This window comes from Haliotis asinina, chromosome 3 (genome assembly GCF_037392515.1).
Source record: "Haliotis asinina isolate JCU_RB_2024 chromosome 3, JCU_Hal_asi_v2, whole genome shotgun sequence".
NCBI classification, from domain to species: domain Eukaryota; kingdom Metazoa; phylum Mollusca; class Gastropoda; order Lepetellida; family Haliotidae; genus Haliotis; species Haliotis asinina.
Window position 1 is genome coordinate 20,197,538 of NC_090282.1, and position 72,089 is coordinate 20,269,626.

At 39.1% G+C, this 72,089-nt stretch overlaps 4 protein-coding genes across 7 annotated transcripts; 2 read left to right on the plus strand and 2 right to left on the minus strand.

Annotated features, from left to right (window-relative positions):
• Nucleotides 1-4,072: 4,072 nt before the first annotated feature.
• On the minus strand, nucleotides 4,073-15,439 carry LOC137277630 (protein FAM219A-like). The gene is made up of 5 exons (XM_067809452.1): nucleotides 15,253-15,439; nucleotides 12,433-12,505; nucleotides 10,088-10,178; nucleotides 8,883-8,951; nucleotides 4,073-8,457 (listed from the first exon to the last, which is right to left on the minus strand). Exons 1-5 carry the CDS (start codon nucleotides 15,319-15,321, stop codon nucleotides 8,262-8,264), a joined length of 498 nt encoding a protein of 165 aa, XP_067665553.1. The 5' UTR covers nucleotides 15,322-15,439; the 3' UTR covers nucleotides 4,073-8,261.
• Nucleotides 15,440-15,471: 32 nt separating this feature from the next.
• On the plus strand, nucleotides 15,472-38,610 carry LOC137277631 (dynein intermediate chain 2, ciliary-like). 4 transcript variants are annotated; one of them, XM_067809453.1, is made up of 21 exons: nucleotides 15,485-15,599; nucleotides 16,878-16,928; nucleotides 19,600-19,656; nucleotides 19,903-19,950; nucleotides 20,543-20,623; nucleotides 21,013-21,139; nucleotides 28,571-28,627; nucleotides 31,767-31,843; nucleotides 32,310-32,420; nucleotides 32,731-32,832; nucleotides 33,345-33,428; nucleotides 33,680-33,764; nucleotides 33,912-34,073; nucleotides 34,256-34,503; nucleotides 34,815-34,904; nucleotides 35,035-35,122; nucleotides 35,905-36,172; nucleotides 36,752-36,851; nucleotides 37,313-37,446; nucleotides 37,572-37,623; nucleotides 37,863-38,610. In XM_067809453.1, the coding sequence occupies exons 1-21, from the start codon at nucleotides 15,570-15,572 to the stop codon at nucleotides 37,977-37,979; spliced, it is 2,169 nt and encodes a 722-aa protein (XP_067665554.1). In that variant the 5' UTR covers nucleotides 15,485-15,569; the 3' UTR covers nucleotides 37,980-38,610. The 4 variants fall into 4 exon arrangements, with proteins under 4 accessions (XP_067665557.1, XP_067665554.1, XP_067665556.1 ...); XM_067809455.1 differs by having other exon boundaries at nucleotides 15,506-15,599; nucleotides 28,574-28,627; XM_067809456.1 differs by lacking the exon at nucleotides 28,571-28,627 and having other exon boundaries at nucleotides 15,472-15,599.
• Nucleotides 38,611-38,941: 331 nt separating this feature from the next.
• LOC137277632 (ribitol 5-phosphate transferase FKRP-like) lies at nucleotides 38,942-43,088 on the minus strand. Its single transcript, XM_067809458.1, has 2 exons — nucleotides 42,835-43,088; nucleotides 38,942-40,573 (listed from the first exon to the last, which is right to left on the minus strand). The coding sequence occupies exon 2, from the start codon at nucleotides 40,549-40,551 to the stop codon at nucleotides 39,004-39,006; it is 1,548 nt and encodes a 515-aa protein (XP_067665559.1). The 5' UTR covers nucleotides 40,552-40,573; nucleotides 42,835-43,088; the 3' UTR covers nucleotides 38,942-39,003.
• Nucleotides 43,089-44,405: 1,317 nt separating this feature from the next.
• On the plus strand, nucleotides 44,406-51,489 carry LOC137276631 (polyamine-modulated factor 1-like). Its single transcript, XM_067808240.1, has 5 exons — nucleotides 44,406-44,614; nucleotides 47,270-47,375; nucleotides 48,198-48,286; nucleotides 49,112-49,310; nucleotides 50,568-51,489. The coding sequence occupies exons 1-5, from the start codon at nucleotides 44,448-44,450 to the stop codon at nucleotides 50,631-50,633; spliced, it is 627 nt and encodes a 208-aa protein (XP_067664341.1). The 5' UTR covers nucleotides 44,406-44,447; the 3' UTR covers nucleotides 50,634-51,489.
• Nucleotides 51,490-72,089: the final 20,600 nt, after the last annotated feature.

Genomic DNA, 72,089 nt, shown 5'->3' on the forward strand with positions numbered 1-72,089 from the left:
CCCCATCAGTGGCAATATATACCTTGATGCCATTTTTGTGTTTGAAATGTACAACATTGCAGGAAAAAGAATTAAAACAGGACATACTTTTCTGAAAAGATGTTTTAATTTGAAATACAGGCAACAAATAGAAACAATGCAGCAATGTCATAATTTCCTCTCGTATCTATAATACTTTATAATTCACTGTGCCATCCCCCTATAACAAACAGGAATGGGGAACAGAATACCAGTGTGTTATAACAGATTCCCAACACCAGGCAACATTCATCAACAGGAACCTATGTTAAAACCCCAGGGGAAGCTGGCTCTATATACATGGGTCATACCATTTGATTATTGTTGATATATCATACACAAGGCCACAATAATTGTTAGATTTTCATCCAACGTCTTGTAGCGTAAAAGACACAGCTTGTATTTCTTTATGTCATACCAGTTTGTCTCTAACCAGTTTGAGGCAGTATGAAGTAACAGCTGATTGACTGGATTCACATGAATCTTGGTATGGCTGGTGTATTCAAATATATACTGGACAAAAGTAGTGAGGGATATAAGCAAATTCAGAAATTTTGAATAGTGATGTATTTATTGACACACCAGTATCCCTAATTTATTTTGTCCAGTATGCAATTAAGGAAACAAACACAGTCATTTGCTTTGCCTTTTGATACCTGGGAATGGTATAATGTGAGATAAGTTGTTTAGTCCGAGTTACAAGATAGGATGAAAATCATGAATTATGGCCAAATAAACAACTGTATCAACAGCATAGATTTAGAGTTGAGTCCAGTTTCACTTATGTCAAATGTCTTTGTCGATTCAACTGTGAACAATCGAATATTCTTCTGGTTGAAAAAATTAAGTCACAAGTGAGTTAGATGAACACAAGTCTTTAAGTCCAAGACTAATTACTACATGTACATGGAGGGACTATTTGTTTTCTTTCCCAAACTTGATATATGGTGAAAGCAACTAGTTTACAAGGAGTTGAAGACTTGTGTCATTTGACCAATGGCATATATCCATGTTTTAGGAAGTAATCTAGTTGTGTTGCACAAGAAAGGGTGTTCATCCCTTTATAACTGAACATAACATTTTCAAAAGAGCAAACATTTTAATCGTAAGGTGTGCCCACTGCATCTCACTTCACAAGATGAGACTAGATAGAATCTCATATCTATAGTCATTAACATGATCATATTTATGTGTTGTTTTCATGCGAAACATTTCTAAACTGTGACTTAGTCATTTCAATCAAACTCCTCGGCACTGCATAACGACTGAAACAAAACTACTGGAGAAAAAACAACTCCCATTGATTGTACAACATGCACTGGCATGATAACATGCATTATCACAAATGTTGCATCATATTGCACTTGAAACAAACCACTGGTGAACAAACAGTTGTTTGAAATGTTAAATGTCATCCTTGTAAAAGGTTCCTCACCCAATCTTAATTAAATGGGTTACAATGGCAGCTAAAACTTGACAAAGCTCAGCTGTCATGTAAATTTTTGTTATGATACCATAACTCAACAAAGTATATCTTTTCAATGATGTGGAAAACTACAGTACTGATCAAATTGTGTACCATTTCCAAAACTTGGGCAATTCATAACAATGCTCAAATTTCAAAATCAGCATATCCTGATACAATTATCAGCACTTGCAAATGATTTCACTTAATTGATATTACCAATGGCTCAGTAAACTTTGTCATAAGGATCAGCATGAGAATCTCTCATGAGACTGAAGTGATTTCTGAAACTACTGCAAACTTGACAGAGGTTGGTGAACAAATAATAGATAATTCTGATAATATCTTGGAATAAAAACAAAGTATAACAAATAAGATAGGAAAAATAAATATGTACTACATATTTAAATAAAATGTAATGCTTAAGATGAGGATGTTAAAATGGATTAAATATGATCTCTCATGACTGATCAAATCAGCATAAAGCAATACACAAGGTAAAACAAACAAAACATACAGTGAATATAGAGTTGCTACTCTCATACAAACTGCTTCTGAAACTTAAGTAACCATCCACATGTTGCTCCAAATGAATATATTATGTTGAAAAGAACTTTGTGATCTAAATGCAGAACCATATTTTATCACTGCTGAAATACTGTCAATTCAGTCAATTACACCCACATGCAACGAATGTGCAGTGTCTGAAATAAGTAAAAAACTTGACCAGACATGTTACAAGCCCCAAATGGATTTAACTAGACCAGACACTAAGATGTGGCGAATTTACTTGGATGTATGGAACATCTGAAACCAGACCACTTGGCTGGCTAGCTGCAATATAGACCGTCCGTCAGAAGTTGTCCATAGGCTGGTATAAGACATCTAAAGTGGGCTGAATTCTGCTTATCATGTGATAAAAAAACCAGTAAAAGACATTATTACCCCTGAATGATGATGCACATACTTCCTGTTTCTTGCCCACAAGTTGTCATGGGCTTTTCTATCAGACAGCTGGGTTCCAGGCAATGCTAATAAACAAACTTACAGTTTCACTACACAGGTATTTCATTAAAATATAGGTACATGCTAAAGATGTGAAATTTACATCGCTGATTGTTGATACCATGAAATTGTGGGATGGAAGGTTGTGCATCAGGAGATACAGTGCCCTTTTGAAAGGAAACCTGCAGCCCTGAACATCATCAGATTCACATGTCTTCATACCCTGGTAGCATGGATATATGTTAGAAACATCAATGTATATCTTCAATAGCTTAATAATTGGTATGAACCAGATGTGGTGCATTCTCTCAGATAACTGAGGGAACTATAGATGTGTTCAGACACAGAAGATATGTATACTGAGTGAGCTAAATAGTTAACGCATCAAAATGGCCTTCAAACATATTATGAGGCACTAAGTCTGATTATATTAGGGACTTGAGTGGAAACAGAAGAAAGTTGTTACTGCATTGTCAAAAACACTGTTATGAAAATGTTAAATGTTTACAAGTCTAGAAGTAGATAAAAAGAGATAACACACACAAATTACCTATTGACAATCCTTTCATGGGAGTGAGTGTTGTTTTATGCACATTCCGCCATATTCCAGCTATAATGGCAGCTAATCCCAACAAAAGATATATGAAAGAAGTACAATTTGAATAATATGGTTCATATTTATTTATTTTGTAGTCTTATTTTTTGTTATAAATTACTATCTCGCCCTTCTGTTTGAATCCTCAGCTTCTCAATTACAATCACTGAAATAACTGTTAGTTGAAGAGATTGTACCTTAATTGTACAACCATACTACAAAACTACGGTGTGAAAATATCCTTTCAAAGTGGTAACTTGTGACCAAGAATTTATACCACAAGTGTATCAGAGACCAAAATTGTTGTAACATACAGAGAATAACATTTCTAAATGGAAGGTAGATCCATATGAACATTTCAAAGGGTACAAAAAACAAAGAAAATTAGAGAACAGAAACACAAATGGGATTTCTGAAATCCATGTAAATTAAGTACAAAAAAAGAGAAAAAAGGATTTCAGAGACTTCAGATCAAACATGAATACACATAACTTACAAAACATCCTTCCTGATGCTAAATGTCAAGATATATACTTCAAAAGTTAAAGACTTTTGTTAATTTACAGTTATTCAGCAAAGACAATAACATATCATCTATTTTTACATTAAATATTGGACATTCTTTAAGTTGGTTTGAGAATCTATATGTGTGACATGTTCATCAATATATTTGAAGTCAGGGTGATTTCTTTAGCAGATTTCAGAGGATTCACTATACTTGCATTCATCTTGTAACCAGAACACTGCAACAGATGAGGCAAAATTATAACCATCTCTCATTCAGGATACTCACAAAAAAAACAGTAGGGAAAAAAATTAAAATCAAATCACCAATCAAAGTAATATTCCTTCTTAAAGTATTTTGTTTTTGGCAATTTATGAAGTATATATGGAACAAGAATATACTCTAAAAAGATTTGTTTTTGTAACTTTACATTTTTGGCCAATAAAAACAAAAGGAATTTATTTTTTTGAGTGGGCAAAATTGATTTTTATATTTTTTTTTATTTTTGAAAATAAATGACAGACGGGTCCGTACCAAACAATCAATAAAATTGTTCTGGCCTTATCAGCTTTTCAAGACAGAGATCCATTTTTGTGTTCCCCCTAATGTCTTCAGTTCACCCTCGGCTCTCCAGTGAGTAGTGTATCTTTCATCTTTCAAAAAATACCGAGGATAATTTGCTAGCAAAGCTTGTTTCATACATGGGGATGAAGTTCACTTACTTTCCAAGGCAAAGTTATGCTAGCCCATGGATCCATGTTATTCATCATTGTAGAATGTAGACATCAGGCACGGGATAATCCAGCATGTGAAATACAGGTTAACACAACATGTATAACTAACTTGATCACTTGATTGTTTGCACCAGTAGATTGCAACTTAATCACCTGAAAGTTATTTCAAAAGGTCTTGGCAATACTCCCACTAACATGATAAACACAGTGATGGAAGACCACATACTCCACCAAACCACTGTCCTTGTTCACTAACAGCCGTAAAAAAGGTCACTTTTTACTATATGTTTGGGCCATTTGATACTATTTTACATGAGCTAGCATCATTAGGTTATGAAAAATTACATTTTCATTTCAAAATCTCTTGTGCATAAACAAAACATTTCACATGGAAATATTATTTTCCTTTAAACAAAATTATATATTTCTTCAGGTGTTGGGAAAGAGAACTTTGACAAAGGGCCATTTTCGGGATTATTCGCCATTTCCAGAATTTTGAATGGGCCACTGCCCTTGTATCAATAGCAAACTTCCAAATTTCAATTCGCCAATTTTCATTCTCATGTGCAAAATGGCCCATGGCCCCTGCCTTTCCCAATCCCTGTTTCTTCCTGAACATTTTTGCCTGAAGCTAACATGCAAAAATCATATTTGCAAGCACAAGTGACTACACACTACACTACAGGCTCCGTTTCACTACATAAGGCTAGATCTAGTCTCTACCATATTATTTTAGAATAATATTCCCCTTTGTGCCATTTATGCTTGGTATGGAAATTACCTCAATATATCATGATATACTTTGCACAATGATATATATATGATCTAAGGCTATGAAAAGAATGAAACAGGCTTGTAAAAAGGCAAATGCTTTCCAGAATTATAACAAACTTAAAACAGGCCTAACTAAAACAACATAAAAGTCTACCAACACAAATGGCATTGCTAATATCAACATAAAAGTTCAGATTCATTGCACATTCTTGTAACAAGACAATATCCTTTGTGTTTGAGCCTGTGACCTACTGTTGTACTGTCCTCTTCTCTTAATGCACATACATAAGTGACACAAAATCAAAAGACACAAAGAAATTTAAGGAATTAATGTTTATATTTCTAGCTAACACTCATTCAAACATACGTACATAAGCTGTCATATGAAGTGGCCTTTATTTTGTGTTATCCTACTGTTGTTCTGACAAATTTTTGTTACAGATATGAAATCTCCCTTAAAAATAAACCCAGCACACTATAAAATATCACATCTGTCATGTATTGTATATAAATGTTACAGGTTTTATCAGCTGAATAAGAAAATTGAATTTATCATCTTTCTTAGAATCTATTTTCTTCACCACTGCATTCTTCAAATACTCCATCTACCACAAATCATTCTACCACATATGTATATCCCCCAACACAGTCAATCCTGACTCAACATGATAATTTTATCACCTTAAACAACCACTGACAAAAACACCTAGGTGTGCTGAAACAGATTTCAACAAACCTTTTGATAGAGCAAATTAGCACCTGTAAATAGCTGTAAATACTGTTCAAACAACATCTCGATTAATGACATAAAAACAATAGAAACTTCCACCCTCACCAGATCTGATGTAGAATAGATTCTCATGACATGCAATGACGGTTGAATCAGAGCCCCAAATAAACTGCACACATGAGCATAAAATATGCAGAAAAAAATCTAAATTAATAGCCAATTCAATTTGAGTTGCTTGTGCACTATGTATACTCTCCAAGGACCATCATCAGGTCCCAATACTGAAGGGTCAATAATCAGGTAACAGAGTCTGATTGAAAAATTAGGTATTATTTACAATGCATAAAGTGTCCATTTCAATTTACAATCTGGCCTGGTAGGTTGTACAAAATATCCATTATAAATGACACACATCTGTGCTTGATTGCATCAGCTTGTGTGGCAATAAAAGCTATTTCATTAAATAAGCAGTCACTTGTATCATGATAAAAATATTTCCTTTAGGCAGAATAAATAAACGTTTTCAGCTGTTTTTTTTAATATTTTGGTCAACTTAAAGGGAATTTACAAGCAGCATGATCATATAACTTTGAGATTCAAGGATTTACACAGTGGCACATGAACAACTGAGCTGTAGAAATGCAAGCAGACCAAGAAATTGTACTAAGCAATGAGAAAGAAATTAAAGCACTGAATGCTAAAATGAGCCAACTAAAGTATCAGTGGTCGGTATTTTTGTATACAAATCAAAAATATTATTTCAAAATTTTCTTCATGCCTTTTAACATGACCTCATGATTCCAGGAACTGACACACATTTGTGTTAGGTCCTGAACTTTTCAAGTCAGAGACTGTGGATTAATGCTGCTTTTACTAGTTTTAGCAATATTCCTGCAATATCAGAGCAGGGGACACCAGAAATAGGCTTCACACATTGTACCCATGTGGGGAATCAAACTAGGGTCTTCTGCATGACGAGCCAACACTTTAACCATGGGGCTACCACATCACCTTGAACTTTTATGAATTGTAACAGAGGAGAAATCAGTTGAGAGGCTTGATGTTGATAAGAATGACACTCTGGATAGGATGAAGTAGTATCTGTTTGCAATTTATACCCATGCATGGCCAACATACCTTTGTCATGTATGAGAAATGGTGAGCACAATCTACCACACATCTCCTGCCCTTGCAGTCTCATTAAAATTTTTTTTTGACTCCTACAAATCATTAACAAGCTTACTTTTTGTACTCAGACATGACTCTTGACAAAATATGTGGTTCAGAGAAAAAAACTCTCCTAAAATATCAGATCAGTGAAAGGAGTTGACAGTTATTGACACTATGTGCAAGGAAGTACCTAAAGATTGCCCCATGCATACATTCTTGTTATAGGTACAGTATATACACATTTGTGTCTCGATGTAGATATGACAACACTTGGTGCCGTTGATCCCACACAGAAAATACAGTACAGAGTGTTGGCTCTTGTTCAACAAAGTAATCACAGCACTATGACAGTAGTGATGGTTAGGGAGTTATGGGAGGTATGACTGTCTTAATGTTAAGATCACTTTGGGAAACCGACCATGTACCTTAGCAAAGTAGGGAAGATAGTACAGATGGGAGCTGACTGACCATTTGCACATCTCTAGCTCAATATTAACCAACCAGACATTAGTGACTCAGCTGACAAATCACACAATCAATACTGGCTAAACATAGCTGCATCTTATGAACAGATAACACACATTGGTGAGTGCAAACACTTACATATTTTGTGCATGCTTGAACGACTGATGCAGCTGAATCACTGACAGCTGTGATATATACACAGGTGCACACAGCTTGGTCATTTAGACATGTTTAACCATTGACACAATTTTTACCACTGACACAGCTTCAACCACGGACACAGCTGAATCTCTTACACAACTCAATAAATAACACTTAACAGGTACAGCTGGGCCCACACAGCAAAATGCTGGCAAAGTTGAATAAATGACAGGAATAGCTGGGTTCACACAGCTAAATAATTTATACAGTTTCACTACTGCCACAGTTATAGCTGTTTGTGGCTGAATCATTAATGATGATCTCCATGCGTAGATGAAAAACACAGCATAAGTTGTTAGACACAGCTGAAATAGCCTAAGTCGGTTGACACATTAACACAGCCTAAGCAGGGCGAACAGTCTCCATGCTGACAAAGAAACACAACTAAGCTGTAAATGAAGCTCAGTCAAAAGCAAACAGATGGGTTAGAATCAACATCATCTCCTGGCTGACAGCAACAACAACAGTATGATTGGGTCAAACAGCTTAGCTGTTCTCATGCTAAGGCAGATCATTATGGTTACCACTGGGCCATTGTCTGACACAGCTTAAAGCTATGTTGTTATGTGTTATATCCATTCTACTGTACAACAGTGTCGTCACTGAATGACACAGCCCGGTTGTTGGTGAAGCTGACAGCATGTACATCTCTCATTAAGTGGACGAGGTGGTATCAAATCAAGGTCTTCGTCATCAGGCTCAAGGTCAAGGTTGTAACCGTCTTTAATTAACTGGGCAGTAATTTCCTTCTGAGCTGTACGACTTGTCTGTGGAAGATCAAACTCATCATCCTCACTGAAATAAATAAACAAAATACAATTCTGTGACACATGCATATTTGAAAACACAGAGCAGTCTGGCCATGGAAATGATGAATGACTTTCCTACATCTACCACTATGAAGTGTTTATTTCTTTGTTTTCTCAACTGAGGAAGGAAACATGAAAGTGCTGTACTTTAACTAACTGCTTGCATACTTTTCATATATCGAAAACACCTACGTGACCTATAAACCATTATGTCAACATCAGACGAACCAGTGTCTGAAGGCACAAAACACATACTACAATGCCACACAGGTACATGTTAGAAATAATACAGTGTCATCAATTTCAGGCAAAATTGTTATCCTGATAATGCTAGTCATTAGCCATGATATTGTGGGAATATTGCTATAAGTGGTGCAAATCCAAGCTTACTCACTTCCTCCTTGTACTCACCTGTCTGTTACTATAGTAACTAGAGGCTGTTGATCTGGATTGAGGGGTTTCATCTCTGGTACTGTCACCCTGCATCAAACAAGCAACATCTCAATACAAACTGCACCAAGTCATACACATAAGATCAACTTGTTCTTGTCCTTGCTGCACTTAGCTTGAAATGCTCTGTAAGCAATCGCACCAGGACAGCAACCACAGCTAAGGCTCCAGATACTATTTAAGGCGTACTGGCAAACCTTAAGAGTATATTTAGATTACTAAATGGAATTAATGGAGCCCATTACAAGACGAACGAGTGATGCCAGTAAGTAGTCTGGTTATTAGTAGTACAGCTATTCTATTACCTGACTGTTTACTCCTCACAGAGGAACTGTTGTGTAATTTGTTTCAGTGCTGCCATGTTTGACTCCACATGTTTAATTTCAACCAATCAAATTTAACTGAAACGATCTGCCCCTGTTTGTGGTTTCCTTAGCATCTGGGATCCCCAAAGCATGACAAAGGAAAGCACAGTGCATCGCCATCATGCATATGTAGCAGGAGTGTGGTGTCATCCTACAGATGACATCTTTACCTTGTCAGCTTTCTGATGGGATTAACCTCTTTGATCATGTAGACAAGGATTCAGACTTTGGAACAGAAGGTCTGTGGTTCAAATCTCAGCACAGGACTAGGAAATTTTACAATGGTACCCAAAGTGGGCACAATCACATTCATGTCAAATTTTAAGCAAAATAAATCTCAGTTCCCAATTCTGCGGCTCAGGATCTGCCTTCTGTTGATGGGGGAGTAAACTGTTTCAACTCAGATTGATACGGTTTAGATCAACATGTCTGCAAGGGATTCTAAGACAGTACCTAACTGCAGTATTCCACACTATCGTGCATATCTTTTATCCGTACATATCCACCCCTTATCTGGTGTCCTGGACAGCAATTGTGAAAGGTTATGACATTCCATAAATTTAGTAAACAATTTGCATCCACTGATTTAATTCTCATAATAAAATATTCCAGCATTTCACTTTGGATAAATCCATGTGAACACAAACCAAAAGTGAACACTTCAAATACTGAATGTGAAGTTGTTATTCAAAAGAGTATCTCCAACCTAACCCATCATTCAATATACTGCCAGATTCACATTTAGCATGTGTAGGGTTAAAACATTTTGATGCATTCCAAAATCTTGAAGCTGACACTCACCTGCTCCTAGGAAGGAGGAAGGATCTTTTTGGCTGGTGTTCGATAGCAGCAGCTTGGGCCTGGGCTTTCTTGGCTAGTTCCCTTTGCTTTTCTGAAACAAATGATACATGCTGTTATTGCTGAGCAACAGCTTTGAAAAATGATATCATATCCCATATACAAACTAACTGATGTAGAGTTGTGTCCTCACAGCTTGTTCACATTTCACGTACAATGTTGTAGTCCTCACCAAAAGATGTATGTATTTCACTTCTAAATGCCCTTCAAAGACTTAAGTCGAGAACATGTGACAAGCCCAGATTTCCACTGTTTCTGTTTCAAAATGTAAAGAAAATATCAGTGCTTATGTTAATTATATTTCATGATCATTATTTATGAATTGTCATTTCACAGACCAGATGTTTGTAAGAGTGAACCAGCGAACGATTTTGCTTAATGCTGATTTCTCCAGTACCATGAGAAGAGACATCAGAAATGAGCTTCCATATTGTCCCATGTAGGGATTCAAACCCATGCCTTTTACATCACAAAAGCTGTAACCACTGTGCTACCCCAAAACAACCAAGATTATGACAAACCCACATCTTGATACACCATGAACATGATAAAACATCATGTATGATGATATCCCATTTTGGTACCCTGGTAATGTTAAACACACAGGCACTGCAATGCTAGGAGCTATCACTTGCACATTTGAAACATATGACAAGATCATATATAGATTAGTGAGTGAGTGAGTGAGTATGGTACTATGCCGCTTTTAGCAATATTCCAGTAACATCACAGCAGGGGACACCAGCAATGGGCTTCACACACTGTACAGGTCTGATTTGACAAAAACATATGCACACAGATTTCAGTGTAATATCATGAATAGTTTACTAGTTTTGTACCATGAGATTGAGAACCTGGGCTATCACTGGAGATAATAACTTTAAAAAGGGTAAACTAGGGCAGTTCTGGGATATGTGTATGACTTACTGTTCCACCTTCATTTATCACAACTACATAACAGTCTTCCTCGATATCTCCAGGATATACGTTCTGATAAATCTCCACTGTACCCTGGATGTATCTACGGCTCAGGATGATGAATTTATTACCTCCCTTGGGTGGCTTTTATTCTATAAGGTGTCTACGCTGGGAAGTTGAGTGTATCAATCACAACTCACTTTTGCTTTCGAAATTACCTTACCGATTAAACTTGGCAACACAATTCATGCAGAGGATTCTGAGGGACTTAGAAAGAGTTTTTGCATAAGCTTTTTGACAAGTTTCGTACCTGACAATTTGTCTGTATAGTTTCCCCAAAATCTGAATTGCACTGCGAACAAGCCTTCATAGCTGTGACCTCTATCTTTGTTGACACTAGCATGCTCGGTTGCAACGGCAACTTAGCTGACTGAATGCGGAGCCAGCAAAGGGAGGTAATTAAATTATTGAGCTGCAAATGCATCCAGGTTTTAGTGGAAATTCATCAGACAGCTTACCCAGCAGATATCGAGGGTGCATTACAGGGAACCAACTGTGACGTTTCCATACACTTTCAAAGGGAGGTGGTTGGGTAGACCAGTGGTTAAAGTGTTTTGCTGTCACCCTAAAAATCTGGGTTTGATTCCCCACATGGGTAGAATATGTGAAATCCATTTCTTGTGTAGTCATACTGTCACTTTTCATATAGTCATATTGCCAAAAGTCTTATTTACACGATACACTTTATAACTGACATCACTACTTTCAGAACAAAAGAACACAAGACATTGACATTTTCCTTTTATTTAGAATGGTTATCTAGTTGTGAGTGAGTTTAGTTTTACGCTGCACTCAGCAATATTCCAGCTATATGGCGGCTGCCTGTAAATAATAGAGTCGGACCAGACAATCCAGTGATCAATAACATGAGCATTGATCTGCACAACTGAAAAATAATCCCGTAAGTCCCCTCTCACGACAAACATAGTCGCCTTTTATGGCAAGCATGGGTTGCTGAAGGCCTGTTCTACCCCAGGACCTTTACTAGTCTATCTAGTAGTGAGGCATATGTGACAGCATTGTGTACTGGAAATATTAAAGTAATAGACATCAGAAAATGCTCTCCAAGATATCAGTTTATTTCATTCCCACTGATTATTGATAACTCTGACACCTTCCTGTGCTTCAGTGTTGACATCACAGTTTAACTGTGACAATACTTTTCATTCAGATTCATATAAGCAAAACTGAAATTTCTGAAATTATTTTTCAAGAGTGTGACTCATTTCTTGATTAACATTGAGCTATTGACCATGTAAGTCCATGTCATTCCACAAAATCATACTGATAAAGAAACACTGTAAACTTACCTATTTTCTTTTGCAGTTCTGCTGCTTTCTTCAAAGCCTTGTAGGAGGCACTTTTTGTTAATGTCGATTCTTTCTACAAACATATCCAAATTGACCATAATAAACCACATAAACCAAAATCAACCACCTTTACAAAAAATAACAAAAGATATCCAGAGGGAATAAAACTGTGACATAACATCTGAAAAATTAAATCTTCATGATCAAAAGTTCAAAGTGAAATTATAGAGAACAGCTTAATGAACCTGACACGCCCTTAGGCATGGCATTAAAGGCCACTTAAGCCTCTTCACCTACTCAGACTATTGAAGTAAATATGGTAAAGTCCACAGGGTAATCATAAACCTTGCATGGAAAGTTCATTGTGACCATGAAGACATAAAGTTAGTTGCGACATCTAAAGCACATGTTATTTACTGGGTTGGAAATAACTTGCCATACTTTTAACTTCATCACCAGTCATTTCAGAAAACTGTTTTATTTACATTCTTTCCTGACAGTAGTGTTCACCAATGGTGTTTCAAAGTAACAAGACACTGAGTCCTGTAAGTTTCAGATGTTTCATGGGACCCATAGAATAAAATTAAACACATATTTCAGATTTAACATTTCTCATTTGGCATTGTTATTATTAACAAACATCAGATTTAAAAACAGCAAACACAAGTGTGACACTTCACATATGATGATTTCAGTCAAGTCATTGTGAAATGTAACAGTCTATGGCCGGCAGATTGTAGACTTCCATCACACCATTCTCAAATCTGACGCTAGAGTCTAACGCTATTCATTAACACTGAAACAACACTATGACAGACAGTTGACACATCTTTGACAGTCTGCAGGTTTAATTATCAGATCATAGTACATAACTTAAAACTTTCTGTGGTTCAAGTAATGAAGGCTGTTTGAACTTTGAGCAAAAGGACAATGAATAAACTCCATCTACAGAAATTGTTGATGTGAATAATACTATGCACCTCATCTTGAGTATATGTAGAAAGAAAGTGAACTTGTTTTACCATGTTTAACCATGTGTGAAAAGATGAGCTTAAAAGATATGTCATCTTAAAAGATAACTGGCATTGTTTGACGGACATAAAGGCTGTGAAGCTATAGTTTTTTAATAAGCAACAATGAATAACAAGAAGAATCAAAATAAATTAAATCGACCTCAAGCTTGAATAAACATGACCAGTTTCACACAACATGCCTCAAGGCCACTGACAAAGCATCTTTGAGCTAATTAAGTAATTAAGTAATATGGTGCCTGTCAAACACTTAATTACAGTAATTCTTGAAACTTATGCACGACAATAACTGTACATTTGAGCTAGGATTTAGTTTCTTGTTAACTTGTTAATATTTTTAGCATGGGTTGTTTCTTAGGCTCTTGTCTAGAATTCAGCAACAATAACCATACACAGTTATAATGGTACAAATGTTCATAAGAATTCAGTGTGGCCATAAGGAGAGACATTGATTATAATGTTTGGGACATAAAAAAACTTGACATACTTTTTCACTTCTACATGCAGGAAAATGTTTGAAATTAATCAGTGAAAAGGTAGTAACCAAGATTCTGTTGCCCTATCTCAAACACCTTAGGACACATTTGAGTGGCATTTATATTATGGGTAGGTATAATGAACAGGAACAATTCTTTTTAATATGGACTGACAACTTCCTTCTTGCAATGGATGTAACGTTTCAGAGTAGATGGTGACATCATTTCACTTGCTTGATAATGATTACACTGGAATGTTGCATCAACTGTCCCCCCAAAACTGTCTATCCATAAAGAATTGTTCCTATTCACCTTAATCACTTGCTCCTTAACCAAGTAAGAATGATCCCCACCAAGAGACACAAAAAAAATCACAAGTTTGCTGTCTGTAATGCAATCTGTTAACACTATTAAAGTGTTTCTTTAATAAAACATGATTAAAAATACTCAAACATTTCTGTTGTAAGAAATGGTAATTGTATTTTGTTGGGCACAGACACTATACATAATAACGACAATAACATATGTATTCATTGTAGTAGTCAGTAAAGGTAATTATGGCATTTCATTTTGGATTTAAAACATAAACTTCTCTCAATCAGTCTCATATTATGCATGAGACACTGGAGAATTATCAAATCAATGTGCAAACTACACATGCTACAGTAAATGTGAGATTTAGCAACTCAGCACAGTAACCTTATGAAATACGACTGTGTCACTTACACAATATATTCTAGTTTGATGAAAATGTACTTTAGTACGTTTTTGTTATCAGCATTACTGTAGCCTTATAGCTACACATAAATATAAACATCGGGAAGGATGAAGCGAAATGAAAAAGGGTGGAGTATGGTAGTAACACTTCATAATGACTGATTCACTGCAATGCAACAACATGATTGAAACCAAGAGTTTCATATAGTGAATATATTGTAATTAGTCATCTGTCAACTGATGACCTCCACAAAAGTTAATTCATCAATCACAATACTGGCAAGTAAAAGGTTTAAACCACTGGACACATGTGAGCAGTTGAACTTGAAATCTTGACCCAAACGAATACCAGCTGATTCCAGTCATCTCAATCATGATTCAAATCATGTATTACAAAAAATGCATAAATCCAGATAATATCCATCTATATTATGATAGGAAACGTGTGGGCGTAAATATGCCTATATGTTCGTGTGACACTGCCAATATGTTACACACAACTGGATCTACGCCTAAAACATATAAATCCGAGCTCTTCTCCATGAGCTGACAAATGAAACCTCCGAAGGATGGTTGAGAGATTGCACTTTACTAACCTTTGTCTCAAAATGTCCATTCTGTGACTTCTGATCACTGTCAAAACCACTGTCTTCCATACTATCCATTGATGAAGATGGAATTATTATGTCTAAAGATAAATAACTTCATCAGCTGTCCAACATCATTATAAAGGCGAAGCTCTATTTCCGGTCTATAAAGAACGCCATCTTAACGTGGATTCATGGGAAAAGATGTGGTAACGAGTACGCATGTGCGTTGCTATTGACCACACTCACCGCCATAGTTGTTTACATCGCAAGTTGTCTGCATTCAGAGACGTTCACTCGAAGCAAGAACTAGCAGAACATCAACCATGCCACCCAAGGCAGCAAAGGCAAAACAGGTATATATCCCCACGCATATGTTGATGAACACATTTATTATAATGATGTTGTTTTTCAAAGTGCGCAAAATCTTACAGAATATAATGCTGTGCATGTATCTACCATGTTTCCACCGGTTCATGACATGAGTGCTTCTGGTGCATGTCATTTCGTTATTTTAACATGAACATAATAACTTTGTACTAGTTGTGTTAATAGTCACCCCACCACCCCTCCCCGTTTATAATGAAGACATCCCAGTGTGATCCAAACAACCACGTATCTCTGGGTCGTTTACTTAGACTTGGCCTATCAAACTCAGTCGTAAGGTTTAAATAATATTTAGAATATTATTACAGAAATGAAATTACTTTAGCCCTCAGGCTCAAAATGAATTATTTCACCAACGACGTAGTTTAGTCCAACTTGTTCTTTTGCAGAGGTGTTGAATGCCATTTTTTTAACATCAGTGCCTCAGTCATCAACAGGCATAACATGTGTCCTGGAACTCACTGTGTCTATTTTGTCTCCCACCTAGAATATTATAACTTCGTGTAATCAATATTCGCGCACCTAACATGTTTTGGCACCGTATGTGGAATAAACAAGGCACATGAAAATCAACCATTGTACAAACCTTCATCAATATAAAATGTTTATAAAACTAATGTCTTTGCATTAGTGGAGAAGAGTAAACATTTGCTGTTTGCTGGAAAACTTTGAATAAAAAACTCTACTTTGAAGTTTGTGATTTACAAATCATGACAGCAGGAAAAAGAAGACGCTTTCTTGTTTACACAAAATCTTACTTCACACTTTTCTGCAGCAACAGTGAAAGTCTGAAAGTGATAGGTGCGTGAAAATAGATGTCAGTGAATTTACATTATGCGAGGATAGCATATAATCAGGCCTCTTTTAACAATAGCTGTTACAGTTTGCTCATAATTAGATGGAAAATTAATCTGCGCTAGAATGCATGCATGAATGCTATGGTATTTTAAAGTATTAAACTGAATTCAGTTATATGAAATGCATGAAATAGTTTGTGTTTGGTATCACTCTGGCAGTGAATGAACATAAACAAGCAATTTATCTTAACCAACACATATTGAAGATTCTTAGAAATATTTAAAAAATTACATTTAAATGTTCAATGTTGATTGTTACATGCTTGTATGAGAAGATCCAAGTAAAACATTATTGTGTTCACTGCCACTCCACAGCATTGTTTTTCATGGACCATACACTTTATGTTATTTGTGTTTAACTGAGATAATCATGTGCTTCTAATGAAACAGAGTGTGGCAGGTATGGGCGACTTGTCACGCAGGAGAGCTACACGTATACGGGTAAGTGATATGCACATTGTGACATGCATCAAGATGCAGCACAGTGCATGCAAGCTCATGCTAAAATGAGTGGCTTTTGTGTTCGCAGTATGATTATAGATGGCAAATGGTGCCCTATTTCAGAAGACGTTGAAATGACAAATCAATAGAATTGTTGAATTTCTTCATTCTAGCAGTTTAAAAATCCCTTTATTATTTCATTAATGCAACAAGTCTCTCAAAGATCCATACTGAATAATGTTACTTTTTTCCTTATGAAAATGATTCCTAAAATAATTATTTGTTTGAGGTCAGTTACACTTTTTTTTTGCTTAATATGCTTTAATCAAATGATTTCAAGGGTGGCATGACCTTGTTTAAGTAACTGATATTGATTTTACTTCAACTGGAATTGGTCACCTATTGCCATCTACACATTGCCAAAGCACTGTGTGATGTTGTCTCAAATAAGGGAATGCCCACACTCTATTATTCTCTCTCTTTTCTCCCTGCTCCACTTCACTAACAGACTGGTGGAGGCACCTCTGCACCAAAGGGTAAAACAGGGGTGCGAATTGCAGGTCAGGCCGCTCCCGGCAAAATATCAACTATTAAGGTATCACCTAGTTGGTACTTGCAATCCGTTATGGCTTATGTTACAGCTTTTTAGTTGGTACTGATGACTGTTGATGGGTGTACACTGTGTAGTTATCATGCCCTTATTTGAAACTGGTACAAGTTTTAATAGACCTCATCTTTTAATCAACATATTACAGAACAAAAAGGTTGTGTAATCTTACAGTATCAATCTTTCTATGATTTAGTTTCATACACAAGACTTTGTTAATTATTGTAAAGATGGGTTTATGTTTTTCATATCCATGTATTTGAGGAAATATGAATTGGTACTAAATACACTGAGACTCTATGTAATAGTTAAGTAATTAGTTTGGTAGTAATAAATTGATAATCTTAGAGTCTATTTGGAGTTAAAGTAACATGGTTTTATAATAGCAATACCTCTCCAGTGATAACTGTTCACTTTCACACAGTCGCATGTGTTCACAAGTTCATACTAGTTAGTATCATGTGTAGAAGGGGATTAGGTCTTCATGTTAAATGTTTGTGTACAGACTTTGAGAGCATTTATTTTTATCGATAAGACTTGGTGAAATACATGTCATATCTGTTATATATATGTCATGACATACCCGATTACTTAATAAAATTAAGTTTAGAGTGTTGCCCATCTACAGTTACCTTTACAGGTTTTGGTTTTCATTCAAAAGTTAAAAATAGACATTAATTAGATTTAGAGTTAATTAAATTTTTGTCTTTTTCGGTTTTGTTATTTTTTTTTGCTTTAATTTTGTCTCATGTGGTCAGATTGCTTGGATAAGATAACAAAACATGCATAAGCATTCATATTTAATGTAGAAACGTAATATGACAAGCAAAAAAAAAAATATAGCTGCATTCTTTGAGCACAGGTGTTCAGTATTGCTGAAACAGGTAAGAGAGTAGAAATTTTACCTCTCTTTCTAAAATCAGAAACTTAGATTTTAGAATTGGTTCTGACTATTTCATGAAACTTGTTTGAATCATTTATGTGATCACTTTAAGTTGATACATATTTGCATTGTGGACCATGGAAGTTATGTTAAAACGGGGCATTGGACAATGTGGGTTTTTTCTTGGATGAAGGGTACCTTTGTACAAGTTTCTAAATTTTCTTGCTGTTCATTAGTAAAGGGCTGGTGTTTTTGTTCTTGGAATTTTTCTAGAAAAAAACTTAAGTGTTGAAAGTGTTATGTTTTTGGAATGTATGAGTTGAAAAGAGGTCAGCATCATGAAATGAAGACACTAGCCCTTTGCATTTGCTGGTAACACTTCAAACAGTTTGCATTTTGATGCTTTCTCATGTCACTTCATATCTAAGAAGCTTTGTATCATTCAAATGTATTGTTGTTGCATGTGTTGAGAATTCAGGTTACTTAGCTGTGATCTTATAACAGGATATATATGGTGGATCGATTTATATATAATGCCTTTGGAATCTATCTTCACAATTTGTTTTGTTTATTGATCATATATATAGAGGACTCAGATCACTGATGTGTTTTTGTCCCTTGGTGGATTGTCTTATTTACTTTCATACAATTCAGTTGCAAGTGTCACATACCTATGACATGGTGTGATGGATGTCCTATTGACTAAAGCTTTAATTTATCATACCTTGGTGCCTCAGTTTTCAGGGGCATGAAGACTGTTTAACTTTTTTAATATTCTAGTGGTTTGTGAATGTAACATTCTCAGGTAGATCTGCTAAAGGCAGGACTGATGTAACAATGACTTAAAATTCTGTTGTGATTCTGAGTCTTGCATATACTGATTATTAAATTTGTTCCTTTATAGTTATGAGTTTTTTACAAAATATTATTGGATAACATTATCATAGATACTATTACAATTCATCAATTGTATTGTAATTATGCAACGTTTGGAGATTATTTAATGTAATTTAAAACTTCAAAGAAAAAAATAATCATTTTTATTCAAGTCTTCACTTCCAGATGTAGGATATAATGTCTGTATCTCATGTCTTGCAGGTAATTTTTAAATGAGGTCTCTATGTTCCATTGTGGACAGTTCCCATGAACATGTATTATTCATGTAATAATGTATATTTCAGGAGGGTGATGACATGACAGATATGGGTGATGGTACTGATGCTGATGAGTGGACCCAGGTAACTCAATTAGTATTATCATATTGCATCTTATTGTTATTAAATTGTTCAAAGACAAGTTATATTACATTCTTTGGAAAGTCAGGTCAGATAAATCCATAAAATGTCTCAGATTACAGTTTGGTAAGGACAATGCCTGCTGCTGTAGCTGTTGTATTTAATTATTCAGTTAAGACTGACGTGGAATGTACGTGGGATGTGTTGTTCCGTTATGCTGAGTTGACATTTATACTTCTCTTTGAGCAGCAGCGGACCCTTGTGAAGCCAGAAGACCAACTGGATCTGACAGAAGCTGTAAGACAATGTTTGCTTGTTTTGCTATATATATGAGAGTCAGTACATGTTTTGTCATGCATATGATATTGAGTTTGGTAGGGTTTGTTTGTTTATAAGGATAATGTTGTTATGTATTTATTTGGTATGGCAAGAGATTTTTTAAAATTAGATTATCCTATCTCATGTAAGTATGTTCATCTCTGATTCGTATCACCTTGAACAAGTTACCATGTATGCCCAGTGCACGGCTGTACACTGCTGGCATGGGCTAGAAATCTTTGTGAGGGGGAATAAATTATTTATTTGCCACTCTATGGAAAAAGCATAATAATTACATTTATGACAATCAGTGAACTGTGAACCTGTGGTTTGGATTGATTTATATAAAAGTCAGTACCACATTAGTAAAGTGATTGAATTTCAGTTTGTTTTAATGTTTTGTTTACATAATGATAGTTTTAACATTTGGAAAGATAAATTTGTTGTGGCATTGTTTTGGGGTGTAGCTTTCTGTGGCCTTGGTAACATCAGCCTCAGAATTGCTGGATAAAATCTAACAAAACCTTGTATACCCATCATCACATATAATGAAGATTATGCCGTCTTATAGGAACTGAAAGAAGAGTTCACCAGGATCCTGACAGCGAACAACCCTCATGCACCACAGAATATAGTGCGCTATAGCTTCAAGGTAAATATGTCGTCTGTGTCATCAGTGTGGAGTACGTCTTAGGAAAGCAAAAGTCTAAGGAAGCCCAAACGCAGACACTATACCCAATACATTGAGTATTTCCAGGATACAATGCTGCATAGACTTTATAGCAGACAGTCTACTGTGATAGCATGAAGCATCACTGGTTTGTTTGGTCCATACTTGATTATACAAGCTGCAATGACATGCATGTGTGATGATGCTTATGCAAACTTTGAACTCTCTGTAAACACATATATTCTGCAAACTCAGTGACATTGTACCCAAACCACATCAATGGTTGCATATAAAAGGTACTCTTAATTAATTTTTTGTATAGAATTATAAAGAATAAACAAATTCTATTATTAAGTGTATATTGGTTGTAGGAGAAACAGTACAAGCAGACATCTAGTGTTGACCAGCTGGCTGTCCACTTTGCTCTGGATGGAAACATGCTACACAAAGATTCTGATGAAGCCAGACGACAGAGGGACCGCATGGGCATCCCAGAGGGTAAGTGTCTGAGCAGGATCCTGTGAGGTTGTGGTTCAGTTGGACTGAAGTGGTTCTCTGATATCATGATATACTGGTAAAATAAATTCATATACTTTGTTTGCACAGTTTGATGCATTGGAAAATTCTTACCTTGAAAACAGAAGCCTCCACCAACAATCTCTGAAATTGGCATGTTGTTTTAAGACAACAGCAGTTCAACATCACACTGAATGGAAAGCAATATGAAAAAACACTAACTACCAGTACATTTGATCCCAGGTTAGATCTTGTCCATACCAGCATATACATGTCACATGACTTCAGTGATTGGGCGAAGGGTGAGGTGACTAAATGGTTGATAGCATGTCATCCTTTACTGATCATATGTTTTTTTGCACATGTAAATCAATGGTTTGCCCTGTTCAGACTTGATTCATTACAGGCTGTAGTCACAAGTGTGTTAGATTGCCAATGATGGAAAGAATCACCATATGATAAGTGGAAATGTAGAGCAGTTTCAATTCTAAGATCATCTGTTTTTGTGTCATTCTACAGAGCTGTATCAGTGCTAAAAGATTCAGTGCTTAAAGACTGATTTAAAATGATCCCCATGCACTTGGTGAATGAAACTCTGTATCAGTTGCATGTGACAGATTGAAGGGCTCTCATCTGTTGTATCATCACAGATTGGTGATTTCATCAAATATTGATGATGGAAGATCAGTTCATAACAGCTATTCAATGTATATGTATTGCTATCAAGTATTTAGTTCAAACAAATGGGAAATGTCAAGGCTAATTTTTAACTTACCTTACCATAGGTCTTATGCATATTACCTCTAGCTTCGCTAAACGAGATCAGACAGTCGTTGATTCGCCATCCCCTCGATGGCTACCTCATGTAATCTACGAATGTAGTCACGGAAGTGACGTGATCTCTCCACTCGCGCGAGAGCGCAGAATCCAAAATTCACTTTTACCTTTAGCGTTCGTGCGAACGGACGTGTTGGTTTGCAGTTTTTTTTCCTACTGTGTGTAGTTTCAATAAAGTTGCTACTCCTTGGTAGGTATGGTTTGTATCCCCTCATTATGTATCAAAGTCAAGTCATACAAGCATTTAATGTGCTTACCTTGCTACCTCGTGTTGTTCTTTTCTCACTCAGGCTTGGCTTGGCCATGTCGGAGGTGAGAACGACATGGCGTCCATGAGGGTAGTTCATCTTGTTGGTGGTTTGCCCGTCATGTTTCTGCCCATGCTTGGTCATTTTCACTTGTGTTTTCGGTATTTAGCATACTTTTTTCTGCCATGAATTTCAGCGTAGCGAAGGCAGCCATTGTGGTTGTTATTTTTCGCTGCCCCGCACTTACGGGTGTGCCTATTTTTTACGTAGGGGTGCAACTACTTTCTACATTTTTATGTAGGGGGTTTTCCTCCTAGTATTGTATTAACATGTCGTCAAGTCGTGGTTTCTTGTCTGTTACAGTTCTGTGTATGACTCGACACTATTGTACTGTCTGCAAGGGGCAGAAATCAGCCAAGGACCCACATCCCTGGTGTCCGGATTGTGCGTCCGCTGTTTGTTCCATCGATAGTCGGTGCCTACACTGTCAAGCGTTATCTCTCACCGATTTCAAGACCTTTTTGGCGGTTCGGAGGAAACGTTTTACGCAACGTAAGAGAAGAATGTCGTCGCCAGCGTCTTCCTTGGGATCCTTACCTGACGACCAAGATCTACCACCGCCTTCAATACCACTATCAACGCCGAGTGTGGAGCGCTCATCTATTACGCCGGCGCGCTCCTCTCCAGAGCCTACGCGTTCGGACGCCTTTGTAGATTTATCTCACCCGGATGCCTTATCCCATCCTGAAGTTCAGAGGCTTCTGCGATCTCTCTTGACGCCGGGCGCTGCTGTACTCCCTACCTCGGTATCTACACCTTTACCAACGACAGCGCCTAGACTTACGCCAGCGCCGTTGCCTGTACCAGCGCCTCTGCCTGTCCCGGCGCCACTGCCTGTCCCGGCGCCTTTGTTTACATCAGCACCGGTGTTTTCGTCAGCGCTTATTCCGACGCCAGCGCCTATTCCGACGCCAGCGCCTGTACCAACGCCAGCGCCAATATTGTTGCCGGACCCTGCTCCTATAACTACGTCTTATCGGATCCCCAGAGTGTCTCATACGCTGACTAAAGAAGAAATGTTACAGCGCCAGCTGGATGAAGAGCGCGCTCGTCGTTTAGAGGCTGAGCGCTCCCGGCGCAGATCTCGTTCTAGGTCCCCGAAGGGTCGGCGCTCTCGTTCTCCACACCGTAGCAGGCGCCGGCGCTCCCGGTCGGTTTCCCGCTCTCCAAGGCGCTCCTTAGAGGAAGACTCACGTACCAGAAGTAGACGTAGAGTGCGATCTCGGTCAAGATCACCACGACGTCTCTCTAGATCCCAGCGTTCGCGATCGCCGGAACCACTGCGGACTTCCGGCAAAGAATTTAACACTAAGAACTCTGCTTCCAACTCGAGTCAGCGACGAGAATCAACCTCTATTTCCTGGGAGGAACACGAGGAACAGTTCTTTTGCCCAGACTATGAGGAGGAACCTGGCAATGTTGGTGATAGTGATGGCACCTATCTTCCCTTAACTGCTGTCTTTGAGTGGATTGCCGACAGATTACCGGACTGTCCTTCCCCTTCTTCGGATTCAAACAACCCGGCGTCGATTCACTTGACTCCTGAGTTACTTATTCCACCACACCCTATGGTGGCGGATGCGATTACTTTGTTAGACTCGGACTTTGCGAAGTTATCCTTAAATCCGACCATCAAAGCGTCGAAGTCTAAGAAATCAGATTATAAAGTGCACAGTCTGGATTTTGCCGACAACGGGGCGGCGCTAGACGATTCAATTAAGAGGTTGTCAAGTTCAACTCCATCATCTTACAGAGTTCAGGATTCAAAGTTAGCAGCTGTTGATACTGAACTGAAACGTATGCTTAAACCTATCTCGGCGCTTGCGTCAGCCACCTCCGCTGCAGCCTTGGATTTGTCAGAGGATAATGCCTCGAGGGTGGATCATTTAACTACCATTTTTGCTTGGCAAGGCAGAGTACTCCATGACCTACTTGGACACTTACGTGCGGCGCTAGCCATGACTACTACTATGCGCCGATCTGGATTTTTAGATGCTTGTTCTTGGCAAGAGGAATTTAAACGTCAACTTCTTCGTGCACCATTTACGTCTAAGTTCCTCTTTGATGAAAAGATACCGTCGGTGTATAAACAACATGCCGAACTTACTAACACGGAAGTGGCGCTGTCAACTTTCGAGGCCTTGGGCTCTGCATTTCGTGGCCGAGCCAGGGGTAATGCCAAGAAAAGATATGTACCCAGGAGAGAGTCGATCCGTTCCTCGTTTGGGAGGGGACGAGGTCGTACCAAAGACTCAGATGTCCAGCGCAAGCCTCAAGAACGTGGCAGGGATGCCCCAGCTACGTCCGGTCGAGGTAGGGGCAAGCGTCCCTACTCCGGCCGCTGAAGCCATGGACTACTACGACTGGGACCTCCCACCCCCAGTCGTACCAGTTCATCCGACCCCTGTAGGTGGGAGACTAGGGATCTTCTGGGCCAACTGGACATTCCTGGAAGACCCGTTTGTTTGCAAGATCCTGAGAGCCGGCTACAAGCTACCACTAGCCAGAGCTCCGCCGTTGACTACCACTCCCCTGTCACGAGGGTACTCAATAGATCAACAGGTACTTATCCTAGAAAACATCAACATTTTATTAACAAAACATGCTATAGAGATAGTGTCAGAACCCCATCTCTCCCCGGGGTTCTATTCACCCATCTTCCTGATACCCAAGAAAGGTTCCACCAAAATGCGGATGATTCACAACATGGCGACTTTCAACAACCTGTATTTAGCCGAGCCCCCGCATTTCCGAATGACATCACTGGATCAGATCCGAGCCAAATTGTCACCCGGAGCTTGGATGGCCAGCCTAGATTTACAGGATGCTTACCTGCACGTTCCTGTATTCCCACGCCACAGGAAGTTCCTGCGTTTCATATTCAACGGAGTACACTACCAGTGGCGAGTGCTGCCGTTTGGAATTTCTACGGCCCCGTGGCTTTTCACTCGGGTCACACTGCCTGTCACCCGGTTTCTGCACCTCCGGGGGATAGACTTCGATCCTTACATCGACGATTGTTTTCTAAATCACTGCAATCCTCAGTTGCTACGCAAACAACTGGACTTCTCCACACGCCTACTTCAACAGTTGGGATGGATTATCAATTTCGAGAAGTCGCAACTGAAACCAACGCAGGAGTTAACGTTCATTGGGGGGTTGTTCCTGACTCGGCTCAATCTAGTCAGGGTCCCTCCCGATCGATGGCAGAAGATTCTCGCCTTTACGGATCGAGCTCTGTCCCTACCTCTCACCCTCAGAGAATGGCAGTCTCTGTTGGGCTTGTTGACGTCGGCGCAGGACCTCACCCTCAGAGGACGGCTTATGCTGCGCCCACTACAGAGGTTCCTATTACCATTCATTCGAGAGAACGACCTCCAGTCGTCATTTCTTCTACCCCCGCACCTGCATCAGTACCTCAGGTGGTGGACGGTAGAGTGGAACGTCTGCGCCGGTGTTTATTTGACAAACTTCAACCACGACCACGAATTGTTTGTAGACGCATCCCTCTTGGGATGGGGTGCTCATTTGAACGGCCAGACAACCTCAGGGCTGTGGTCAGACGCCGAAAAGGAGTGGCATATCAACAGCCTGGAGATGCAAGCAGTCATCCTAGCGGTTCGCCACTGGCTACCGGTCCTAACAGACTCCAGACTCCTGGTAGCGTCCGACAATTCCACGGTCGTGTGGGTGATTCACAATCAGGGTACAACCAGGTCCAAACAACTTCTGGACCAGATGTTCCTGTTAGCGGATCTGGTAGACAGCAACGGCATCGTGATCGCGGCTCGTCACATTCCCGGCTGCAAAAACATTCTGGCAGACGCCCTGTCGCGCCCCGGCAAACCATCCCCGACGGAGTGGATGCTTCATCCGGACGCATTTCGCCAGATTTGCTGGCAACTCGGGAGACCACTGGTAGATCTTTTTGCCACCAGTTTCAATCACCAGTTACCAACGTACGTATCTCCCGTGCCGGATCCACAGGCGTGGGCAGTCGACGCGATGTCTCTATCATGGGAAGGACTGGACGCATATGCGTTCCCTCCTCCAATTCTTCTCTCGGATGTAATCGCCAAGATCAGACTGACGCAGAACCTCCGACTGCTTTTGGTCGCACCTTGGTGGCCAGCCAGATCGTGGTTTCCCGATCTTCGACGGCTCGCCAGCGGAGACCCTTACAAACTTCCAGAGTGGTTGCATCTGCTTCGACATCCACACAGTCGACAGCTGCATCCGGATCCACGGCGATTCCATCTTCACGCATGGGTCATCTGCAGAGAGCATTAAAGGCTAAGGGCTACTCTGCGCACGTGGCGAACGTTATAGCTCGCGCGCATAGAGTTTCTACCCGTTCTTTATATGACGACAAATGGCGCTCTTTTGAGAATTTTTGCACACGAAGATCTCAAGATCCCATGGCAGCATCTCCTCAGTTTGTGGCACAGTTCCTTCTCTACCTACGGAACTCTAGACATCTCAAAGGCAGTACCTTAGGCACCTATTTGTCAGCTTTGAATTCTGTCCTTGCTATCAAGTCAGATTCACAGATCTCCAAGATACCGGAACTTATTGCGCTTCTCAAAGCTTTCAAGCTGGAAGACCAGAAGACCAAGTTTCGTCCTCCAGCTTGGGATCTTAATGTTGTCCTTCAACATCTCAGAGGGCCGCCGTACGAGCCATTAGAAGAAGCCTCCTTTGAACATCTTTCCAAGAAGACGGTTTTCTTACTATCATTGGCAACAGCGGCTAGAGTCAGCGAGATCCATGCTCTTGACGTTACTCAGATCCGATTTGAACAGTCAAGACACGGACGTGCTCATTTGGGTTTGCTTTGGGATTTTGTGGCTAAGAACCAGCTTCCCGGGCAGCCTAACAGGTTATTCTCCATCCCTCCTTTGTCTACGATCTTGGGTCATCATGACTTGGAGGAGGAGCTGCTATGTCCAGTCAGGGCTCTCAGATGCTATATTAAAAGGTCAGCCTCTAGGAGACGATCCCGCAAAAGGTTATTCATTCCCTTTGCCGTGTCCTGCAAAGGTGAAGTAAACAGAAATACTATTGCCCTCTGGCTCAGATCGACTATCCTGGCGGCCTATGACGACAAGCACCTGCCTCATCCGGTAGCAAGTAACCCGCACAAGATCAGGGCCTTGGCGTCTACGATGGCCCTCCATCGGAACTGCACAGTACCGCAGATCATGGAGGGCTGTTTCTGGAGGTCATCAACTGTCTTCGCATCCCACTACTTGAGGGACTTGGCAGTTGAAGACGTGGAGGGATTACAGTCATTTGGTCCATTGGTGGTTGCTCAGCAACTTACCCGACCATCCGCCCATTAGGTAACTACACTTCTACTTACCTTTGGTCTTAAGATTAACCTCACCCCCAGGGTGCGTCGGTTTTTCTTTGGAGTTCTATTGGGTTGCTCTTTGTCCTGTTCCAGGTATTATCCTGAGACCGTTGACATTGGCTTTCCCGAGTTCTCCTGATGCATGTGCACTGTTTGCTGAGGGATGGTCCTCTGGAGTCCACACCACCATCCATCTGTCGAAGCCATATGCATAAGACCTATGGTAAGGTAAGTTAAAAATTTATTAAAATCTAAATATTTTAGATATTTAAATACTTACCTTACCATAGGGCGGTGACTCCCTCCCAACGCTGGATGCTCCTCCCCACTTTGGACTCTTCGGACCTTCCGGTTGACGGTAAAAGTGAATTTTGGATTCTGCGCTCTCGCGCGAGTGGAGAGATCACGTCACTTCCGTGACTACATTCGTAGATTACATGAGGTAGCCATCGAGGGGATGGCGAATCAACGACTGTCTGATCTCGTTTAGCGAAGCTAGAGGTAATATGCATAAGACCTATGGTAAGGTAAGTATTTAAATATCTAAAATATTTAGATTTTAATAAATTTATATACTGTTCTCACAGTATCAAGCATGTTAAGCGCCATGCTCCCTAAACTGCTTCTGGGCCAATATGTAAGTAATTATTTATAAGCACTAAGTTAATATCTGCTCAATTTTAATATCCAGATAAGATATGGTATCTGACAGTTATTCCTAGATTTCAGCTCCAAGAAGCAACAGGAACATATGTTGCAATTTTTTCATGGTTTTACATTCTGCACAATAAAATGTGATTACCAGTCTGAAAAAGTTGAAACATGCTCTTTGTTTGGTGAAAGATGATGGATGTAAGCTTGGCAATGTACTTTTGACTCACAGCCTTTGTAAATATTTTGGTACCCTGTTTCAAGCAGCAACAGAAGATGACGTACAACAAGCGGCAGCTCAGCGTGCAGGGGCTGTATCAGGTGACACTTTGACACTGCACACTTGATTAATAGATTAGAGTGCAGGATGACACTTTTGTTCTGTCACAGACACATGCACTGCACAAATTCCACAGCCCAGACTGCAAGCACACACTACACAGCTGTTCTGTCAGTTAAAGTGCAGGAAGTCACTTTCATTCTGCCACCCTAACACTGAACAAGGTGTTGTGTCTTTGGCATGTCAGACATATTGATTATTGTTTCAAATCCCAGATTTGACAAGATGCATGATTTTGCATAGTCAGCATCGTAGGAAGCTGTTGCATGTCACAAAATTGGTGAAGGTCTTCGGACAGCAACTATTTGGGTGTTTTTGAACATGAAGCTAAATTGTTGTGACATGGTATCAGGTTCTGATATAATACACAGCTCACGGCACAACTGCAGTATGACACACATTTTCAGCACTGTGATAAGAAGCACTGCCAATTGTGGATTTTGAGAGATATGTGTATTCATGTAATTGTGTTAAAAAGAAAATATTATCACTGATCGGTAAATTTTGCCAGAGTAGATCATTTGTATTTGTTCTAATGTCTGGTTTTGTTACATGACCTCATTAGCCACCTCAATTTCACGGTAATACTTAACTGTGTATTTTCTGGGACCACTATAGAAATTGCACAAAAAGCTGTATCCACCCCAGACAATGCACTGTGATATTTATCAGTAGGCAAGTCATGATGCAAAGTAATTCTAACTGATGCATTAACTCCTTCCTACAATTTATTGCTGTGCTTGTTGTTGCATCCCCATGGAGATTCAGGATATTCCCTGTCATCCTTTCCACAAAATGACTAAATGTATTTTATGGGTAGGATTGGTGACTTAGTTGAGCACATGTAATTCTACCAAGATGCTCTTCATAATATCATTCTCTGGTTTGTCTGGTCAATACTCTTGTTTACAGGCCTCCCAAAAGAATAAATTTTGTAAAGAACAAATCTTATGTTACAGAGATATGCACTTGACATGTACACTGATATTTCATGAATACAGTGTTCACATCTGTTGCAATATGTTATTCCAGTTTAATGTATGTGTATAATTGCATTATGAAGCTCATCATGATGCATACCAACAGCTGGATATGAACAATGTGAACACTGTTGCATGTTGGTATAAGATGACTATCTGACATACCATTGCTCATGCAGACACACTACACGGTAGTTCCAACTAGTGTCTGTATAGTGGCAGCATACTGCCATCTAGTTGCTTGTATTCAATATCTGTCAAGACAGATTATTGATTTGTTTGCATTTTTAGTAGTTAGGATAGACTTTTCAGGTAAATTGTGGACTGGAAGATATAAAAATATCTCTGAAAAATATAAAAATACTGTATCAATGCAGTGATAATATTTGATTTTGAGGTCAATCCATATATCAGGCCATTTTAAATGTGATATGTTATTCGAGGATACTTAAAGAGTAGACAAAACAGTAGACACACCTCACCGTAAGACAATACATAAGGCTAACCATTGAACTGTGGAAGCTTAAAGTTGTGATATGTTTTTCAAACAGAAAGGTGACCTCTGTTATGATAGTTCATTACTCTTGTTAATAGTCAGCCTTTCTGCAGCTCATAGATAGAGCAACCTGTTAAAACTCATAAATAAGGTGTCAATCCTTCCAAGTTTGAATTGCAGAAACTGAGGATGAACCAGAGGATATATGTGAGTTTAACAGTGGTAGCAGAGGACCTTTTTTAGTTTTTTTGCTGAAATTCTGCATGATTTATGTCGTACAATAGTCACTTGGTGTTCACATGGAGGAGCCCAATACATGCATTATAGTAAGAGGTTCTGCAACTTCATTACAAGTCCACTTTTATAGAAGGAGGTACAAGTAACTGGCCAAGTGCTGTAGAAGTTGCATGGTTTAGTTTATAAACAGTGCTGCTCAAGTCAAGCTTGAGTTGTGGAGATGTAAGTTGTGAGTCTAGTGAGACACTTTCATCTAGAGTTAGCGTATTAGCTGAGTCATTTCTCAGCATCACAATTATCCACTTGCCTGAGGGCTGTGGCAAGTAGTATGTTTATAGTCCAGAGATGCTGTTCTTTACTAAGATCAAGAGAAAAAGTCTCTTACATTTTTATACTTTTTGTTTTGTTCAGCACTAGCGGGTAATGATTTGCTGTCTAAATCACCAGTACAACTTTTTAGTGCTAGATTATAAGCTAAGCATTAGACAAACCAAAGACACAATGCAGAGTTGACCACTTCTATGTCTGTGGAGTAGACTACTAAGGATTCAAGATAATATGTTGTAATAAGAATTTTTTTGGTAAGAAAGGATACATGGTAAGAATTGCTGGTAAGAATTTTATGGTTAACTTTTTTCCTCTGTATTGGGTGGACACAAAAGAAAATAAGCATGAATAGAACAATGATGGTTCAGAGGAATTGTTTCAGTGGCATATTTAGAAGTTGGAAGTCAGGAAGAACAAGTATATATGGATGACAACTTCTGTAATTCAAGAGCACAATGTTTCGATACAGGTTCTTGAAAACGATACAACCATACAGATTAACCACATGATATGGAGTGATGTCTCAATACATTAAACAGGTCTATGTAGTATACATGTAAACACAGAAGGGGCAGATAATAAATAAACTTATTTAGGTCTATTTCATGCCTTTAATGTAACAGTGCAAGATAGTATGCTTGTAAAATAAGCTTCCAGCTACACTAATTCAGGCTGCTGAATAGACATAGCCACACACAGGCTTCATGTGTGATCTCTAACAGCACTGCAATAGTAATAAAATCAATACAGATGATGTCAGGTTACCTCTTTTGTGATGGTAATTTAACTCCATTTTGTAAAGAATACATTTCCATATCAATGATCAAAGCTTCAGGCCCACATTATTAACTGGATTAAATTCAATCATTATTTTCCCTTTTCATTTAAAAACAAATGTATAACCCGAACTAAAGCACAGTTTTCTTCACAGGTTGAAGGACAAGATACGAAGATGAATATATTTATTTCATCTGAAAAGATTTTTTTGCTCAATATGTAACATAGCATGTCTTTCTTGAGTTTGATGGTGACAATGAAAACATGCGGAGAGGCTAACACATGTTTGTTTCTTGTATCCAGCTGCCAGTGAACAGGCGGTCAGCGAGGGAGGGGATGCTGCCCAGGCTGCAGAGGGAGAGGGAGAAGATGATCACAAAGTAAGGGATTTCACTAGCTGGATATGTTGATAGCTGCACAGAGGTCACAATGTGATTTCATGTCAGACAGAGGTTAGGTCTTTCGAACCATATGTCATTTTGGGGATTTCACTTTCTCAGTATTTTTTCATTCAAGTTACGTAGTAACTGCAAGGTTGAGTCAGTAACTAGACATCATTTACTGTCTAAGAAGTTGGACAGTAACTGTGAGCCTGTGTTTGTTCTTGCTTGTTGTTTGTAATGTTTTGATGTTTCATATAGGATGAATAGTCAGTTGGCCTTACTATCTTATTGTCAGAGTTTCCCTTGTTATGAAATGAAAACTAGGAAAGGATTTTTTTTATTGTGATTGAAAGGTTTACATGGTTCCAATGAACATGACATTCAATTTGCTTTGATGCTGTAAAGACCTTCAGTTTCATGTCTAATAAGCCAAAATGACAAACCAGGCCTATCCATCTTTCAGACTAAGGATGAAGGTGCAGAGGAGGCAGCGCCAGCTGGTGGAGATAAGAAGCTGACCAATCAGTTTAACTACAGTGAGCGCGCTTCCCAAACCTACAACAACCCATACAGGGTGAGCACAACACAAGTGACCTCCTTAGATGTATTGAATTTTTTTAATCGCTTTAACTTGCCAGGATTGTTCTGGTGTTTAGTGAGAATGAGTATACTCTTTAGTACTGTTTTAGATAAGACTGATGGCACTGCAGCAATACATATAATACTGACACAAGTGAAAGATACTTTCATGTCCACATAGTGGATTCCAAGGAAGAATAGACCTATAGTAATCCTTGCATTGTCAGCATTTTGACTGCCAAGGCCTAGCTTTGACTGTTAATCAGCTGAAAGTGTTAACGGTTGTTTGTGTGTTTGTGATGCAGGAGCGAGGAACAGCAACTGAACCACCACCTCGTGTCACCTTCTCCTCCAATGTCACACAGTGGGAGATATATGATGCCTACCAGGAGGACTTTGAGAAGCAGGTGAGCATCGTGGAACTACTCCACAGTAAATGTTCAACCAGACAACTGTCTCAATTCAGGGACCTCCCTGAATGAAGATTTGTCACAAGAACACTGAGTAAACTTTGAATGCCAAGGCTAATTGAAGGCTGAATGGGCTCATAATCCAACCAGATATCAGCTTTTCATAATTACATGTGTGTACTTGCCACTTCCAATTTCAAACCTGTATCTCTGATACAAAGCCAAATGTGAACATCCTAAGACACTTCCATAGATAAGCTTAGAACCTTCTGTCAGTTGATTTTTTTAAAAACAATCCCATGCTATTATACTGATAATTTTTTAAACCTGTCCTCTTTGAGATCCAAAGTATCTATGTTCAAAAGAGAGTACTATCAAGAACCGCCTTTGTGTATTGTAGCAGTTTGTTTTAGCTAAGACTGAAAATGCATTTTACTGTACTGTTAACGCTCATGCCTTATGTGTCAGAATAAGTATTCATGATCCTCTGACTGATGCTATGCTGACAGGAGAAGAACAAAGAGAAGAAGGTTGTGCCAGGGAGAAAGGAGGAGGAGAAGACTAGAAAGAAACTTACTATTACAGAAACCCAGGTAAGAGTACCATTCAGTGAGTGTAGGTCAAGGATGTCTGTAAGAAATCTGAATTACAAATCTGTTTGTTTTCTGTTTGTTGAAAGTTTGTTTGTAAAATGTTCCCAGTCTCATGTCTTTTTCAAGGAAATACAGCTGTACACCTTTTTAAATGTTTTTCCTTTTGATATATATGCAAGCATCAGTTGACATGAACATGTCAGGTTAGAATGTTTTGAAAGATAATTGAAAGAAATATTTGTGTTTTTCAGAGTGATGACATTTCGCGGGTGGCACGTGCTGCAAAGATTGTAGAGAGAATGGTGAACCAGAATACCTACGATGACATTGCTCAAGGTAATGTAAGCCCTTTCTGTATCTCAATTTGCATCATGTTGCACCTAGTTGAAGACTTAGTTTGGTAACTTTTGAAAAGTCCTCACAAACTGTATGGAGGTCAAGGTTCAGGGTAACTGGTCTCATGTCGCTGTTGTACTGTTACAGATTTTAAGTACTTTGATGATACCTCAGATGAGTACCGAGAACAGGAGGGTACTCTGCTTCCACTGTGGAAGTTCTCTCATGAGAAAGCCAAGAAGCTTGCTGTCACGTCTCTCTGCTGGAACCCCAAGTACAAGGACCTGTTTGCTGCTTCCTATGGATCATGTAAGTGTATCGTGAAACTTGTTTCAGAATATGAAATGGGAGTCCCATGGAGCCCTGCTCGCCAGGGTGTTGTCAATTGTTTTTAAGTTATGAAAGAATACTGTTAACAGCACATCTTGTCTGATTGGTCTTGACATAAATGCACCTTTTATAGCTTGGCTCTGATCACTTCATTATTGCAGATGACTTCATGAAGCAGGGCAGTGGAATGATCCTGTTTTCTTCACTGAAGAACCCGTCATACCCTGAAACTGTGTTTGAGACGGACAGTGGGGTGATGTGTCTTGATGTACACCCAGAACACCCTTATCAGGTGGCTGCTGGATTCTATGATGGCAGCGTGGCAGTCTTCAATGTAGTGGAGAAAAAGGATGGCCCAGTACATCGATGCACAGCAAAGAATGGCAAACACACAGACCCAGTATGGCAGGTCAGTACCAGGAGATGTATGGAAGATATGTGCCACAGCTGTGACCTGAACTTAGTACATAACCTTTCGTCAACAATGAGCTGTTTTAGGTAACTTTGTAATCTTCGGTAGACATTCACTATAGCATCTACCACACTTTTTAATCAACTCTCAATCAGAAAGGTTTCTGTTGTGTGAAGACATGAACATTCCTAAATGACATTATACTTTCTCTGATGAAATGATACGGCAACTTCATTTTATGAGTGACTGCTTCAAAGATTAAGTTTATTTAATTAATTGACTGTAGTGCCACTGTGTGATGATTTCAGGTGCGCTGGCAGAAGGATGACACTGACAACAATATGAACTTCTACTCCATATCATCAGACGGAAGAATTGTACACTGGACTATAGTGAAGGTAAGGTGCCTGATCCTCAGTGGCTTGTCAGAATTTGATTAAAACCAGTTGTATAACTTACAAAAACAGGAAAACCATCCTAGTTTCAATAATTTCTGCTGTGTATGTACACTGTAGTTCTCTGTTTTAGAATGAGATGGTGTATCAAGATGTCATCACTCTCACCCTCCCAGAGGACCCTGCAGAGGGGCCAGATGGTATCAAGGTGCCGACTGTGGGTAGGTAACGCTAGCATTTTCCACAGCACCCTCTTTGTGAGACTACTGGATTATGGGTACAGTCACTGATATCACTCTCATTTGGGGTTACCGTGGGGAGTCTGCAGTAAGCCATGCTGGTTTTAAAAGGAAATCTAATGGATAAGGTGATCAGGGTTAGTGACTTAGTTAACAGTACATCACAATATTGCCAGCATCTAGCTCCAATATTAGCCATTATAGCTAAAATACATGGAATTATCATGATACGGACCTCCTATTATCAGAAATTTGCGGGCCGCTGCAAATGATATTGGACCGCTCAACCTTAACGACGGGCCATTATCAAGCCCGTTGTTAGGTGACGTCATAAGTAGCTCAGCTGTTGAAGTTCAATCACCTACGGCTCGATTGAACTTGGGTTCATTATTGACCATATATCTAGTCTAACGTTGTTGATCACTGAAAACAATGGCGGCTGGTAGTATGAGCAAAGGTCAAGGTCGAATGTCGTCACTCTCAATAGTGACGTCATCTGTCTTGTTCTATGACGTGTCTATATTTGTAAAATGTGTGGCAGTGACCTCCGTCGTTTTGTTATTGGCAGTAAATGCTTCTAAACCGATGCTGCTGTTTTTATTCTTATTTTATTAAAAATTCCATGTATTTTAGCTATAATAACGGTAACGCTATTTTTCAGGGCATTATCAAATGATAATGCCCTGAAAAATAGCGTTACCCTTATATCAAAACACAAGGAAGTTTGAAACAGTTGATGAACTGCAGCTTGTTTTTGGGTGCAGGTTGTGGCACAGCATTTGACTTCCACAAGCAGAAGAACTACCTGTTCCTAGTGGGCACAGAGGAGGGCAAGGTCCATGTGTGTTCTAAAGCCTACACCAGCCACTTCATTGACTCCATTGATGCCCACAACATGGCTGTGTACAAGGTGTCATGGAACCACTACCATCCAAAGATCTACATCACATGTAGTGCTGACTGGAATGTCAAGATCTGGGAGATGGGTGGCAAGGTAGACAAGAACGCTGATGGTTCTGAAGTCGCCTCTAGGTATGATACTTTTTTAGTGTGAGTGAAATGTTTGCAGTGCAATGAGTGTGAGTGACAGAATGGTGATGTTAAGCCTGTTAAGCAGAACATCAGAAATAGCGACATTCTGAAAGGAAATAGTCTCAATACAATACAATGTACACATGTAGGAAATAACAATATGATGAGGGATTATTTTAATCACTAGACCATAGCAGTACTTCTAAATGCCAGTGTCAAATTCAGGTCAGTCTGTCTACCAGTACCCTATGATTTTTGTGACTACATGTACTGAGATGCATAGAGATTACATTCAGTTTCATTGTGTGTGAATTGACTGGTTGTTACTTTTCCTATCATCCACTGATTAGCCTGTCTAGGCATCTTGTTGACAGGCTGACCATGAATATCATGAATACTGCTGACAGGCATTAAACAAACTTAGATGAAGTTATGTGACAACTGATTGGAGTGTTTCTAAACAATGCAACATAACCCTTCAGACATTTGTTTGAGAGTACATGTGTAAACATCTACAATCATGTCATGACAAATATATGGCATGGAAGTGCTAGACTATATATCTGACTTGTATTTCAGGAAACCATTGTTCTCCTTCGATCTGAACAACTCAGTCGGTGATGTCGCATGGGCACCATACTCCTCAACAGTGTTTGCTGCTGTCACTGCTGATGGGAAGGTACAGCACAAACTTGCTTAATCCAGCACAAACTTGCTTAATCCAGCACAAACTTGCTTAATCCATGGGATTTAGTTATCACTTTTTAACTTTCTACAGCAATTCTTAAAGTCAAGTATATTTAAAACTTTCTACAGTAATGATGCAGAATTCTGAAGAGCATCTTTTATCAGTCTATGTTTCTCTTTAGAAAATTGCTTTACCTCAGTATTTCAGACATGGACAGTTTGAATCTTTCAATCATTTACTATCATTATCATTTGATCTATTATTGATACTGCGTGTCATGTATGTCCAAGCATCATATTGATTGGAACTTTACAGATCCAACTCTATATAAATATTTACAACGATTCACGACCTTGGTGCCTTTCTTTTAATGTACATTCACGATACCTCAACAGTTTGTGTTTTTGTTTATAGAAATATTTGTTTTGTTATGTCGACTGACTTTGTTTCAGGTGTATGTGTATGATCTGAATGTAAACAAGTACGAGCCACTGTGTGAGCAGATGGTAGCCCAGAAGAAGAAGACGAAGCTGACACATATAGAATTCAACCCAGTATATCCTATCTTAATTGTTGGAGATGACAGGTCAGTCTCTTGAACTAATCTCATTGCTTTTAACACCATTCACAGAAAAACTGTCAAATATGAAGGTTTCTATGCTTCTAGGCTGTTTGTGTCACCATTCTAATGGTCAATATGTCTTGTTGCAGGGGAAATGTCACAAGTCTTAAATTGTCACCAAACTTAAAGAAGATGCCAAAGGTACGTCTTTAGTATGATCCTGAATCATGCTGGATTATTTTCTCAGTCACTGAAGAGAGTTTATTCAACAAAAGCAGGGGCATTACATTAAATATGTACTGAAGTGAAATCTATGTTTGGTGCCCTTGTTGCATGCTAGATTTATACTGAGACAAAAGTAAGGTCTATTTACTCAGTCATGAATCATATGATACTGTTAAGTGTCGTGCACATTTCTCATGCATTTTTGTGTGTTTCAGGAGAAAAAGGGTGCTCCACCAATGGATGCTGCACAGAGGACACAATTTGAAATCGCAAAGTTGGATAAGATATTATCTATGGTGCGAGAACCTACTGAACCCAGTGTCACAAATTAAACAATAACCAGTGACTGTCAGGAGGATATCAGTATTACATACATGGACAAACCATTATGAGGTAAGGCCTGTGGAAGTGCTCATCTACCATCAGGATGCCTGTGAGGATTACTGGATTTCCTATTACTTCACCAACAGGAACCATTCAGTGTGCTTTGTTTAACATATGTTCTTTATTAACTTAGGATCTACAAACATTCATACTTTTAAGGAAATAACACATTAGAAACATTTTAAAGAAATTTAAATTAATTGGTTCAAGTATCCATTGAAAGATAAAACTGTTGAAGTGTATATATGTGAACTTGTAACAAATTTTTCTCACAGTTTGAATGACAGTTCAGTTTATATAAAAGCAGCTACTGAATCAGAAGATTGGATCTTTGTTGGAGAGAACTCAATTCACATGTATGTCCGTCCATATCTATACGTCCTTATTTCTATGGTGCTGGATTGACCAGCATTCGCCATTTGTTGAAGTATCACTGCTGATGACTATATTTCAAGCATATATCTAACTGTGATATGGTCATGTTTTCAACTTTGTTCGAATTATACATATGTATTGTATTTTATTTAAAATTGAGTTTAAACTTGTTAAGACAAATGCTGAATAAATAAGTAATAACAATGCTCTTTCTTTGTTATATTATGAAGCAAAGAAAGAGAGGCTGGAATGTTCACATGAAACATGCATGTTTACTATTATAGTACATGTATAATGAAACCATAGTTCCAAAATTGTGTGGTTGTTGTTAGCTTACTCTAATCAAGATCTGTTCACTACAACTACATTTGAGTTGTTACAGAACCTGGACAAACTCCCAGCCCACCACTTCACTAATGCTTGATATACATTCATAAAAAGTACTATTTTTTTCTGAGAAACCTTTTTCTGTTTCTGAAGCTATGATGAATCTTATCAATCTTTTCCTTGAAAGGCAGAATCTATGACAAACACATAAAACTTTATTTGATAATACTGATGAATATAGTAAAGTAAATTACAGTAAAAAGACTAGAATCATACTGGGTCTTGGGAATTTGGATATTTGGGATTCTCAATTACACCAGGTCCAAACTTAAATTCAAGAAAACTCTTCACATTATTTGGAGCCTTAGCTTCCAAACCAGCAAACTTGATTGTAGACAAGGGTTGTAAGAAATGTTCCGGAAATTCAGTATCCTGCCTGTGAGATTTCAACCAAGTGTATTTCGTCATTGTCCCATTCCTGGAGTGAAATGGAAAAATATCCACATGGAGTCTGTTAGTCTCACTGTATTGCACTCTATAAAAGTCCCCTTCTATGGCTTTCTCCCACACAAAGCCACTCTCATCAACATAAGATCCTTGCATACACTGTCGAAGATAATCACATTTGTTTACATCTTCTCTATAAATACCCACATCCACATCATAGTCCCATGGAATGATATCACCAATTCGAGCAGCTCCAAGCAAACTACCCCCTTCCAGCCAAAACCTGGCCTCACAAGACTCCAGTATACTGAACACATGTTTGGCCGTTTCCCTTAGAGCTCGAAGACAGCATGGAGGAGTCCAGCGATTCTCATAGAGATATTCTGGCATATCATTGACAACAGTGTCAAAGCATCTAGTGGTATCCTTCGTACAGCCATACCACTGTCTACGTCCGCTGTCTTGAATAACCAGTTTAAATCCTAGTTGTCGGTACATATATTCTTGTCGATCTTGGTGATTCCGTTTGTGTTGCCAACGGTTACGAGGGTCAGTCTGGTACAAGCTAGTCAGGGTTGTTAGGTTGACCGTGTTCACAACTGCTGCTGTCCACTGTTTAATTGCCCCTTGTATGTACAAGGACAAAGGCAAAGGGCGCATGTATGGATGAGAAAGCTGAAAGTAGCTCTCAGTCTTCATAAACACTGCATGATCCCCAAGAACATTGTTACACACATTGTCAGAGGGTTTGGGAAGCACATATTCCAATGTCCATGTTTTGAAACTCACAACAACTGGACTGCAGAATGTATTGGAATTCTTGATTGGAATTGCTAAAATTTGGGCAGAATGATTATTAAGAATTTTCACCAGGTGAGTGAATACTGTCACATCTGTTATAGATGTAGAGTCAGGCACAATCATTACATACTTTGTTTTGATGAAAGATTCTGGTCTTGAGGAGGACATATTATTCCAGATATTACCAGAAAGAGAAACAAACTGGAATCTCCCCTTCACAATATCTCTTGTCTGCAAGGGAGGGTACGGATTCTTATCACCAATAACTACAACAGGAATTTCGTTGAAGGTTTTCTGTATATTTACAATTGAATTTACAAGGTCATTCTCGAATTCCTCATATTCTCTGATGATGACAGTGACGTCAGATTCAGTTGATGGATGAACTTGAGTGATGCTCAGCTGTTCATTATGAAATGGCCGATGGGTAATCCTCTTGACCCTGGTGCTGATGTCTGTCTGTGTGTGCTGTATGAATGCCAGATACAAAAGTATCACAAGGTTCACCATCAAAGCAGCCACCAGGTATGATCGACAACGATTCATACGGCACACCATTTTCACTTTCATGGCATACTAGATGATCTGTCAACTGAAATAGAAGTAATTAACTGTCATACTATCATCTAAGGGACTTCATAATTTACGGCTAAGATGATGATTTTTATGGATAATGGACAATGTGAATGACCCACCGTAAAATTTATGTACAAAGCAAATGACACCCCTGCATGACATTTACAGTTTCAATGACCAACCCCTAGGACATGTGAACTCAAGTGATGATTACCTCCCCAGTACAAAATGGGTGATCCCCCACCTCTTTAAAGGGGCACTGATGCGGAGCGAATAATGTTTCTCGCCAACGGTCTAATTACGGAACCAAACTGCAAATTGGTCAGCGCCCGCTCCTTCGACCGTGACGGACAAAGGAACTGGGCTCCTGTCCATATTAGCAGAGTTTCTTCACCCATAAGAGTCAGGAGGCCAGATGCCCATCATATGCCATTATTTAAAAATATCCATGGTATTCCTTGTCTGATCGTAACAAAATATCCCAGCAGTGTAGTTTTTTCCGGATGCTTGGATGGTATAGTTACTCAATTTGATACTATTTCTGTGTTTTTAACCTCGATATTTAATCATGTTACATGAAAACATGATGTCTGCAGGCACGTAGCAAGCCATTTGTTTCACTCCGGAAGATTGCGGAGTTTCGGCCCATAAGTGTTTTCAGGCTGCATGAGACACAGAGATTACATCTTCCTTGCTGTAACTCGCCTTTGATGGTGTAAACCTACACGTGTTATTTGTCATCATTCTCTAGATGGTCAATTAATGAATTTTTAACAGGTATGATTAGTAGTAACACCACTTCGGTTACTCAACAAAGGTTCCCATTTGGCATTTCTCCTGTCTGGAGTAAATACTCAACATTATAAATTAAGGTCTGTAGCGGCAAATGTATTGCATGTTATGTAATATGTGCATGTAAGTGATGCAAGAGGGTTTATCAGCTGAGTTACAAAAACAAACATCGATCAAAGGATTAACCGATAACACACCGATTGATTAATTACTTTTGTCAAAAGGCAGTGTGTGTAGATGACTACACCCTGTCGTAAAGTGCGATTGTAAAAACAACATCCTCCCTTCAAAGAATTAACCACCCTTGCGTTGATTGATTGATTGCTCATTATTGGTTAACTAAATTACTTAGAATAGCGGATATCATACAATTAGTTGCCAGGTGTGCTATCTTGGGTGACCAGTGAGAGGTTTATCAGGTTTTCACCAACGAAAGACGTGAAACGATGTGTTACTTTTTCGCAAATTAGACAGTTGTAAGACACACGACACAAAGCAGGATTATTTACCAGCTGCAGATGAATGGAATACGATTTCTTTTATATGGATATTGATGGATACATTCCTGAACAAGGTAGTAGCCTGATATTGTTGCTATAACATTAGTCTGTTTTACATTCATTATTTGCATTTTGTTTTAATTTATTTGTTGTAGCATTCAGCAGAATCGATATGACAAAAAACACACACTAGTTCGCGTATGTGTGTGAAATAGGATCCACATTGGCAGTCTATACAATGTATAAATGTTGCTGTTATGTTAGAAATTTACTATGAGTATAAGCAGACCGTGTGTTCTTTTAGTAATGTTCAAAATCATACAAATATGACAATAAACTCGTTAGGGTTATGAGACAAAATATAGAGACGTACATTGGCTTCGGTATTTTTCCGTCCTAATAGTTTTTTACCATTTCTACTACTGGCAGATGATTAACCTTCAAAGTGTTTCATTTGTTTTCATAATACATTTGTAATGAAGTAAAAATGCCTTCACCTCAGTTGATCTGTCTATAATTAAACTATCAGTTGCGCATACGGACTGCGCAGCAGAGGTCACGAACCAGTCACGAATTCTGGGATATCATCCGGGTACTCACTGGAGAAAAACAATAACAAAAGTTTACACCAGTCCACGGAAATTGCTCCGCATCAGTGCCCCTTTAAAAGATCATCACCATAAATTATGAACAGTTCCTGTGACCAGAATATTTGTACTTGCTGAATCACAGAATCTTTCTGAAATGGCAGTACTAACTGGAAGTGGACAACCTGAGACCATATAATAATCTATTATATGGTCTCTGGGAAAACAAAATGAGCTATGTACTGGGGCTGTAAAAGGTCGTTTTCTTTATAACAAAATTCCAATATGTCAATATGTTTTTGCCATTTTAATGCTTTTAAACGCACCAACAACATCTATTTTCTTTACAGGAAATGTGCATTCGATTAGACTTGCCTGCATGTACACGAAGATATTACCGTAAAAGCACTCTTAATGATTTTACAACCACTTCATCCATTTTACGAGTTTCAAGGCTGGCAGTCGTGTCGGCGATCCAACCTCTTCCTTGGTTTAGATGAAAACATAGTTGATTCTCAGAATTTCAGATGGAGTCTGTACGCGGCAACGTAAGGCAGATGTTGAAGCAGCCGGGAATTGATATTCAGTACACAAAAAACATTCGTGGCTTCGCAATTGTGTATCTCAAAGACCTTGGTTATACTTATATATTGGCAAAACAATTCCTACAAGTATTTTCTAATGGATCCATGCTCTCCAGGATATCCACGACACCTCTCTCCACATTCAATTATTAAGGTTAATGAAATATCGGTTTCTTCACAAATCAATTCCTTTTACATAACGATAACATAATCCAAGAATCATGGGTGGGTCACCCACATATTCTACGGAGTTAATTGATTTTGTATATATTTTACATTTGTTGGTGAGTGAGTTTAGTTTTACGCCACACTCAGCAATACCCAGCTACGATGGTATGTAAATAGTCGGGTCTGGACCAGAAATTCTAGTGATGCATGAGCATCTATCTGCGCTGGGAAGGTATAACATGTGTCAACCAAGTATTAAGTCAGCGAGCCTGACCACCCGATTCCGTTTGTCGCCTCTTACGACACGCAGAGTCGCCTTTTGGCAAGCATAGGTCCTTCTCTCTCTCACTCTGTCTTTCTCAAGCAGTTTTTTTACTTAACGTTGCGTTTTTGTTTTGTGCATTGATCTCCCATGAATGTTGTAAACTACATTGTGTTTTTGCTTTATAAATAAATAAGAACAACTTCAACCAGATGACTGTTCAGTCACCAACGATAAGTATATACATTCATGACACGTTTTGTGGATAACAACTCGTTTTTATTCTTTACACTACATTTCAGAGGCGAATGAAGGAGCAATTGTTTTAAGAGTTATCTCTGAAACGTCGTGTAAATAATACGAGCTAGTTGTTACCCACGAAACGTGTCATGTATTCATGTTCGTTCAGCTTCTAAGTGCCTTTAAAAAACTTTGAGAAGTAAATATACATGGTATTTTTAACAATGAGCAGATAACATGGTATGTTATGGCACAACAGCATGTAAAAACAAATAATAAAGCCGGTACATAAGTGGAAGAGGCCAGTTGCAACTGGCAGTTGGGGACTTTTTTTTTCTGTTGTCATATCTATTGTACATTTAGAAAACATCTATAAGAATAACACTGACACGTAAGCTCTACCGATGTACATTTAGTTAAGAAATATGCGATGAAGCTGGTGATTTTACAATAATACACTGACGGATTAAACTGCTGAGCTTCATTGGTCAAGAGAAACTACTTTACTAATATTAGAGTATAGCTACGGGTTTGTCTAAAACATTACTTTTTCAAGTCGGTTTATCAGTTTTGTCTACTACTGAATATTGAAATATGAAACTTTTACAGATGATGATGGAGATCGTATGGGGGATATTATTGAGGAGTCTTTAAGGAATATACCAGTGACATAAACAAACAAAATGTTAATCTCCAGCCGTAAATCTATACAGACGCCTTTTATATCTCACCAGACGCGGAAGCGCGAAAGTCAAAAATGGAAGAAGGGGTTCAAGAAATGTGTAGCGATGGGGCGGATGCCGCCAGCTGCAAAACAACCGATTCAAGTGAACATAAATCAGATCCACAGCCAGAAGGTCGTCACATGATTCATTTACGTCAGTCACTTGAGAAAACTGTAAAAAAATGTCTGTCTTCAGTTAGGTAAGCCAAAGTATCAGTTGTTAACAACAAGCAACGGATTTTCCTTATTGATTTGTTATTGTTTAGGGAAATTTAGGCTTTTTCGTTATTTTTGTGAGTTCTCTAGTAATTCTTGTGATAGGTTTTCAAATAGTTTTTAATATATATTGATTTATATACATGTTTTGTGGATGGGGGAAAGGGAGGAACTCTTACCAAAATGCTGTTTGGACTGACAAACTTACAGACCAGCAATTCCTTACATTACCATTAATACAAGTTGATTCTGATGTTAAATTTTCACAGTCAGTAATGATTGTAGAAACACATCATGCGCAGGGCTGAGTCAGGTACTAATTTCCATAAATCAGGGGAGCGTGTGTTTATGGCAGAGGCAGCTGTATCAAGGGGAAGATTGATTACAAGTTGGGGTCAATTGGTAGTCTAGTGGTTAAACCGTGAAAAGGAAACGCTGCCATGGATGTGAAAGACTTCAAAGCTGCTCCCACAGAGTTAGTTTCAAAATCCTCTTTGTTGAACAAAGTTAAGAAATATAAAAATCTTTCTTTCTGCGCCCCCAGTCAGACCTGAGATCCATGTGTTCATAAAAAGATGAACACAATGTTCTTAGACCCATGAAGTTCTGGTTAGAACTGGTCTTCTGTAAAGCATGCTTGCAAGTGGCCAGCCACTAACTGGATTTTGTGGTCATGCCAGCTGACTTGGTTGACACAGGTCCTGGTATCCCTATGAACAACTCATGTGGCTGCTCATGGAACTGTCCACTCGTGATGAATCCTCTATTTATTTTACTTTTGAAGAAGCTTGGGGTTGTGAATGGCCTAGTACTTTAAGCGTTTTCTCGTCACGCTGAAGATACAGGTTTGATTCGCCTCATGGGTACAATGTGTGAAACTCATTTCTTTTGTTTCCTGCCTTTTTATTGCTGGATATTTGCTAAAAGTTCCCTAAAACTAAACTCACTCAATCTAAATTGTGTAATTAATGATGTGTAATGTATAACAACATAAACCAAGATCACCTAGGTTGTCTCCCAATCCCTCCAAAACACTACTGCAAGGATCATTGCAAAGTCCAAAGTCTTCAATCACATTACTTCAGTGCTAAAAGATTTACACTGGCTTCCAATCACTGCAAGAATTGACCGCAAAACATTGGAATCGGAATGGCCCTAGGCTACCTTGAAGATTTACAGCCCCTGTATCAGCCCTCAAGCTCACTGAGATCACAACCAAATGCTTGTGATGATGCCAAAAATCTAAACCAACTTGGGAGAAAATTTGTCCTTATTTTTTCAATACAGGCATACTGGAAAACCTGAAGAGTACATTTAGAGTAGTGAATGGAATTTAATGGCGTATCAGTAATCGTGTGTAACGTTTCATATGAGCACCACAACATTGCTACTCTTGTGTAAAATGGCCAATTAACAGTAAAAACAATACTTTGGCAGATAAATATGTCTGTAAATGATTTTAAGACCATTCAGCATTGTTGTGTGTATCTACTATGTTTTCAAACTTATTTCCTACCATCTACTGGATATTTTCTATCTGTACATACGCTGGTAAGGCCCTTATCTGGAGCTCTGTATTATCATTTTCATTATGTTTTACAGATTAAGATAGTGTGAGCAGGTGGTCCTGGCACACTCAGGCTGGTAAAGGTCATCAGCTCTGGGCCCTCGCCCCCTTTACATGCAGCCCAGACAGTGAAAGGGACTTCTCCCAGGAAATGTTGCCTAGTCAAATCCACCAAGAACTTTCCTTGGAACTTGATTATTATTAATACATATATATTATATATCCATTAAACTAAAGAGTAGGTTACATAGTATGGGGAAAGTGGGATTGGGGATAGGGCTGAGTGAGACTGGTCAAGTGACTTTGGACTTACGACCGCATTGCTTACCCTGCTGCCCCTCCACCCTCTACCTCCCCATTTTTGTATCTAGTAGCACACAAACAGTACAAATTCTGATAGCAGAATAATTACAGTGGCTGTAAGAAATGTAGTAATAAAACTGGTAAAAGCATAAAGTCGCTGATGTTGATATTCATCTAGAAGCAACAATGGTCCAGCTGTAAAAATAGCCCTAGATTGGATATCCTTGGTGAAATGATGATCTTCACACAAATGCTGACTCTAATATAATATATGTTTAAACTAACTTTGATTCTATAAATATGTAATAGGCTTGCAATGTTTTGATTTTGTCTCTGTAGCATGTTATTGTTAAAGTGAACGGGCATTTCATGACTATTTGTTAGTGAGTCATTTCTCTTCAAGAGGCTTCCTTTCCCATGTACATGCAAGCAAGACTAATTTCATATATTTTCAAAAAATATCTAAAACTAAAGACTCAGCACAAATAATAAACAATTGTAAAATAACTATTTCGAGAGGAGTTTTTGTGTGTGCATTGATCATATTGATAATGTAAACATGGCAAACCACATAATTTAAAACAAATGAATGGACATTTCTAACTCTGTATAATCTTGTATCATCTTTATATATCCACACATGTGCATGACCTACTATTTTGTTAGCAGATAACATTATGGTTAGAAATAGGCAGCAGGGAAGGAACCCTATGTATGTTATGTTTGTTACCATGGTTACTGATAACGTCCATGTATCATCTGGTTCCAGGTATTCCGCATTCAAAGAACATTTCCAGCCTCTTTATGAACACAACTCGAAAGCTCTGAGGGGCATCCGGGATCAGATGGTTGAGCAGCTGGATTCAAACATCTTTGTAAGAAATGTTGAATTTGAGAAAATACTCCTGAGTAAATCAATGAATGACTCATTGCTTCTGTTACTATTTTGGTCTAATATTGAAAAATAACCATAATTTTGAACAAGCCATAAGTATTAAACTTTATCAAAACAAGTGAATTTATTGAAATCAAAATCGTAGCCTCTTCAAGTTCATGTTACCTCAACATACATACGTATGGGTTTTTTTTGTGTCTTTTAATTACCTAATTACCTGGATTGATAGTGTCTCAAGTACTGTGGGTACATTTATTTTTATATAGAGCTGATTAGAGCTCAGGTCTCAAATCATTTGAAGTTAAGCAATGTTAGGTTTGGAGAGTCCTTGTATGGGTGGCTGTGTTTGGCAGCTTGACTCCTGAGTTTCTAGGATATCAGTCCTTCCGCACAGTGAAGCACATGTAATACATGCAGTCTCACCTAAGGCAAGTGATATAGTCCAAAATTCTCTCTGCTGAACCAGTAGAAAATGGGAAGCCGGAGGGATACGTCATGTGACTCTAACCTTCTAGTGTCTTCCAGACATTTTGGGTTATCAGGGGTAATAATTTGTTAATGTGCATACCTGGTGATGGAAGTTTGGGGGAGCTGGTTGTACCATCAGTTTTTGTCTTTCAACATTACTGTTATGGCATGTTAAGTGTCATGTTTATTTCAGTTATGTACCACGGTATGTTAATCATATATCAAAATGTATGAGAGAAAATTGTTTTTTTTAATTTTTCAATTTTTTTTTATTGTCTTTGTTTTTGTGCTTAGGAACTTTTTTTAGATATAAATTGCTGTTTCATTCTGAAAGGATGAGATCTCCAACATGTTTGAGGAGGAGAATATTCTACCTCTGATGAATGGCCTGGATGACCTGAAAGAATACCCAGAAAAAGCATGGTAATTGTGTACAGAGTTACATTGCAGTCATTGTGACCATGGTCTCTTGGATGTTTAGCTTAAAAAGTATTTACTAGGACTCCTCCATACCACATCTGTGAATGTAACAATATACTCAAGCTTAAATTAAATGTTGTGGTTCCAAGCCTTAAATTCTCATGCCCATCTTATTTTGTTTTAGTAGTATGATTAAATAAGTCATATAAATAAGGAATCTCAATCTGAAACATCATTGAATAAACACAACATGTTACTTGTCAGACTCTTACAATTGGACCTTGACATTAGATTGAACTCAATATGATAAATTAAATGTGTACACAACACAAACACATGATTACAATTGCAGTAACAATATACAAATTTTATATTTAAAAAAATGGGTTAAATGAAATTATCAAATAGTATATGTACCATACACAATAAATTTCAACCATATTGTATCAGCATCAATGTGGATAGTTACTACTGATATAAATGAGTACAATCCTAATAACAAGTTCTTAGAACATTTCTCTATTTTTTTGTATAAATATGAAAATTCTTTTGAAAAGTTAATGTTGTTTTGTACCTATAAATACTAATTTTAGCATCAGTTTTTGGCCAAAATGTTGGGCCCTGTCATACTGCCCAGTCTGGAAGGGGTGTCCATGTTAAACTGCTGCATGGTGTCTCAGTTGGCAGGCTCTATGAAACCACATCTGAAAGCTTTTTTAAATAGCTGTCCTACGTGATATTTGTCCACATTAATGTTGTGAATCTAACAGGTTTAGGAACTTGTTATGAGGCAGAATGTGAAAGAATGACCATAATGTGCATCTGTAGGAGACCAAGTGGAGATCCAGATGTTGATGTACGTGCCCATGTGCTGCCTGGGCACATAAAGCACAGGGAGCAGTTGGCGGCCATGTTGAAGGAGCTGGAGTCCAGGAACCGAATGTTGCAGGAAACAGTCAGGGCACGCCAGGAGAAACTATATTCTACCTGTGAACAAGTGGAGCAAATCTGTGGTGTGTGGCAGAAGGTAATAAAAGTGTTGAACTTCTTGAATCTTGTAAATTCTGTCAGCCTTGAGTCATTAAAATATGCTTTCGTGCCAAAGCACATTCTCTTTCCACAGAGGTTGCCTGTCATATCTTCCACTAATACGGCCATATTTCCCAGTTCTTGTAAAATCCCCTATCAGCAAAACTTGCAACATGAATTATCTCCCTTATTTCTATCCAGTCAGAACTTGTTACATGGAATTACTCCCTTAGATCCGTCTTGACTAATACAAGCCAAAGATCCATCCTCTGCCAGGAACTTATGGTGATGTGACACACAAGACATTTAATGGCTAGCTTGTGCGTTGTCAACAAGGGCAATGGAGACACTATTGATGTGCCATTATTTGACTGAGTCTTGTCCAGAAGAAATGTTAGTGCATCACAACCTAGAAGAGGTTCTTAACAAATAGTTTTCATGAAGCATACAGAAATTACTGAGGCCTTGTGAATGATCACATTTGAAACCATGTCCCTGATTGCACAACTAAATCTGACTGCAACCAATCACAAAAGGACCATATTAGAACAGAGGTTCATAGGAAAATACAACAAGTATCCTCTGTGGGAAGAGGATGACCTAAGCAGCGAGGTGTACTTTCCAAATATTCAGGCTAACAGGAGGCACTGCTTGATAGCAATGTTCAAACTAATTGCCAACCCTGAGGCTCAGTGCCGGTTGTTAATGTATTGGGCCAGCAGTTTCAAGTATTTGCAGTAAATTATCTGACAATTTAGTTTTTCCACAGAATTAAACAGTGTAAAACTACATGTATGTACAGGGTAGTCTATTTTGTATTTATTGGTTTGACTTTAACAGAATGGACCTGCATTCAGGGCCTGTAGATTTTAAAGCCCTTTTAAACTGATAATCCTTGTCAGTTCACATTCCTCGAGTCCCTTGCTGTGGTATTGCTGGAATGTTGCTAAAAGCAGCACAAAACTAAACTCAATCACTCACATTTGACCAAGATAGTCATATAAGAGTAATTTTGCATCATGTTAGGCACCTGTCTGGTCCAGGATTGTCTTTCATGCAATTTCCATTTTGATTTCCTGACTCAGTTCACAAATCACACCACATAGCCGAAATATTCTTGAGTTACTCATTTAACTATCAAACAAACAAAATACTCTTATCCCCTGTTCTGTCTCTTTGTCTTTGAAAGTGGGTTTCATCATTCTTTTCATCTTTGAAATGTAAATATTATTTATATGATGTTCACATTTTCCAGTCTGAGGGAGCACTATCTACAGAGACTATTGAAGCTCTTGAGGAATTCGTCAGGACATATTCCTGAGAGCAGTGCCCTTATTTTCACATATCTTCATCAACAAGTGATCATCATCTCTTGGACCAAGATAAACTGTTAAAACAAGACAGTTGGGGTGAACATTTTTTGTGTCATGTCAAAGTGACTTCCAGCAGAACACAATGACTTTTGATGGTTTGAGTGGCTGTCCCTACTTGACTGGATGTTAGTGTATACTGGACAAAATAAGTTAAGGATATTGTACAATGAATAACATTGACACGTCTATACAAAGTGATGGGAGTCATTAGCCAAGATCAGAAGACAAACAGATGGAGGGTCTTGTAACAAATCATGTTTCTTATTAGTGAAATTACTCCTGGGCCAAATGCCAGAAAAGTCCCTATCTTTTAGGATCTCTGAGCAGCAGTAAACATGTTAATCAGTAATTAGTATGACACCTCCCACCCTCCCAAAATTCTTGTTGATGTGGAACTAGCTACAGGAGGTATCAGGTTAGTAAAAACAAACTGGGTTTAGTCCACTGTTAAAACAGTGTCCACATGTTCATAGACTAACTGCTTGAGTATTGATCACATTGTCTTAAGGGTGGTGACAAGCACTGGTGTTCAACATGGTCAAGATATGTAGTATGGGTAATGAGGCTGGAAGTATCATATTACCTGATTTTGATGCCATCTCCACATTTGGCCTAGGAGTAAAATTTAGTCATCAACTAAGTATTTATGAAATGGCTGATCAGCCAATATAGCCGAAATAGTGCAACCTGTGGGGTCAAGGTCAAGTGTTTGTGGAGGGTAGGTCTGATTCAGATCTGCTCCCTTTCTCTCTTGATAAGGATGTTTGTGCATGTCTTTCCAAACATAAATACGTCCTAAATTCATATGTTTGTTGTATTTGTAGTAAGTATGTAATGGGTATATTCTCAATATTGGGTCAAGTCAGGTGGATTGTGTGGGAACCATCAGGATGTTTTTTGAATGGAGTGAAACTATCTTCTGGAAAGGTCAACCCCAACTCTTTGTTTACAGCGCATCACTAATAGCTGGGCTACTGGTTGAGTTAGTGATGGTGAGTTGAAGAAACTACCCATAAACTGGTATCAGAATGTGACCTGCTGTAACACTAACATTGTGCCAAAGGAGTACAATATCCCTGCCATATACAATTGTATTTTTTTCATTAGTTGAAATTTCCTGTGTTTAAAGTCTCTACTCACTGGTGATGAATCTCCTAGTTTTAATTCTTAAGAATCTTGTAGTTTGGAGTAGCCTAGTGGTTAACGCGTGCGCTCGTCATGCTGAAAATCCAGGTTCGATTTCCCATATGGCTACAATGTTTGAATCTTAAATTGAAGCACATTTCTGGTGTCCTCCGCCGTGATATTCCTGGAATATTGCTAAGGGCAGCGTAATACTAAACTCGCTCTTCAGATGCTTGCAAATCGGCCACAGGCCCCGACGGTACATTGTCTTACGGTATTTATGATAGCGTCTTCATTGTTTGACGTAACACAACGATCTCAAATGTCCTAACCCTAGTGATCTAGTTTGCTACCCTGAATGATCTTGTTTCCAAGGAAACATTATCTGCATTTCCCGGCAATCACCCCATTCACCCATATCAGTTGTTGGTCAGGGTTCCTTGAATGTCTAATATAGAGTTGACAATCGTGAGAACTAAACAAAAACAAACAAAAAAAAGAAAGAAACCCAAAAATAGAAAAGAAAAGAAAATGCCACGGATGTAAAGGTTGCACATAGTTAGTGTCCAACCTTTGTTGAACGAAATTAAGAAATATAGTCCTTTGTGCGTCCCCGGTCCGACCCGAAATCGATTTGCTGATAAAAAGATTAGGTAAACTCTAAAGAAGGGTTGTCCATTACATACTCAGTTGTTGTCACTATGCTTGTCGTAAGAGACCACTAACGGGAACAGGCTCGCTGACGTGGTTGACACGTCATCGGTTCCCAGTTGCGCAGATAGATCCTTGTGCTATTGATCACTGGAATGTCAGGTCCAGGCTCGATTATGTACAGACCGCCGCCGTAAAGCTGGCATGTTGCGGTGTAAAACTAAACTCACTCACACAGATGTCAGAAACAGGCGTGGCAACGTCTGGCCACTGAAACGAACAATCATGAAAATAGTACATATACTATTTGTTAGTCAGAACGGGGCATTTTACAAAATACCATATTTCTCAAGGTACATGCTCTTTTAATCACGCAAAACTGTGCTGCCATTAGACCAACACGACCACCTTTCTGAACGATGTTCTTAGACCCGTAAAGATCCGGGTTAGAATTGATCTTCAGTAACTCATGTTTGTCGTAAGTGGCGACCAACGGTATTGCGTGGTCAGGCGAGCTGATTTGGTTGACATGTCATCCAAACCCAACTGCGTAAATCGACGCTTACTGAATTGCCTGGTCCAGACGCGATTAATTTACAGATCGCCTCTTTACTGCTGGATTATTGCTGACTGGCATCCAACAACCATCAACGATGTTCTTCAGGTGTAGCATCGCCTTGTGTCGTCCATTCTTGTTAGTTGTACGGTATCTACAGTGCAACCGACGCAGTAAAGCACCCGACTTCATAGCGTGCAGTGGCTGCAGTCTGAGAGCATTAATGGTGGAAACATTGGTGTCACCTTACGCAGGAGAAAACACCCGAAATTACAAGCGACAAAACATCGGCTATTGTCTTTTGTCAGGGTAACCCTATCGTCCAACAAATATCAAATCGTTCCAGATATTTGCGTCAACATTTAAAAGCTTTCGAAGTACAGTCGAGCATGCTCTTTCTATGAAGATTCCATTAGCACAGGAATAGGCCTTCATTAACCCATACTTGCCATAAAAGGCGACTGTGCTTGTCGTAAGAGGCGACTAACGGGATCGTGTGTCAGGCTCGCTGACTTGGTTGACACGTCATCGGTTCCCAGTTGCGCATATCTATGCTCGTGCTGTTGAACACTGAATTGTCACGATTATGTACAGACCGCCAACACATAGCTGCAATGTTGCTGAGTTTAGCGTAAAACTACATTCACTTAGTCAAGGGCACAGTTCATTTGCCTTTGTGTGTGTTTGCGATCGGCACCATCGGTAGAATTACCCAAACCGACTCATGATCACTCGAATTGTCACTATTTGCTTATGACATGTTGTTAATCAAACAACGGTCCCTTGACTTGTTTGAGTGGCATTTTTAGAGGTTGGGAGTAAGATAGATCAAATGTATATATGCATGACAACTTTTATTCTAGAGTACGACGTTTAATTAATAAATCATTAAGGCCTAATCTAAAACGTACAAAAGCAGTGCGAACATTTCTGTAGCGAAGGTGAGCAAGATAACGCTCTGGCTCAAGCAACGATTTAAACAGATATACATATTTAGAACGTTCATTAATAATTGAATGCCATTCCTGATTAAACATATCAATAGCCCGCATACGATACTGTCTGATAAACATATTCACGTTGCCAGTTGTCTGTGATAACCAAATACAACCCAAACCATATCTAAATAGCAAGGTGCGAATATGAGATGTTCAGTTATTCTTTCCAAGATAATCAAGATGTAGGAGCACATGGAAGGCTTTTTAGATAAACGATATTCAGGCATATTCATTATTTTACACCAATATTTTAAACAGCGGCAATGAGATGATATGTAAAATGGCAACCTTACACATTCATCATAAACCATAGCATTTGCAAATCCAATATTTCGAAACCTTTTACGGGCAAGCAAATGAAGTTTTTCTATGGTATAATACTCTTTAAACTCCCAAATTTCAGATCCATACTGTAAAATTGGTTGTATCTGAAAGTAAAAAAGTTTGAAGTAAATAGTCGGTGGAATAACACCGAACAAAGGAACAGAGTGAAGTTGTAAAAGAGCTTCCTTTGCCATCTTCACCAGCTTAAGTACAGACTTTTTCAGATTCAGGGTATGAGTAAACAATATGCCAAGGTATTTATTATCATTCACCACATATGTTTATTAAAAAAAAACACTTCGTTTATGGAAATGGCATTTATCATGGACTCAGTAGTGGATTGTTTATTGTCTAATGCCGAAACAAAATCTGCAAAAGAAACCCCAGAAATTACGGAAGCGCTGAAGGGACATGAGTATGAGAATTTTTTAGATATATATTTCGTGCGCACGAGATACTAAAATGTGCGCACGATATACGAAAGCGTGCGCACGATATGACGGGAGAAGATTTTTTAAATCATATATCGTGCGCACGAGATACTATAGCGTGCGCACGATATACTAAATTGTGCGCACGAAATACTGATGCCTCGTGTCGTGTCAAAGTCATTTTGAAACCATGTCAGTGTTGCAAGATTTGCTAAATCGAGCGCACAATATGCTATATCGTGCGCACGCTTTGTTAAAGCGTGCGCACACTATATCATATCGTGCGCACGCTATGTAAAATCGTGCGCACGCTTTGTTAAATCGTGCGCACGTTTTGTTAAATCGTGCGCACACTATACTATACCGTGCGCACGCTATAGTATCTCGTGCGCACGATTTAACATTTAAAAATACGTGTCTCCTTTCATTTTGTGCGCACGCTATGTTATATAGTGCGCACGCTTTATTATATCGTGCGCACGCTTTATCATATCGTGCGCACGCTTTGGTATATCGTGCGCACGCTATATTATATCATGCGCACGCTATAGTATCTCGTGCGCACGAAATATATATTAACAACAATTCTCATACTCATGTCCCTTCAGCGCTTCCGTAAGAAATACATACCCTACTTAATGTTGCTTAAGAGTTTGGATAAACTACACTGGAGAGAAACTTTGTGAATTATTCAACCATAAACGACACTTGTTTTCCTTTATTGTTGGTAAAAACTTTATTTCGTCCCATAAAGTAAGGATGTAGGTTATTAGAGGGAGCAATCCGTCAGTAAGCCCTGATCGATTTTGAGTTCAAACACAACTCAATTAAACCCAGGTTAGTCTTAAATTCGACGGAAAATGTAAATAATAATTGAAGTTTCTCCATGTGTCCTCATTGTATAATGTAATAGTTCAGGGCAAAACCATATACTTAAATGCACTACACGTAGAGGTAGAGGAAACGTTATCTTAACTTCACTATTCTGTGTAGTCGTTTAACATACACGCAACATCCAAATATGTTATATAATGTAGTCGTTCCCAAGGAGAGACGTCTTTAAATGTCAAAACGTGAATTTAGTAATCACGGAAACTGACGATGCTGAAGATTTGGAGATTTGTATATGTGACTGAAGAAGTGTCGGTTCTGTTTTTGCAAGGTGTATTGATGGAAGAATTGCCTCGTCGAAATGAGGGTACTTGGCAACAGACATTGGATTTGACTAAACTGTTATACGGACGTCATACAAACGGAACAAATATGACACTTTTGTTGAATATGTCGCCATGAAACACACTGTTTCATTTTGCGCTACTGTGAGAATTTGATCATGTTTGGTCATTGGCGTATATGACAGATACATATGTACTTATTTATTCTATGGGACGTTGTTCACTTTGACAATGGTCTAAGGGAAGTAACTCTGGAACAACCACATTGATAGGGAAACAACTCTGAGACACCTGCATCGATGGAAATCCAGACCACTGATTGGCTGGAAAGTGTCCCCGAAATGTTTGCTTTTGGGAGAAAAAAATTGTGATCACTTCTTCTTTTCCTCCTATATTCCAGGTAATTGTGACTTTATCGTATCCATTGTACTGTATATCTTCACGTCACATGTTGATGAACACAAATGTATATATGGTAAGTAACATGAAACTGTAAATTTAGCAATTTGGATGGAACGCTATCATACTGCGTCCCTTTCCAGCCTGTTCAGTAAATATTTGGAGTTAGAGTACATATATCATCAGTGTATTGGTGTAAATGTATTTTAAGATGTGATATTTCTTTTCCTGAATGTTTGAATTATTTGGTAACGTGGACATGAGTTTGTCAGTGTGACCTAACCTGAATCAGCTAGGCAATTAAGCATTCATAAAACCTTATCATACATTTCTATGCATCAAAGGGAGATAATCTAATTCTAAGCCCTGACCCAGGTTCACGTAAGTGTGAACTTTATCAATATATTATCCGTTGCCGTTCTTTTCTTTTTTGTTGTTTTCTTTCGGAAGACGTTGTTTAATGCTAGGTGCCTCCTTACGAGCATCCCAAACTTCTGCATAGGCGCCACTATGCAACAGAATCACAGATCTGTGGATTCCATTAGATTTGAGGGAAATCCGAGATCAAAATGATGGTACCCAGTAAGCAAAAGCATTTCGACCCCACTCCTTATCAACGAGTTTTCAATTCTTCAGCTTTGCTGCAAAATGACTAAAACTGTCCCAAAATGTCAGCACAGTTCATACTTCCGTCTTATTCAAGTCTGAGGACGAGTAACGTACTGTCTACTGAAATCTTTTGGACAACAACAACGCCAATTCCCGAGGTCGTTGAATGCCCTAGGATTTCAGAAAGCCGTCTGCTATTTCAGGGGAAGTAACTGTTACTGCTTTGCTGCCCTCAAGTGTTTCCAGTGTTGGGCCATGGATCATTGATTATAGGAATAAATATCGCGACAAATCCTGTCGAAACATAATGAGCTGACCGAATATCCTATTAGGAATCGAAACGAATCGTCGCTACATGTCTATCTTATCGTCATGTCTTGTTGATGTTTGTCAACGGAATAAACATTCCGGTGGTTGTGTAGGGTCATTTGATTATCACATTTCCGCATTGTTAGCTATAAATTAATACAAGGCGCTCTGTCACACTTACCTACTGTCACGGGTGATACCATGAAGGCGGCTCCACTCAACACAGATCTGCGAGCTGTCATTGGCTCAAACAATACGCATGGTCAAGAAATTTAAGACTGTTTAATCTTTTAATGTTCAAACAGTTTTATGTAGGATGGCCAAATTTTAATGTATATCTTTTACGACTCTCTCAAAAATGAGGATAACTATCATAATTTTTGTTTGAAACAATAGCGAGGAACGCTGATAATTTTATTCCCACAATGAATATAAAAACACAGCTGGACTCGAAATAACGGAGCCCATTTTACAATATTTGGTTTGATGTAGTTTTTATGGAAAACATTCTGACTGATATTGGCAATATAAATGACTGATGCAAAGGCTTTTACGTGTCCTGCCAATGTCCTATAATATATCCCTATCTTTAAACCTCAGGCAGTAATATTGTAACTTGTAATATTGACATTAGTGCATGTCGATATTAAACCCACTGGCTATGATTTTATTATCCCTGTTGTAGATTCTGCGTAGGACTGAGTTTTATGACACATTTTTAAACTGTGCGTGCTGCTGTCTGATAGCTATGTGTCCCACCATGATGTCGCTGGAATATTGGTGAAAGTGGCATAAAAGCTCTACCTCCTCACTAACTCCATGTAGCATGTTATGATACGGCGTTGTCATACATCAACGTAGGCGCCATCCTCCTGATACTGGAGTCGGGACCAGATAAGCCAATAACTCAAATGATGTAACTTTTAATGATGTACTGACACACAACTAACAAAGGCAGGGAGTCTGCCTAGTCTGCTTCGTACGAAAAGTGGTCCGTGAAGATCCGGGTTAGAACTGCTCTTCAATAAACCATGCTTGTCGTAAGAGGCGACTAACAGAATCGGGTGAGCAAGCTCGCTCACTTGGTGGACACATGTCATCGTATCCCAATTGCGAAGATCGATACTCATGCTGTTGATCTATTGATAGTCTGGTCCAGACTCGATTCTTTACATACCACCGCCATATAGCCGGAGTGTTACTGAGTGCGGCGCAAAACTAAACTCATTCACTCATTCGTATGATTAATATCTTTTGCCGGACTCTTATTCTACACCACAGATGCCTCTGTCATATTGCTGACATACTGCTAAAAGCTGCGTTAACCATACACTCTCAATAATGCTCCAAACAATGATGTCGTTAATCTTCCCAATAACTCGATGAAAGCTCCAAACATGATTCAGTCGACGCCGATTGCTGTGATACTGTAGGAATATTGCTATAGAGCACAGCCAATCAACCACTAAAATAACTGATTAAAAGATAACTAAAAGACTGATAATCCCACAAATTTATCCATCAAACATGTTTAAATCGATGTTGACTGCCGCCGTTGTAGGTGAACTACAGCACCTTATCAGCTTTATTGTGCTTTGATTACCCTCAAAATGAAATGATCGATCGTGTCTATCCAACTTTGCGCGTGTCAGGTAACCAAGGTAACCACATACCCAAATCTGCAGCCTCATCCATAAAGGCTATAAATACCAACGCCCTATTTCCGCAAATACTTGTGATGACGTCAGCATTGAGATGCATTATGGAAAGTTAGCATGCTTAAATTAATCATGTTCCCCATGGACTGACGTAGATCTTTGATGAATTTCTGAACTTAAAGACAGCCTCATCGGTCCTCCCTTCCTCATTAATAGAGATGTCGAGATCATCACCAGGTAATGAATTCCATGTGAAACTGTCGTGTCTATTAACCTGCGTCAATAAACCGATGTGCACCTTGTCAACAGACAGTTATTTATTTGCTTAGGTAGCTGCAATGCGTCTTGTATTACTTTGCAGACTTTGATATAAAGATCAAACGATACACACATCAACATGTTACAGCTCAAGGCTTACGTCGTCGTTATCTTTATTCACGCCTGTAACGATTCCACAAACTCAGTGTTACACATGTGTTGACGCATTGTTCTCAAGCTGTTCCACATGCCTCCTCGATAATCTCCAGAGTATACGTTCCGATAAATCTCCCCTAGCAGTAGTTGAGATTATCGAGCAAGGCCCATATGTGCTGTGTTTTGTTTCTGCATCCTTTACCGAAATGAAAAAAATTAACGCGTCTTGGGTGCAACAACAGCAACGTCGACTTCCCATGTTGGTGTGTGCGACATCAAAAGAGGACGAGTCACTGAGGTGTCACATGTGTATATGTGTAACATCAATTAAGGACGAGTCACTGAGGTGTCACATGTGTATATGTGTAACATCAATTAAGGACGAGTCACTGAGGTGTCACATGTGTATATGTGTAGCATCAGTTGAGGACGAGTCACTGAGATGACACATGTGTATATGTGTAACATCAACGGAGTACGAGTCACTGAAATGTCACATGTGTATATGTGTAGCATCAGTTGAGGACGAGTCACTGAGTTGTCACATGTATATATATGTAACATCAACACAGTACGAGTCAATGAGATGTTACATTTGTATATGTGTAACATCAATTAAGGACGAGTCACTGAGATGACACGTGTATATGTGTAACATCAATTAAGGACAAGTCACTGACATGTCACATGTGTATATGTGTAGCATCAATAGAGGACGAGTTACTGAGGTGTAACATGTGTATATGTGTAACATCAATTAAGGATAAGTCACTAAGATGTCACATGTGTATATGTGAGCGATGACTCCAGGCAGAAGTCTACTTCTTTATTCAACTACGAATATTGTATTTCGAGTTCAGGGAACAAGTATGAACTGCTTTAAACCATAATCAGACATCACAAGGGGAAAACAAACTGACATTGGATTTATACTTTAACCATTTGAGAAATCGAAACCTGCGACTGCGGAGTGACGTATGAATGCTTTTCGGCTGATCGATAAAGAATTCATTATCGAGGTATATCAGGATCTACGAAGGTTTTCTTGTGTTCTCCATGGCGCGGTGGGCAAGCTGGTTAAAGCGCCAGGCTAGTGATCTAGAGAGATTGAGGTGACGGGACCGAGCCCATCTGTGACCGGGTGTAAAAACCTTGGAGTCAACATTATGTGCAGACTCTTTCATTGTTGTCACAATGTTGTGCACAACCCTGTGCACTCAAAAGAACTCACGAATTCGTTGGTATATGACCAGATGCTGGCCACATGAATACCTGGTTGCGGGTACGGCAACGTGCAGTAAATTTGGACAAACTACTGTGGCTAGGTGTCCTAGTTCACCCAGCTGTGAATTGGGTACTCGTACCTCGTTAGGATGAGAGTGCCACAACAAAAGTGGCAGCAATAGCTGAATACTCCCCAGGGAGTTGAGATTGATAATACGATGTGACGTTAAGACTGACATCCAATGATCGAGGGAACATTATACCAGCGCCATGAGCAAACAAAAAAAAAAGAAAAGAAAAGAAAGATTTACACACTTAAGGTTTAGTAATTCAGGGCGGTCATGAAGAATACCTGAATGAACATTAACTGTCTGTCCAATGCTGCAAGAAACTGTACGTCACAAATGACAAGCGTTCACAGGTCAAGGCTGCAGAGCAGTCAGTATCTTGTGTGGCCACCATTAGCATCAATGGTTGCTTGGTATCGGCGTCGGCTGGACCATATTCCGGATGATGTGCCTGGGAATGAGTTGGTACTCTTCCCTGCAGGACACAAACAGAGCAGGTACGTCTATGGCTGAGGTTCACGCTGTCGCACACGACAATCCAATCCGTCCCACAAATGTTCAATAGGGTTAAGAACCGGTGATCGTGAGGGCCAGTCAGGAACCTGAACGTTGTTCTGGGCAAGAAAATCCCTTGTTATTCTTGCTGTATGCGCCCGAGCGTTATCGTGCTGAAAAATGACGTTCTGTCATGTAAGGAAGGACATGAGGACTCATGATTTGATCACGGTATCGTCGAGCTGTCAAATTAGCCTGGACCTGAATGAGATGGCAGCACAAACCATGACACTTTCACCACTAAATCTGTCCACTTCCTGTACACAATTTGCTGCGAAACGTTCGTTACGACGTCGATATACACGTGCTTTTCCGTCGGGACGTCGCAGCATGTAACGTGACTCAGCACTGAAGATCACAGTTCTCCACCTTTGCAATGGCCATGGGACATGATAGCGACACCACTGTCTGCGTTGTTGCCAATGCTGACGTGTTAGGACAGGTCCTCGCAAAGGTCTTCTGGAACGAATACCACCCTCACGTAAGCGGTTCCTCATTTTGTGATCAGAAATTGATCAGAGTCCTGGCACTACCGATGTTGTGGAGGATGCTGTGGTGAACCAGTTCTTCAAAAGTCGAAGCCGAATAAACCTGTCCTGAGCGCGCGTGGTCACACGGGGTCGACCTGACCTGGTGTGATCACATGTTGACCCAAACTATGAGTCTTGCTATGGTACTCTGCAGCACATTCAGTTGCCCTGCATTTGCAGACTGAGAATCCATTGTTGCGTTGAGCCTCAGTAAGTCTAGGCTTGACTTTAACACCAAAGCTAAGGTTGTCAACTGTCGCAAGAGCATTGACACCCCCCGATATTTTTTGGAAATGATGCATGGAATGCGCGTGCTAAAGGAAACGCATGGATTTCTTCCCGTCCACGATTTATTGCTTTCATTGAGGAAAACATATTTTTGTGCGTTTTGGCGAGTTGTCCTCAATGACAATGGATTCAAACTCGGAAGTGTTTGCTGACAGCGTTCACCATACATATACTGATTACATAGACACCAATGATTCAAATTCGAAAAGTTACATGGAAAAATACTACCTATGCGCTTCTTGTGTTTGAGTAGTTTATGTTATAATGATCTGCAAGCATGTAGACATTACGTAATAAAACACCGTTTATAGACAGTCTTTATGGGCAATGTTAAGTACAGTATAACATCGAGCCTCGTCAGTAACCAAAATACCTTCAGAAAACACATAATGAATCTTACTGCTTTTCTGTTACCGGTCAAGTTAGCTGAAGGTCCCTGTACGTACACCAACGGGCTTAACTCTAGAAGAGCACTGCAAACACAGATCTCTGAAGAAAATCAATGTTGTCAGTTGCGTGGTCGACAGCCGTTGACTTCTGATGTTCTTTATATTTTGTAATTGCAGCAAGGAGCTTGGGGGCTGAACAATGTTTCAATGTATTACGGCAGTGCCATGGGAATACCCAATCTTCTTGTCTACATTTTCCGGGAAACTTTGGAAAGACGTATTGTATTATTATGGAGATGTCAGTATTACAGGGTGTTGGACATTGAATGTTGTTTCGTTGTTATTAAGTAATTATATTATTGTGGATTTACGATTTGGGCCCAAATCGTTTGTCTTTATAAGACAACAAGGTCGGTGTTCTGTTGAGATAATTTGATTCTTGAGGATGTTGGGCACATTTGATCAATACTGGGTCTAAACCTCGTTACGGGTCCAGACAAACGCGAAGATGCAGTTTAATATAGATTCATTAAATTGTTTGACGAAGTCAAGAGCCGTAAGATGTGAACTGGCGGTAGTGTGTTCTTAATCAAAGTTTGTGTCAGAGATCGCTTCTCAATAGACATCCTATCCATCTTTTGTTCTGGTGTGCTTTTTCGAGTTCTTGGAAACATAGATTCAATATTTTGGTATCCACTGGCTGCACATTTTCTTGTGGTGTTTTAGAAACACGTACACAGTGCTTGTCAATATGAAATCACAGTCAAAACACTTTAGAAAATATCTAAGTTGTTAATCTGAAAAAAATCCACAAACACCAGGTATGTACTTTCTATTACACGTCAGAAATGAAACATACAACTTTATGCTTGACAACGTCTTAGCTATTTAGTGTATAGAGCGACATGTCCATTGTTACTCCATAACATGCAACAAATAACAAGCTGACGTCTATTAAGGTGTATGTTTCATTTTTGAATCACTAATTTCTAGAATACCGATAAACCGATTATTATTATTCGTCGGTATACGACACAATATGTCAGAGTAAAAATAAAGAAATACGAAAGTGATGGTGTCGATTTCCGTGAAGCCCACGTGCACAGACATTGTGCTTGCAAATCAAAGCTACAAATTAGTGAAAAAACCTGGTATTTAAAGCAATGAAACCCGCACCTGGACACTGGAAATGATAAAAACTGGACGATTGCCCTACTGTCTGAGTAGAGAGTGAGATAAAGTCGAATCGGGTAAGTGGGTTGGTGAAAATAATATGAAGAATAATCAAGGTTGTTACGGTTAAGAATTTACCGTGACAACAGTTTAAGAAATCCCCTTGTGAACCAGTAAAACAGAACAGAGACAGTTCGTTTACGTTCAAATTCTATTATTATGTAACGAGAGCAAGGTACACAAAGTCACAAGTCAATATAACAATGCAGATTTCAGGTACAATTCAAGAGAGACAAAATCTAAGTCAATGGGTCACAAAATACAATATAGCAAACTCACCAAAGTCTTGGTGTGAGAGAGAATCAACTATGGCAGAATGTCAACACAGCGATCGGTGCGACAGCAGATAATGTAGATTCAGGCGTTGACGGGATTTCAAGTGTTGGCAATAACGTAAATGAGTGTGAGTGTCGCCCTCCACACGGCAACAAGCCTTGTCATATATTTATTAAGTCATTCCCGAAAGTTCGGGTACAAACGAACATCGTCAACACTGTAGAATGCCCCAGAATAAGTCTCCCGGAAGAGAACACATCGAAAACTAGGAGCAGATAAATTCCGGAAAACCAGAGTGCTAAAAGTGTTGACCAGGTATTAAAACGAAATGTGACCCATCATAATTAATATTCAAAACACTTAATGTTGTGACCCAATAATAATCAATACTGAATTGATAACAAAATATGCAGAAAATACACACTCGTAGCAAGGTTAACTTTAATTTTGGATGATGTTTGTTTGATAAAAATACGTGAAATGTTCCCGACTATCCTCTTTTAACTAGAGTAACCTTATTTGCTTTTTAAATAATCTTTAGTAGGTTTCTAGTCATGGTTATCTGTAGGTATATAAATGCTTCATCACAAGGGGCGGTGGGGTAGCCTAGTGGTTAAAGCGTTCGCTCGTCACGCGAAGACCCGGGTTCGATTCCCCACATGGGTACAATGTGTGAAGCCCATTTTCTGGTGTCCCCCGTCGTGATATTGCTAGAATATTGCTAACTAAACTCACTCACTCACTTCATCACAAAGTAATAACGAAGAAACGACTAGTACCAAGTTGTGCAAAAGGTTCAGGTGTGTCCACGATGAATATCATTGCCTTCTTCTGCGTCCAAATACCATACTATCCATCCGACATATATCGAGCATTGTCCAGATACTTATAGATGCGCTATGTGGAGGCCAGGGGATGTTCAGGGTGTGTGCAAACTGCGCAGGGACAGTTACTCAGACCTACTTGTACACACTGTGTGCACGTGTCCTAGGACAGAAGAACAGAGAGTCTCTGGTGCAGCGTAGTGGACAGATGTTCTGTAGAGGTCAGTGTGGCTCAACATCAGAAGTTTGATGTGGAACTAGCATGCTGCCTCATGTCTTGTCATCCGCCAGTGCCAAATCCGAACATTGATGACACATTTTCGGAAGTAGCAGTAAAAGGCTTGCATCGTACTAAAAGCGTATGCGGTACACTGACACATCAGGTTTAACTGAAGTCACAACGCTATTCAAATTCATCCCTGATCTAACGACTGGAAATATCGTTCTTTCATTACTGTCAAGCAACATATTGCATCCACGTAACTTATAGTGAAAATGTTTCCTTAAATGTGTAAATCGTGGGATAACCTACACCTTTTAAAATTTTGAAAAGGGGGAAGCCTCAACGCTATTCAAATTATCGTCGAATGTGATCTAAAGTATCCATGGAAAAATAATTTACTTGTTCGTTAGGTAGTTTTATAAATTTGTCGAACATTCGAATGTTGCATGAATATGCCAAGATAGTGTTATACCATGAGGCGGGCGTGGTGCCCAATGCATTATGACTGTCTCTGGTGACGGGCATAAACAGTTCTTGAATAGTTTGTCTGTGTATGGCATTTAGCGATATAATGCCGTCGCATAAAACCTTGCTCTTTTTCCTTTGGAGAATAAAAATATACATGTATAGTGTGGTATTTGGTCGTGGGAGGAGGGAAATGATCCGTCATCTTCCTGAAGTATATTGAACCTAAGACTTGGCTTTCCGTCACTCGTATATAAATTGTAAGTCTCATTGTTGTCTATCCTGAACACAGATAGAATCTTCTGTGTGCTTCTAGTCATGGGTATATGTATGTGTTTAAATGTTTCATCTCAGAAGGATTACATGTGGAAATGGACACACCAGTTTTATGCAAGAAACGTTCTTTTAGGTGCATTGCAGATGATTATCATTGACCATGCCGACACTATGGCGGCTGACACAGCTGTGGCAGATGTGTTCAAGTTAATGAAATATCCATGTAACCAGAACACTTTGGGCAATAATCTTTTCTTTAAATGTGATAACCTTCAACAGATCGAGAGAAAGATGATGATGATGTGCACCTTCTCCAGACGTCACACCTCCGTCTTCCTTCATTTAGTGCAGTCTCTTTAGGACGAAGGTGTTTGCTAGTCCTATTGTGTCGGTGATTTTGGATGGACGGTTTGCCGTGCCGTCCGCACACTTAACATAACTATATTTGGGGCTACTCATCTAGTTATCTATTTAGACGCGGCCATCCCTCTGACGCAGACTCTGATCAAAAACACACTACCGCTAATTCACCTTCTCAAGGCCCTGGACTTAATCAAACAATTCAATGTATTTTTATCAAACTACATCTTGACGTTTGTCTGGACCCATAACAAGGTTTAAACCCGGTATTGTGCCCAACATCCTCAAAAATCAAATTATCTCCACAGAAAACTGACGTTGATGTCTTATAAAAACAAACGATTTGGGCCCAAATCGTAAATTCACAATAATATAAATACTTAATAGCAACGACACAAAATTAAAGGTCCAACACCCTGTAATCCCGACGTCTCCTTAATGATGTAATTCTTCTCTCCCAAAGTTTGTCGGAAAATGGAGGCAAGAAGATTGGGTATTCCCATGGGCACTGCCGTAAAACATTGAAACATTGTTCAGCCCCCAAGCTTCTTGCTGCAATTACAAAATATAAAGAACATCAGAAGTTAACGGCTGTCGACCACACAACTAACAACATTGATTTTTCTACAGAGAACTGTGTTTGCAGCGCTCTGCTAGAGTTACGCCCATGGACATAGCTGCGGGAACTTTCAGCTAACTCGACCGGTGTGTTGCGCAACAGATTATCTGTAGGATTCATTTTGTGTTTACAGAAATGAATTTTGCGTACTGACCTTATTCGATGTTATATTGAACCTTGCCATGTCCATACGTACCGAGTATAAACGTTTAAAGGACATCTTTATAAAATACCGTTCTCTGCAGCATGTCGCGAGAGGGTGTGGTCATGGTGAACAAAACGAAACTCCGTAGACTCCTCGATAAGGAACCCTATAGTTCAACGGAAAAAAATTCATGCGTCACTTCGACGTCAGGAAAGGGTGTGGTGAAGAGGAACAAAAACTAAGCTCCATGGATATACCTCTTAACATTATAACGTAAGCAACATTCGTAGAAAGACGTTGGTTTCGGTTCCTCAAATGATTACAATGTACGATGTCTATTTCTGATGTTTTCCATGGGGACAATATGTTTGAATATTGTTTACCACAGTTCATTCTTCCCGGCAGAAACAGGTGGGTTTCTAGAACTCTAAATAGGATGTTATTCGCAGTATATAAGTAATTACAGCCGTTACACCTTTCTGCCTCGTCTTCTATTGATGCTACACATATCAACATGTTACAGGAAAATGACTCGTCTTTTATTGATAGTACACATACCGACATATCACCGACAACTGATTCGGCGATACTACAGAAATACATGTTTGTATGAACAATTGAAAGAACAAGAATGATGTGATGTGAGGTGAGGTGAAATACCATGGAGCAGTTTATCCTGCATATCCGAGGACATTATTGTCCCTTATGACGACAGTCTGGCAGTAAGAAATGGAACCATCTCCTTGAGATCGAACCACCACCTTCAGATCATTGTGACAGGAAATCAGCTCTTTGACCCGAATAAATAACAATGAAAATCAAACAAAAACAAAGAAAAATGCCCAATACCCTTAACATATTTCACCCGAGCAATAATGCAATTAGCGGGCCAAACCAAGACTTTATGACTCACATTTGAATCAAGGGGGTCTGCTTGATGGTCTTCAGAAGGCGATAAATCAAAGTCGACAAAGGGTCTGTATAATCACAGTTCGCCTGAGTATTTGCATAGTCCGTGTCCACACCTCTTTACTATGCGTTTACCTAGAGAGGAATCGACCACACGCTGACTTTAATTACGGTCAGACTCAAACGATAACAATCAAGTCGATTTATAATGGAAATTTAGTTGTCCGTGGTCGGAAGTGTCAATGCGGCTCTATAGTGATCTCCCTTGGGAGTGGGAAGGTGGAACGCACCATTCACTGATTAGGGTACCAATACACAATAGTCAATGATGGTAACGAGGTCACGATCGAATGTATTTCATAGTTGTTCTTCCATTTGCAAATCGTTCTTTTTTAGGAGACGTGAAGTCAGACCGAATGAATTTGACTGGGAACGGTTCTCTATACTCGACCAGTTATAGGGAAAGACTTCGAAAATTAAAGAGTGGACAAGATTACTTATTGTGACAGCATAGTCACACTAAAAAAAAAATTATGCTGAAACAATGGTATTTTAACGACGTTGTCTTGCAATACATATGCATGTACCAAAATGCCCATGCGAATAACGTACTTGTGTTATATACACCAATGACGAACATCAATGATGCATTTTTGAGAATGAGCTGAACTACCAACCAAATGGGGTTGGTCCATACAACGCATGCTGCTGTATACCCTTGATCAAAAACTAGTTTTATTTACGACACGAACCGCGAACTACAAAAATGTGTTATCTCCTTACATTGAAGGTCAAGGTCGCTGTTAATAGGAAAATGTCGCACTGGAGACCAAGCCAGATGTTGGGAAAGCTGTTCGACGGAGTGACAGTTCCGAGAGGCTGTGCGTCACGATCCGGCGATCACTTCCGGTGTAGAACCAGACCACATCCGGTGTAGGTTCAGACGCTGCCATACTTAAAGCACCATGATAGGCCTTCAAAATCCACGCTAGTCATTCTGCCCGAGAACTCTTAATAGTGACATGCACATGAAAAATCTCCTCTCGTGACTGAGAGCATATATCCAACGTGGTGTCAAACAACTTGATTTAAAGCGGAATCGTTACTTTTATTTGTAAGCTTTTCCCTAAAAAATATTACCCTTGGTAAATCACCATCATGCCCGTCCTTGTGAGTTTCAAACAGTAAGAGAGCTGGCTGAAGTCAGCAAATTAAAAGAAAATAATGACGATACGTAAACATGCTTTATACTTACCGTGTAACTTACTTCATGAAGGTTTGGAATTTAGACTTGATATAGGTATGTTTCATGTGTTTTTCATCTCCAACCTCAACCCCAAGAGAGTGGTGGGCGAGAAATGAGATTACACTAATACATAAACATACTATGTAACGAAGTTTATGGCCTTTAGATCAGCGTGTGTTCGTCTCAAAATGAATTAATGACGGCCAAAACAATTTATTAAATTGATATTCATATGAAAAGTCTACGCCAACCTGTATTTTCCATTAGTTTGCATAGGTGAACATTCCTTGTCACAACTGGATATGTATGCGTCCTGGAAAACAGATAGGGATTCTGTGATGTCGGAATAAACATTCAGGCGGACGTCAAACAGGAATCACCGACAAAATTACAGGCATAGTATATCATATCATGCTGTGTTCAACATTATATGGTGGACAAGCATACAAATGACGAGATAAAAAACAAAGCATAACAACAATGGGCATTTAAAAGAGACGCCATATGCTCGCAAACATCGTTTTCCTTATTTTATAGATGACATCCATCACTGTTTTCCTGTATGTGTATCACTTCTGTATGCCACTGAGTAACTTAAGCAAAATCATCACTGATTATTGATAGTGTTTCTTAACGGGGAAAATGCATGGATGTCAACTTATTTCGAGGAACACATTTACCCATGTATCAGGTGTTCGTCTTTCGTAAAGTTTCTACCTGTAATGTTGGCAGTCGGAAGCAGCCATGAGCCATGAGCCATGAAGTGTTCCATTTGTCTAGTTGGCTGCTAAAAAGGATGCATTGATCCACTGAGTTGATGGCATGCATGGGATTCGATATGGCGGCTCCATGAGACGAAGACGGTGGAGGAAGAGCAACAGAAGTTGTTTTTTGTGTCTGCTGTGTTGCTGAATGTCATACACATCAGCAAAACTCTTAAAAGATCGCTCGTGACGGTGTTCAGAGGCATAGTGGGACAAAAAACAAATCTATAGTATGGGTTCAAAGCAAATATCCTGGCAGATTTTTACATGGAACACCTCCAAATATTTCTGGATATTGATCCAGATCAACAGTTCCCCATTGTGGCAGAAAATCCAGGTTGACCACCAGACACCGTTAATGGTGTCCATCTGTGCTGAAAACTTCATGATTATCATGACAGATCTGGCAGTTTACACAGGATTGATTACCACAATGATGGGCATGATTTAAATCTCTCGTTAGTGTTGACAAACCCAGATGACCGTCATGATATACTAAATTTCAGACATTGTCCATTTCTTCTTTTTATTGGTAAAATATTCTTGATTAATACCTTTCGGGCTTAAATTAGCTGATAGGTTGCTTCAGGGAACAACTGAATGAAGATATCTTGTCAGTAGTGAGTTACATGTTGACAATTCAGTTATACTGTACTACCCAAGATACATCTCAGAATAGATATTGACATGTACCTAATCTCCTGATAAAAATCATCAATTGTGGATACTGGATATCTACAATTTATATTATTACGTGTCAAAATTACTGGGGCATGGGGCCATTCCCGGATCAGACAACTTTTTTGTATGAGAAATGATTGACATAATCTTGCTTTAATCAAATGAATATGCAACATTTTATGAAAATGTTTAATTAATGGATTTTTACAAGGATACGTTAGATCATAAGGGAAGAAATTTGGCGCCGTGACATCACAACATTAAGACTTAACTCAAAAGGCGTAAGTTATCGTTGGATAAAATACGTCGACACTTTTAGACAAGCATCCGGGGAAAGCTCGATATATAGAGAATGGGCATGGCTTTGGAGCTAAGAGCAGGCAACATGACATTATCTTACGTGTTAATTATCATCAGCTCTGTCTCTTAAAGATGAACCAATAGGACCGCTACGTATACCCATCTCTAAAACACATGTAAACTTATTTAAGCAATGTTGCGCTCAGAATACACAAGAATAATACTTAAACTCCAAATGGGATCGATTGAGATTCAAACAGTAGATTAAATGTACGTAAGTTACGTTTTGTGTATTTGTTATCACATATTATCACAGCTAAAGTTAAATCAGCGAAAAGTTGAATAATATATTATTATAGTTAACCTAAATTAATTTCGTGAACACACTCACCCAAATCGACAGGGAAACTACGAAATGCAACGTTACCTTTCCTACAACACAGCTTAAAACCAAGTGGCGTTTAAGACGCCTTTCAGACAACGTCGAGTGTTGTTCAACAGAACCAACGGAGCTAATTGGCCCAGTAGCAGTTTTTTATATCGACAAATGTCACCTATGCTGTTAGTCTGCCCTAAATGATAAGTATCTGTTATAGGAACATAAGAATCGACTCCCCTTGCATGTAATTTAAGTCAGGTGTGTCCTTTCATGATATCCGTTTGTTATTGCGTTGTGAAAGCGGTTGCCGTCAGGATGTCATGACCATTTCGTTGAGTCAGCAATACCTTAGGTCCACCAGTTCCACGCTTTTATTGCAGAAGCCGATATAACGGGACCCATTGTCACTCGGACACTTGACTCCCTCATTGGTTGCCCTGAGAGGATTCGGGCTGGAAGAGGTTTTCAGGAACTGTTGATTCTTGTAAGAGGATCGGAATAGGGTTGAGTGGTCAGTTATTGACGGAATTGGTAAATACATGTCATCGGATCTTAAATGCGTATATCGATGCTCTTGATGTCAGTAGCATGAATAGTCATCCATCGTTTGCTGAATGTAGTGTTAGACACAATACAGACAAACAAATAACAGAAGAAACAAACCAGCTGATTCAGTAAAGACCTGAAAATTTCTCTCAGTCAGGATATACTCAATCACTGATGCTTCCGCTGAAAGGGACCACTGGTGTAGCCTGATGGTTAAAATGGTCACTAATTTACATTGAATATTCGATTCTAACCATACCAGGCTTGGTTCCAGTCCGTCGTATTTTTAATGTCTGTGAGTCATCTCGAGCGCTGCATGAAAGAACCTGGCAATGCCAATGAGTGCTGTGCCTCTACCAGGCAAAGACCTAATGGTGGTTGACACAGCTTTAGCAGGTGTGTTCATCTTACTGAAAGAGCCCTTTAACGAGAACATGGAGGTGCTTAGGGCAATG

Excerpts from the sequence above, each read along its gene's own strand:
- LOC137277630 (XM_067809452.1), bottom strand. The coding sequence starts at position 15,321 with ATGGATAGTATGGAAGACAGTGGTTTTGACAGTGATCAGAAGTCACAG. Across the intron at positions 10,179-12,432 it reads AGAACTGCAAAAGAAAATAG|AAAAGCAAAGGGAACTAGCC; the intron begins GTAAGTTTACAG and ends CATTTGTTTCAG. Across the intron at positions 8,952-10,087 it reads TTCCTCCTTCCTAGGAGCAG|GGTGACAGTACCAGAGATGA; the intron begins GTGAGTGTCAGC and ends TGTTTGATGCAG.
- LOC137277631 (XM_067809453.1), top strand. The coding sequence starts at position 15,570 with ATGCCACCCAAGGCAGCAAAGGCAAAACAG. Across the intron at positions 19,951-20,542 it reads AACTGGATCTGACAGAAGCT|GAACTGAAAGAAGAGTTCAC; the intron begins GTAAGACAATGT and ends GCCGTCTTATAG. Across the intron at positions 33,765-33,911 it reads CTACGATGACATTGCTCAAG|ATTTTAAGTACTTTGATGAT; the intron begins GTAATGTAAGCC and ends GTACTGTTACAG.
- LOC137277632 (XM_067809458.1), bottom strand. The coding sequence starts at position 40,551 with ATGAAAGTGAAAATGGTGTGCCGTATGAATCGTTGTCGATCATACCTG.
- LOC137276631 (XM_067808240.1), top strand. The coding sequence starts at position 44,448 with ATGGAAGAAGGGGTTCAAGAAATGTGTAGCGATGGGGCGGATGCCGCC. Across the intron at positions 44,615-47,269 it reads AAATGTCTGTCTTCAGTTAG|GTATTCCGCATTCAAAGAAC; the intron begins GTAAGCCAAAGT and ends ATCTGGTTCCAG. Across the intron at positions 49,311-50,567 it reads TCTGTGGTGTGTGGCAGAAG|TCTGAGGGAGCACTATCTAC; the intron begins GTAATAAAAGTG and ends CACATTTTCCAG.